The following is a 65,259-nucleotide window of genomic DNA, read 5'->3' as shown; positions in this document are numbered from 1 at the left end:
TCAAAATGATGTTTTTCATAACCCGTACTGGTTTTGTGAAGATCAAAATAATGGTTTTTCATAATCCGTACGGGTTTTGTGAAACTCAAAATAATGTCTTTTATAACCAGTACGGGTTATGAAAAACCTTAATTTTGGTTTTTCATAACCCGTACGGGTTTTGGGAAATTCAAAATGATGGTTTTAGTTATACATAACCCGTATGGGTTATGTAGGACTATGAATGGTACTTTTTTTTTTCAAAACCCGAGTGGGTTATCTTGCACATCAGAACCCGTGCGGGTTTTGGCTCGGTAAGAGGGTTGGAAAATGACCCTAAGACTTGCAAGCCCATTTTCCCTCCATTTCTATCTCTTTACATGTTTTTTCATCTTGCAAAATGATTTATCGACTTCATCATCATTAGATTTACAAATGATCAAGTGGGTATCTCTAAAATTACCACCATAATCTTACACGTCTTCTCATCTTTCTGACCATATAAATTTTTCTATTTTTAGAAAACATTAGCATAGTAAACTTTAATTTCCTTTACTAGTGCATACATCTACCATTTTTTTAATAACTTTTGGTATACTTGACCAAATTCAAAATAAATTACATATTATTTTCTACACTAGATCCTATACATTTAAAAAAGAAGTTTTCATTTTCGATTATTTTGATGTAAGTTATGCCCAGCGCATGAACAAGTACCAAATTTTCAGGATGCGGTCACTTCAAAAAATCACTAAAAACAAAATACTCAATGAAAAATTACAAAAAAATACACAACTTCTAGAGCTCAATCTTACTTATCATCCTACCAAAGGGTTTTGTAAAATAATAAATTTAATTATATATTTTGTGCAGCGTACGAAAACATCTATGTTATGTTTTTCAGAAAAAATCAGGAACAATTTTTTGTGCGAGAGAGGTTTGACCCTCTTAATCTTATCCAATTTTAAAAAACTTTAGTAGTTACTAAATTCAGAGTACTACAATTCTTATTCTTTTTTCAACACCAAGTTTTGAGTGTGTGACCTTCAAATATCTCTTTGAAGTTTAGGTTTACCTATTTTCAAAAAAAAAGTGGCCACTTATACCCCCTTTTTGTTCACCATCTTGGTGCACTTACCCGGTTATGAAAATCGTCCAAATAGACCATGAGGAGATCAAAACAAACACAGGGCCAAAGGGCTTTGTAAAACTCAAATGGGAAACCGACACAACTATAGAATTGTTTCATTTTTTCATGGAGCTAACAACCTCATTCAGGTCCTCCAGGGTAAGCAATTGCTTACAAAATTTAAATTGGGCCTCAGAGAGCCAACATGGCAAACTGTGAGACAATCTTGGAGAGATCGATCTCGCTCTGGAGAAGCATCCTAAGTAGCAAAAACTTTCTTTTAATGGTGAAAATTTTTGTGGAGAATGTATAGAAGCTCATAGAGCACCGTCTATCTGTCTCTAATTTTTTTAGTGCTTGATGACGAGTGATGAGCTCGAAGAGCCAAAAAACCCCTTTAGATGCTTGATCACGAACTTTTAATTAATGGAGTCTGGCCTTGATATGGGAACCTTTAGTGGAAAGGGCATCAACAATTTTATTCTATTCATGCAAATGGGTCAGTCAAACTTACAAAGTAGGTAAGAAGGGATCGATGAAAAGAGCTTCCATGGCATGTTGAAGATTTGAGGTGGTAACCTTGTAGGAATGCCAATAAAAAATATTAAGTTGATGCCCATAAATGCAAATGAATCATGAAATGCACTAAATAGCATGGTTCCACCATGTAATCCACCGAGACTATTGAGTGGGATGATATTCAAGATTCCAAAATTGTTGTATGTCGGACACCATGGGCCTCTGACTTAGTAGAGAAGTATTCAAGAAACAAATGCATCTTAGAAGGACTTGATGAGCCCACTCACCATTCAATTCTGAGATTAATGGGGTAGTGGTCTACCAATGTCAATTCAAGGAGAGGTAAAATAGGCAGATCTTGATGGGATGCAAATGAAAAGAAAGATTGTCTCGTAATCATAGAAGAATCAATCCATTTAAGGATTCTATCATTTCTTGCCTAGAAATTTCTCCTTATATGTTATATAATTTTAGGATGACAACGATAAGAATTAGGATCATAAAGACCTAATTTATTATGCATACAAAACTATGTCTCTTACTTGCCAAATATCTAATGAAAAGGAAAAAACCTTCTTGTCAAATTCCACCTCAATCATATTAAAATCCCCACATAGAAGCCAAGTAGCGGGCGTCATTGAATCCATAATCCAGTACCAAAGGGAAGATATTTCAACAACATCATTGGGAGAATAGACATTAATTATCCCAAAATAATTCTTTTCAATTGACGTGAGGATCATCCACAGTAGCCGGTGAGTAGGATCAGAGACATGGTCAATAATGACAGAGTGCCACCATGATGCAAGAAGCGTAATAAACCCTCCATGACCAGCCTTGTGCTTAGAAGCAACAAATAGGACAATGGTCCAAATAATGCAGTAGAAAGCATGAAGGAAACAATCTCGATTTCTTGAAGATATAACACACCAATAGAAAGATAATTCTACAAGGTGTCCTACATGAAATACTTCCTAGCAAGGTCAGTGAGACCTCTGACATTCCATAAGAGAAAATTCATGTAATATATTCTTGCATGCCATCATCATCCTCAAGTGAGGAGAGATGGTTGTGCAAGAAGGTTGAAGATGGATGGAACCCAAGCAACCCACTACTCCATTTTTCTAGAACAATCTAAATTTCCTTAGTATGCCCAGAAGGGATACGAGAATGACTTGACTAGTTAGCTTGAGCTGAAAGCCTTGAGGCTAGCTGAGGAGTTTGCACCAGAGGTTGAATAACTGAGGTCTTAATATTATTAGAAAAAATCTCTTTCCCCTTCTTTAATGGGTTTGAAACTAGACGTGGCAAATTAGAAACCGTGGGTTCTTGAGGCTTGGTAGATGTTGTCCCAAACGAGATGGCCTTGCCCTTACACATAATTGTAACCCATTTTTCTTTAGATTTGGTCATCTCTAAAGAGGTATGTAGAGGCTTTGGATCCCTAGGATGGGTTTTAGCTTCAGAAATGCTAGAGGGCAATATATGATCTTGTGCTCGATAGATTGATAATAAAAACATGTGTTGGGAAGATTCAAATAAAGCATACACTCGGTGTGACAAAGACCTCCTAACTGAATATTGATCATGTTCTTAAGGTCACGAGACAATAGGGTAGAGGAAGATCCAAGAACTCAACCCAAACTAGGACTTAAAGCTTCTTTTCATCAAAGGCACAAAATTATTAGGACCATGGTTGAAAAAATAGTAAGAAAGACCTAACGTACCATGATCCATTTTGAAAAATAAACTGGAGATGGTTAATATTGAAAAAGAAAAATAGAAAAAAGCTTTTGGTTAGGTTCTGGATGCCATAAAGGAAGATCTCATGAGGGATCCATACCTTGGAAACCCAATCCCAGAGCATGTTTTCACTAGGGATCCTCCTCCTAATAAAATAACCAATAAGCATAAATTTCTTTGACCATTGACATGCATAATTAAATTATAGACTAGGTAAAACCACATCTGGGGTGATTATTAGAAGGCATATGTCATGAATAAATTTCAAAACAAATTATTTATGGGGGTGCTTTCTCAGTGGAGAAATTCATGCTAGATGCCAAAACATCAACACCAACATCAATTGTTGGTTTGAATTTGGACATGGTCATAAAAAACCTACAAAGTCATGCAGTAAATGTGGTATGAAACAAGAAATTGGTAAGTACAAAAAGAACAAGAAACCCTAACAGAGTGAAAAACCATCCCAAAGCCTTCGAAGGATTTTTCAGATCATATTTTGATTTCAAGACATGTTTTTTATGGTTAATATAAAAGGAAAAACCTGATTCATTTCAACTACAATAATTGTTGTAGAAATTTTATTCACATGTTTTTTTTTCGAAAATAATGAGTAGGTGACAAATATTTGTGGACATAAACAAAAAAGAGCCATATAAACATGCAACATGTTCTTGTAGAGGTACATAGACAGAATTTGATCAATTATCTTACATTGATATGGACATCATGATAGCCACAGATACACCAATTCAGGTTCCTTTCTCTGATACAAGACATTTGACATAAATGACAAAATATATAGGGAAAAAATATTTGTGATGCATTACCCAAATATTATGGAAACTAAAATAATATTCATTTGACCAAGAAATATGGATACAACTTAAAGGACATGGCCTTTCCCATAAATTTTCTCAAGTTTATTTATATGTTGATTCTAGGAATGATGGTTTGGGTCATGGACATGACTCAAATGTAGGGGAGTAAAATATAGCATGTTAGATTGTGATTGAAATGGAGTAAATGAATGACAAAGTCATAATAAATTTGAATACTGGCATAGTGCAATTCAATTTTTATGTGTGTGGTGGCATGAGTTTCCATGGATCATGTTCCTATTACTTATGGATTGATTTTTTTGATGACTCTAATAGTAAGTTTGATCCATGATCCTCAAGAATTATTGGTATCATGATCATGCAAACACATGAAATATGGATTCTATTGTACCTCAATTGTAAGTACACCATCAATTAAAGGGTTATCAACTCCTTCAAAGAATTTGTCTTTGAGGCAAGTGACTTGTACTAATCTAGCCATAGAATTGTTCCATAAATTTTATTGCAGGATATGATGTAATTTAAAAAAAAAATCTTACAACCATACCATATCACTTCATTAGTGTCCTTGTATCATTGGCTACAAAGTTGTGTGTTTGTGCATGTACCTATTTAGACCTTTGCATTCCTATGCCTTTCTTCATTTATCCCCCTGCATCCTCTTTTCATTTCACTTTATAATATATTCTCTATTGGTGAATATATTTGCCTTCCAAAAAGAAATTTTACAATCAACTCAATAAGCCCAAAATGAAATACAAATAGAAGCCAATAGTTGGAGAAGTTACCATTGAATTGACAACTTTCCTCTGAATTTAGAGGTACAACTCCCTCTTATGATGTAATTTGGGATTTTCCAAGGTATGCTTTTAACCAAAAAGCGGGAAAGGCTCACTAAATTAAAAAAAAAACCAGAAATAAAAATAAAAATATAGAACTCCTGATTGAGTCTCACTCTCATATCAATGTATGATGGGGATTAGAAGGAAAAATAATTCAGAGATCAGTAAATCTAAATATTATCATCGCCATTTGACATTCATGCAAATAAAAGAATCTTTTGATGGTAAACTAAAAATGAATGAAATAATCATTTTTAAAAATACGCTATCAAGAACTTGAAATAGGAATGCGTTCAACATAAGAGGAACATGCACAATCATCCATCACAACACAAAGTCTATTGATTTCAGAAAGCTACTTCATATATTCTCTTAGATTATGTTAAAAAATCATTGGCTGAAAACCACATTGAAAAAAAACTTATGTCTTTTTAATTAAGGAAAAATAATGCAAAATCTGTATTCCCTAAACCCCCCCAAAAAGGTCCCCCCTTTTTATAGTGTAGCATATATATATAAAGAAAAACTATAACTTCTTCTCAGAAATTAACGGTCTTGAAAATGACTATTTTCAAGATATCAAAGAAGAAGTTACTTTAACTAAACCCATGCTTAATCATACCTAACATGAACTATTAAAGACACCGCCTTTTTAATCATCATTGAGTTCCAGATTCCTTCCTACTGCGATCTCCAATTGTATGCTGGCATCAATCATTTCAGCTTTCTCTTCTTCTTCGGCCGGTACCACAATTGCCATGGCCAGTTCATGCTTGCCACTCATGCATTCACATGCTAAAATAATCAATTTGAAAAGGATGTCTTCTTGTGGATCATCCAGAGTATCATCTCCGGGTTGCGCCATAGGTTCAAAGCCATTTCCTAGGTATCTTGTTTTAATCACTCCCATATACGGGATTTAGAGATACAATAATCACTCTCTATAAACAAAGATTATAAATTTTGGTCTATCTTTCCTCTTGTTGTAAATTTGATGTTATTCATCTGTATTCAACATAGTTGGCTTGCTCTCTCCACGTGACTGCGCTTAATTGAGAAGCAATGTCAGTCTGTTTACTTTGTGGCCAATTCAATTCCGACTAGAAAAAGAAATCTGGCTAGTAATTGGAAGCACCATAGCTAATAAGAGAGACATCCATCATGACCTTGAATTTTTGGCATTCTCATTCCCTTAATTGAATTGCTGACTTATCAAGTAACTATTCTCTTGATTAACCTCTAAAGAAAGAAAATTGCAAGAGGGTCATCACCTTTCTTTTCAGAATAGGTGAAATTAAATTCCGTGATAGGGAATAATGAAATTCTTATTTGAACTTTGTGTTGACTCATCTGCACACTTGGATTAATTTCCTCATACATTATATACATCCACGCACCATACTTGCCAGTGGATCGCGAGTTCCCCAAATCTCCGACTAGCGGATCATGCAAACAATGCAAACAAAAGCAAAGAGCAATTGAGAAATCACTATTCTTAGGCACTTAAGAACTCCGGGTGCGGAACTTTAGAAAATCAAAACCTTTTGAAGTCAACAAATCGGCCATTTAGGAACACTGGAAGTTAAAAACTTTGAAAAGAAGGTCGATTTTGAGCAAGGACTTTCAATTTTAAATTTGGTCAAGCTCAAAAATAAGGTCAACATTTTCGTAAAGATATATGTGGATTCTCATTTTCCCTACAAGAGACACACATCCCCAATATTCTCCTAAATATATATATGGATTCTCATTTTCCCTATAAGAAACACACATCCCCAATTAGATCTAGTGTTGGTATAATACTTATATTTTAATTTCATACCTACAAATTATCCTGTCCCTGGTTTGACCCATCATAGATTACCAATATAAGAAACCATAAAAATCCATCTCAGTGGTCAAGTCATGTTCAATTTTATGCCTTCCAATAATAAAAATATTTGTGTCATTCCAATCTATTGGAAATTCTAGTTTCGAAGGTTTCTATTCATTTACTTTTCTTACTAGATTTTTAGAGTTTCTAGGCATGTGTGCACTTTATTTCAAATCTTTTTTGATATTTTCTTCCCACTTCCTTGTCTTCCCTCTCTCTTTGTACATATTTAGACCTTCTGTGTGCATTTTTTTCATTGTAAAAAGTACATTCCATCCTTTTCTTCTTGTGCCCTTTGATTTCGATAGAATTTCAAATTTGGCAATGCTAGTTTACACTTCTTGTACACATGCTTCTATATTCTATTTTTTCCCCCTCCCCAGTCTTGTATTAATTTTTTTACTTTTTGGGTTTATATTTCTTCTAACGCTAGATCTAAAAATTCAACATTCTACAAGTCATCATTTCCCCTTCCTCTCATCCATTATTCCTTACAGATTTTTTAGAATTCATGGTCATCTATGCAACTCATGTATGTGGTTCCTTATCTTTCTTCCCATAATCCCTACATTAATGCATTATTTATTCAATTATTATAGACTACAGACACAATTCGTGATATTCCATTTTGGTCTACCAGTATTTCCTTGCCCTAATTTTTATTTTCTACCTTCCTCCTCATTATTTGTTGATTTATAGAATGTTCAAGCACACATGATCTCCTATAATTAAGTTTTTGTTTTTATTTTGTTCTTCCTAATTAGCTCCTTTTTAAACTTGGATGTTCTCTATAAATTTATGCTCCCCATAAAGTGCATCCCAAATCCATCTTTTACTAATTCATATTTTATGGACCTTTCCCTCCTAGTAACTATAGTTGTAATGTGAACTCTAATCCTTGATCACTATTAATCTTATGGTTGTATAATTTTTCACCTCCCAAACACTTCATGTGTAAACATAACATTTAGTTCTACCTCAAGACTTTACCATTTGAACAATGAACTTTATTTATTCCTTTGCATGATCCAAGACATCAATAATGATCTCGAATGAACACTATAAGACATGGTTTATGTATAATGACATATGGTTGTTGATGCAAAGAGCATGGTTTATGAAGATGATGCAATCCAACATGGTAATCTACAAAAAAAGTTGAACACTCCTAAATTCTTACTCGACTTGCAAGATGATTCTATAAGGGCATATGCATGACTAAGAGATTTATAAAAGGGCATTAGTTGGTTTTGGGTGTTGATCTATAGTGGAGGTGTTCTCATTTTAATCTAGATTATTCTCTAGGGCATCAACCAAAGGTTCAATTTTAGTCTTTCATGTCAAATAGATGTTTCAATTCAATGAAAAGTATAAAGTACAAGGGGTTATTCATGGCACAAGAGCCTCCATAATCACCTAAGTTAGTTCACGAAATAGATATGATGGATTTAATTTTAAGGTCATACTTATTAGCTCAAGTGGTATTACAATATCTAATTGATTTGAAATTAGAGGTTATAAAATTTACAATGAAATATATTCAATTCAATCTTTGTAATATAATATATGGATTCATCTTGTTCAATTGTGGATTACTAAATATAATAATTTATTAATTATGCTCTTGATTACATGAAGTGACATGTTTGTTTAATCATAGATCCTATCTAACAATTCATGAATGCATTTTTAGTTTCCATATGCTTTTTAAACATGTTTGTATGTGAGAGTTTTGGTGCTTGACTCAATTTCCTATTATGACCAAGACACCAATCTATTGGTACTTTCCACCATCACCACATTTGATAGAATTGATAACTATCTTCTACTCTAGTTTTTTATATAGGTTTTTTCGTAAAATCATGATGGATCTTGTGATATCCTATCTATTTATATCTTCTTTGATTCAAATGAGGGTGGTTCCTATCTACATATGTAATATTCATATATGTTTTAAGGAGACTCATGTTGTGTGTGTTGGCAACAATGCAACAAATTGAGAGTAGGGGGGGAGTGGTCTGAATCAGTTTGCACAAAAACTTACTGCACCCTAAACCACAAATCGGATCTAATAATTAACAGTTTAAAGAATGAACCAACACCACATCAATAACATACATAACACCAAAATTTTTGACATGGAAAACCTGATTAAGGAAAAAAACACGATGGGAACCTACCCACAATGAGATAATACCCTGTTAGGAGTAAGAGAAATATTACAATGGGGAATGCACACGCATTCAGGCACACTTCCTAGAGCTCATTTCTCAAACAAGAAACCCAAAAGGGCTACAACCCTTACGGAAGGCTCACTGCCTTACATGAAGTCTCAATGACTTATGAAAGCATTCAAACAACAATCTAGATTACAATAATTATGAAAATAGCATCTCCATATGCCTGGGTATAGTTTTGGTTAAGCTCATTATCAAATCTTCTTTGCAACACACTTCTTCGCATAACTTCCTTGCTCCTGAATGATTGATACAATATTCATACATAGCATAATACCTCACAATGATTATTACATTCATTTATACAAGTCAAAAACCCATGAAATATAGATCGACTAAACCCTCAACACAAATAACAAAATAATAACCTCACACGCTATAACAATACATGTAGACCAAAACAAAGTTAGCTAAGACATAGTCTAGACCAAAACAACCACCGTAAATATGAAACACCTCCAATAATTATTCCTTGATCATCCGCAACATGCTACCACATCATAAATGTCGCATAACACAAATAACATCATCGAACAAGGAAAATCTTCAATAACACGCACAATAATCAATGCGGCCACCAATATGCACTAAACACGATCTAGAAAAATTCACAAGCAATGTGAATTGCACCACAACAACTGGAACAACTCAGATTACAAGAATCATCGCCATCTCTCTACCAGAGCTCAAGAACACCATCATAACTGACTGTCAACTTGAAAGACTTGCTTGTGTATTTCCAAATCATGAACCAATCAAACTGAGGACACACATCAACGTCCAAAATACATCCCACACATCCGCAACTAAAGATATTACAATTCTAGAGCAATACAGATCGCAAACTAGAATACCAAATAACATGAACAACTAAATAACACACTCAATACCAAACCTCATAACTTGATCAAATCATCATGTGAACCACTGAAACTCCTGCTGAATCAACTAAAGATAAGTATCTAGAAACCCATTAAACCGTAATGCCTCATCTACAATACGTAGGCTAAACGAACTCAGCCAACCTAAATGCAACACTGGAATACATAGAAGAATATGTTGACATCAATGACAACATACTATTCCAGCAAACTTCCCAACAATCTCTAACAGTGTGGTATTATTCATTTTACATCCTTGGTAGATATGTAATCTAGTGCTAAATCTACTTCACATGATTTATGTTGGGTCTACTCATGGCTTCCATAGGGCATGATTAGTCAATATCTATGTCACACATCTATATTATCTTGTTATGGCCTTGAGGATCACCCTCCTAGGTTTTGCAAAGCCTAAGGAAGAAGGGGATTTGTCCTAATCAATTGCATCAAAGTGCAAAACTACCCTCTCTTCATTTATGTGCCATTCTCTATGCCTAAGATATATTTCTTGCCTTGTCTATTTGTTCTAGAGGAGAGGGTCTGCAATTTTGAGAGCCAACAAACCTAACTCGCTTTTTACAAACCCATCACTATTCACTAGCTATTGTAAGACAATCAAACAAATGTTTCATGTGACATACTACTTACATCAAATTGTATAACTTAAAGACATTTATTGTGATCTTAAATACACATTATAGGAATGCAAGGATAATATAGAAGAATAATTAGACTATATGTCAACTATAAAAGGAAATAGAAGAATCAAATATGCATCATCAAATAGCTCATTTACATGTCTTGCACAACAATTGTTTCTTTCATATATACTTAAATTGCAGATTTTTAAACACAATCAAATACAACTCAAGACATGGAAAAAAACTAGATCATATTAGTGGTTTTCTTCTCCCTGCGTAGTCTTGCATTGTATCTTTAACGATAAAAAAGATTCCTGGCTATGCTTTTATTTCATCCTCATCGTTTAGTTTATTGCTGTCACTTCCCACATACAACATCAACCACCAACTTCAATAAAACGTCTGGAAAATGAGGTGTTGCAGACAAAATTTGCACAAGTATCCAATGCTCAGCAATGAATCTTAACTCACAACACACAACAGATTGGATGCCTTTTTCAATAAATCCAACACTTATCATCAAAGAGCAATCCTTTTTTCATTCCTTTCATCAATACTCTTACAACTCATTTCATTAGTCATTCTGCATCTATTAGATTCAATAGATTGACTTTATAAAGTCATTATTTTTTCATTAAGAAAATAACTTCTCACCTAACTAACCTAGCTACTAATTTATGAAGTGTAAACCTTACTCATTCAACAAGAAATTTGTTCATTCAACCTTCCCACTGCTTTGAAGCGGGGCTCTTTTTCTTCAAATTTTTGCTGAGAGTAAATCTTCATATAGTCCCCAAATGAATATTTTGGATAAGTAGATAATTCATGAGCAGCATTTCCATTGGATTGAGCTTGAGCAATGAGCTGAGGTGCAGGGCTGACCAGTGCATTGTATGAGGGATTATAGAAGGATGCCACTGATAACCGGTTTCCATCCTTTGTTGGAAGAATTCTATGCCATGCACTCTTATACTTGCTGATGCTCTGCAAAAAGGATTAGAAAATCTGTTTGATGGGATGAGTGACATTGGTGATGGTGGAGTTGTGAGCCTTGAGGGGGCAGTGGGGATAGTGCTTGATGGTGCTTTGATTATGAAAGGTATCCTCTTTGCAGTAGGTGGGCAAAATGGTTTGCTGGGTTTTCCTTTGAATCTGAGTTTAGGAAGGATCTCTTTTTCAAAGCCAAGGCCTGTATTACCTTTGGGCTTGAATTCTGGTAGTAGAGGTTCGTGTCGTCCTTGTTTGCAGTATCCCAAAGCACTCTGACCATCATATCCCATTCTTTGCATAATGAGGAGGCCTTTGCCATATTGTTCCGTAGGAAGTGTAACTTGCGGTTTGTCAGTGGTGATGGGATCTTTATAGATCCAGTCCGCCAGGTCCTCATCTTGTGTTTCTTCCTCTTGACTCTTTCCAAGGATGAAAGGCGTTAAGGCACATGCTGGCGTGATTAGTGGTTGCTGGAGCAACTGCTGTGGTTTACCATGTGTTCTAGGAGAAGTGGGCATTTGTCCCACACAAAAGAGCTGACTCAAGTTATATTCTCCAGGACCTTCCTCTGCTACTTTCATCTTTAGCTTTTCTTGCTTGGGCATAGGGGTGTTTGAACTGGCAAGAGAGGCGGGATTTATATATGATGTGGATGAAATGGCTTCTCTATTATTAGGAACGGTAATCTCTGGTTGATGGCTGATATTATGGCAAAATGCAAAGGGATTTGCATCGCCCAGGATTGTGATCTCGACCCCGTTATGTGGGAACTTGATACATTGATGGTAGGTAGATGGAACAGCTTGCATGGCATGTATCCAAGGTCTCCCTAATAATAGATTATATGGCAGAGGAAGGTCCAGAACCTGACAAATGATATGCTTTACCACAGGGCCCACTCGGATTGGTAGTACCACAGCTCCTTTGGATGAACGCTCTGCATCATCATAGGCTTTGATGGTGATCTTCTTATGAGGATCCACTGATTCTATTGCATATCCCAATGCTGTGACCAACTGTAGTGTGCAAATGTTTAGGCCTGCTCCATTATCGATCAAGACTCGCTTGATCCTGTGTTGGTTGACGAAGCCTTCAATGTGGAGTGAGGCGTTATGAGGTTGCTGGAAGGAAGAGTTGTCACTTTCAGAAAAAGTGAGACAAGGTGATGACTTTAGACTTCCAACCATGGCTTGAAATTGGTCCGTATTTAGATTTGCAGGGACTGACGCCTCTTGGAGTGCTTGATCCAAGATTGTTTTATGAGAGGGTGACAGATGCAAAAGCTCCAAAATGGATATAAGTGCAGGGGTTTTGTCTAATTGTTCCACAAGATTGTACTGCTTTGGGACGGAGGTGGTGCCTTGTGGAGCTGCCTTGATGGTGACCTTGCCACGACGTGTAACAACATTGCAATTTGAGGTGGGATTTTTGAAGGTGATAGTTGCAATTTGTTCACTGGCATCATACAGGTGATTGACAGTGTAATTATACGCAGCTTGCGTATAATCAGTGGTATCAGGACCTCGTCTGGACGTGGAAGGACCCCTTTGATCTTGTGATGGAAGTGGATTCTTGAACATCTGATGATCATTATTGGTTGTTTTTGGGTCATGCCCTTCAATTTCAATTTCTCGTTGCCTTGACCGTGATCGAGTTTGAGCCATTTTGTTTGCAAGTTTGTGTTGAAGTTGATTGAAGATGATGATGAGTTGTTTGATGAAGGATTGATGATTTTAGTGGATTGGTGGTATGTAGATCTCTAGCACTTTAAGGTAGATGCAACCGAAATTCCTTCTTTGAATTGCTTGTTTGTTTTGATAAGATTTGATGTGATAAGGTGTAGAGAAATCTGAGATGTGTTACAGATTTTGACTACCTAGCAATGAGAGGATTCACTCATGAACTAGTTTTAACCTGCGTAGATGTGTCTCTTAGGATGAGCTTATCCTAGATGTAGAAACAATCTAAAAAGTGATGTGATGTGTTTGATTTCAAGCAATATCTAAAAAGGAATCGTGGGACAAGAACCTCTTAATGTTTTGAGAGTTTTGGGATGGATTGATGATGAAGTGATGATGTATGAGTGGGATGATGGATGAAAATGTTTTCAACTTTCAATAAAAACTTTGTGTCACAAATGGGACAAACTCTATCTCTTCCCTTTCGGGTGTTGGTGGCACTTCTCGAGATGTGTTGTAGGTGATACAGATGTTGGAGAAAAAGTTAGGATTAATCTTTCCTCCTTGATTTTTGTGATAACTTAGAGCTCTATATTGCATAAAAGCTCTACGGTTCAGTGATTCTGAATCAAACTCGTTTGTTTTACCTTGAAGGTATAGACGCATGCGATGTAGAAAGACTCTATGTGAGACAAAGATTTGTCTATTGAGATAGAAGAATTTCCTCCTTTTGATTAAAGCCTTTGAGCTTAATGGTCTCCTTTTCAAGGTGATACTCTGATGACACTTCTTCTTTCGCAAGATGTGAAGAATGGTCATAAATTTTTGATTCTTTGTTTGTTTGTACCTTGTTTTTGATGTTTTTGGTTGTGTTGACAGATGTTGGATGAATACTTTGTTTTTGGGATTGATTTTCTGATTTTTCTTTGACAAGAAAACAAAGCAAGCACACAAACACAAGAATGTTGCCTCAAAAGGCACAAATGAGTATGGGTCTAGATCAACCCAATCCTTGGACTTGTTTTTGACCCTTCCTTTAGATGTATTTTAAGGTGTATTTCCAAAGCCTGAAGTCGGCTCAATTCGCACTAGGTCTGTAAAACGAACACACTTCAAACACTTTTTATCCCTAAGGTCAAATGGCCAGTTGTGATAAATTTAGCCCACATCTTGATATTTCTTCGACTTTGGTACTACATACCTTATGAATCCCGCCGTGGCAGGTAAGGATGTGATATACTAAGTCTTGCATGAGCATAACAAATAGATGATCCCTATGATGGGGGAGTCACCACTTTTATCAAGCCACAAGTGACTTTTCAAAAAGCTATATTTCTACTCAAGGAAATATGTATGGTGAGTATCTTGGGAGCAAAACCATCTATGCTCTTGCACTAAATTATATCTCAAATATCCTCGATCAATAGAACGGGTGGGCTACTACTTAAAGGTGTTTAGTCATGTTCGATGGCTTTGGACATAAGTTCATTCTGCAGTGACTCACTTAAGAGCCTTGTAACTGGTGGTGGGGCCCATTTGTCCTTTCGGCCAGTTACACTGTAGGAACAGCTATACCCAAGGCTACAGCTTTTGCTCTCACCTGATTTCTATAGCGGCTCGAAGGATTTACCGCTCGAGGTCGTTCCCAAGAGTATCGATCCCTTGGCAGGCCTCTCTTAAAAAGATAAAATTTTGAGTGTTACTAACACTTTTCTCTTGCACCTAGGACCACGAAAGCCAAGGGAGAGGATAGTGTGTGTTAGAAGTAGGACCACTCGACCAACTCTTTGCACAAGTGTGCCAAACACAAAATTCACTTGTTCCTTTTAATTTGTCATCGCAATGATTTTCTATCTATTTGGAGATGTTGCTCCAACAATCATGGTGTTCTTTTTAATTTTCAAAGGCAATTGTTGGAGTAAACTAGAATTTGAAAATCCTGGTCAACTTAATGAAAAACACGTTTGCATGAAGTAAAATTGCTTTAAAAATGAGACAAGTTGATTGTGAATTTTATTTGCACCAAAAATGGAAGTGTGGATTGTAAGTTGTATCTTGATGCAAGAAATAAAATTTGCCTTGTTGATTTTAAGCACCAAAACGAAGTTTGTTTCCTAACTTGCAAAAAAAATAAAGTTGTTTTTGTATAAGTTTGTGGTTCTTTTTACCTTGGAACAATGAAATTCTTTTTAAGAGCCCCAAACAAATGTGTGATTCTTTTTTTAAAAGCCCAAATTTGAAATGTGAAGTTAATTTTAAACCAAAATAAAAAGTGAATTCATTTTTAAAACCAACTTCAAAAACAAGTTAGTAAAAAATATAAATCTACTTTTTAATCTAATTTAAATCTGCACAAAAGAGAAAAATAGTTAGTAAAATCTGCCTATTTGGTGGGCTTCTACAAGCCTAATTTTTTTTTTTTTTGGTTACAAGGTGATTTGTACAACGTTTTGTTACAATAGCGCTAGTCTGCGTTTGAACAGAGGCACTATTTAACACAAACGCACTAAAAGAAAGGGAAAGACAGAGAAGGAAAAAGCACTGAAACAGGGTGAATAGCGCCAAAATAATGTCAAATGCACCAAAATAGTGTCAAAAGCGCAACCTGTGTGACATTTTCAACATTCAAACATGTTATTGGTTAAAAAAAAAAAAGTTGAACTTTTTGGTGTTTGGATTCACGTCGGGTTCACCAAATGATGCTCTGCAAAAAGGATTAGAAAATCTGTTTGATGGCAACACACACAAGAGCACAAGAAACAAACGTTAGTGTTAGCAACAAAAGATTATCCTAAACAGGCATATCAAGAGAGATATTAAGCATGAAATAGAAAGCATATAAACATAGAATGAAATAGCTAATCAAGATGCTCATAGTTGCTCCTCCCTTGTTCCTCTCCTCTCCAAGTCCCAAATGAGTGTAGCTCTCAGCTTTTAGCACTAGCCATGGATGCCATATGGAGATTCAAGATCGTTGAATATGATAAGCAAATACTATGCAAGAGTAGATAGTGATGCTATGAAAAAACTCTATGCTAATGCCAGTATAACAACAATACTCTAAAATGCTTCCCCCTTTTGCTTGAGGAGAAGGGTTCTATTTATAGAAGAAATAGGGAAATGAAGGGTTAAGATTGAGCAATCTTAACAAGGGTTAGGATTGAAAGTTGGGGATCCATGTGCACAATTGGCACCAATAAAATGGTGACAAGTTTCAACATAGGATTGGGTTGAGAGAAGAGGTTGGAGGCATTAAAGGCCTGAGAAGACCTCATGGTTATCTAGAAGGTAAGGGTCAAGTCTAAATTAAGATTACCCACTGGATTAAGAGTTAATCCAAGGATAAACCTTTGTGCAAATGTTTAAGAGATAATCATGGTCAAAGCATTAATGGCTTGATGAGACCTTTGGGTTGGGTAGAGGTTGAGTCAAAACAAATGTTTTAACCATGTGGGAGGGTTGAATTAACCATTAATGGTTATTGGAGACTTTGGGGATTAAGTGGTTGAAGGTTGGAAGCCTTCAATGGTTATCAAAGACTTTGAGCCATTTAGTGGTTGAAGGTTGAAAGCCTTTAATGGTTATCAAAGACTTTGAGCCATTTAGTGGTTGAAGGTTGAAAGCCTTCAATGGTTATCAAAGACTTTGAGGGTTAATTTGTTGAACACACAAAGCATTAATTGCTTTTCAAAGACTTTGGAGTCTTTGAGAAGTGACTCCAATTTGCTTAGGAATGTGACAATATTTAGGAGATGGATTAGGCTAATTAGGAAGGGTTTAGAAGAATCTAGAAGGGGTTTAGGCATACAAGTGGATTTTGTAGGAAAATGCAAGTGGGAGAAATTTTGGTATTTTCAATTAAAATAAAATCATTTATTTCAATTAAATGGTGTAATTTGCATTTGGATAAATATTCAAATAAATATTAATTTATTTAAATGAGAAAAATGAAGATAAAGCATTAAAATGCTTGAAGACTTTGAGGGAAACCATTAAAGGCTTGAAGAGTTTAAGGAAAACCATTAAAGTCTTAAGAAGACTATAGAAGGAAGCCATCAAGTTTGAAGACTTTAAAGCCATCAAGTTTGACTACTTTAAGGGAAACCATTAAAGGTTTCAAGTGGGTGAGGATAAATAGGATTTTAAATAAATAATTTATTTAAAATAGTTGTGCAACTTGTTTTTGTAGGAAAATACAAGTGGGTGGAGGATAAAGGTGATTTAAATAAATTATTTATTTAAAATAATTGTGCAACTTGCATTTGTAGGAAAATGCAAGTGGGTGGAGGATAAAGGTGATTTAAATAAATGATTTATTTATTTAAATGTGAGAGGTGGGATTTTGGGGGTTTTAAATAAATATTAATTTATTTAAATGTGAGAGAAGATTTAATTAAATAAATATGATTTATTTATTTAATTAATGGTCTGAATTTGGTTAAGTGAATTAAATCAAATAAATTGAATAATTTATTTAATTAATAGGAGAATAGGGTTAAGATGAATTAATTAAATATTAATTTAATTAATTATTAATTGATGGTTAAATAATCAAATAAATACTAAGTATTCATTTAATCAAGTGGACAGATTTATGTGACTACACTTGCCATTGCTCACTGCTTGTATCGGATCACCTATGTTCACAACTATTGAGTATTGCATAGGTTGCACATCAATCCAATTACCATTGTTAAGCACTTGAAGGCCAGGAACCTCATCATCTTGGTACAAAAGAATGAGCCCACCTGCATCTGTATGAGCACGGATGCCCTTTATCAGATCTGGCCTAGGGCAGGGAGGATAATGGCTCACCTTGGTGCCAAAGAATGGCTTTTCTTCCCCTGCAAATGCCCTTTTCAGATATCCTTTCTCTAGCCCCAAACTTTCACTTATTATTTCCAACAGTTTCTCTGTCAGATTGAATATTTGGTTACGGAACTCCTCAATTATCTCCCTGTATAAAATGCAAATGATAATGTGTTATATTTTTTTTATTTGACTCGAATCAAACTTCTTGACCCTTCAATGATAATGTTTACCTTCATACAAATAACATCTCAAACAATCTTAGAATTTGAGAAACAATGTCAAAATTTAAGAATTGTAATGTTTATTCTGATTCTACTATTCCACATTACAGGAAATATATAGAAAGATCAAATAAAATGATGTGCAGCAGTATATTTTAGTATTGATTGAACATTGTACACGTACTTGAAATCTTTGGGCTCTGAAGGCCAAGAATTTGTGTCTCGCATCTCATGCACTTGAAAAACATCCTCCCAATCCATATTCTCAATCTTCTCAAGATTATTTCCCTTTGCTTCAGCTTCAATGGCTTTGTTCAGTGCCCTTACTGGTGAAGAATTGTTGAAGTTTTGTTCTCTGTTAATCTTATATTGCTGTGAACATACCTCCTTCACACGGTCCAGAAGACCATGGTCAATGCCATGGTTTGTAATCTGAAAAATTAAAGACACTTTTACCGTTAATCAGTCACAAATTTCAAATTTCCAAACAAAGCATATCAGTCAACCCATGATATGTATTGTCATTGAAGACCCTATCAATCAAAATTAAATTAATTTTTTTTATAATATAACAAAATCAATTAGAACACTCAATTGACAGTTGACCCATCTTTTTAATTGTAAGATGGGTTCAGCTCGCTATCTTACAATCATTTTATTTTTATATGTTATAATCTTATTGTTTCTTAATCAGAACTTGTTTTATTTATATAATCAAAACAAAAGTAAGATTATAACAAACAATAGTAAGATACGTATAAGAAAATGATCCCAACACTAACCAAAATTCCTTCAAAACATGTTTTACTTCTACAATCGAAACAACTGACCCATTTTTTTTCTATTTCTAGTGTAACCCAGATGAAAAGCAAGCATATATACCAGAAAAAATCCAGGAGACACACAAGCCTGTGCAATTTGAGCCATAATGGCCTTCCTATCTCCTCCATCAATGTTCTTTACATCAATCACTCACCAAGAATTCAAAGTCATTTGCAGATTCAATTCACGTGTGAGAATACTTTCCCACCACGTTTCTTCGAAATGATGCATATCCACAGTGTCTTGCCAACATTTCCATCTGGTCTTTTGACTAAAGTTTCACGTTTCGTCTTCAATTCAAATCACGCCTTAATTTTCTACAACTAAATCTAATTGTTGTTTGATTAGGATTCATTTTAGTTTGAAAAAATAGAGAAATAAACACATTCTTCAAATATAATGATGATTGAGGATATTTTGTGTTGCATTCATTTGTTTTCCGTCTGAGAGGGACATGATCTGTCTGTGACACAATTTAAGTTTCTTTCTATGAGCAACTTAAGCTTTCGTTTTTCACGTGCCCGGTTATTTCCTTTTGATCCAAAATTTATTAATGATCTGTCTGTGACTCTGACAGCGAAATTTCTTTCTCTCAGCACGTTAAGCTTTCGTTTTTCACGTTTTATTTGGGTTATTTCGATCGTCTCACAATTTTGTTTTGCCTCTTTAATAGAGCGAAATTTCGTTTGAATTTCTATCGAAAAAGGCACGAAGTTGCTAACAAAGTGTTGCCAAGCATTAAACTTTGTGATATGTTTCATCAAGTTAAATTTAAAGAGAGTGCGTTGTTTTTGTGATATGTTTCGTCAAGCATTAAATTTAGAGAGTGCTTTGTTCTTCAAACTTTATGATATTAAGGATAGGGAAACTTTGTGCATTAAATTTAATAGAGAGATTATATATAGAAACACGATGATATATTTTATAAGTATTAAATTTCGAGAGATTTTTGTTCTTATGTTATCTTTTATGACATTAAGTAATCGAGAGAGCATTAATTATATGTTTGAGATCATATTGTAATATATCAAGGATAGAGAAATTTTTTTGATATTTTTTTTAATATAAAAGAAAAAAATCATTTCATCCGCAAGAATTGTTGTAGCAATTTTATTCACATGAAAAGAATTTGTGAAACTAATGAATAGGTGGCAAATGTTTGTGAATATAGACATACAAGATTCATATAAACGGGTGGTATGTGCTTGTAGAGGTAGATGAATGAGATTTGTTCAATTATCTTACATAGATATGGATGTCATGATAGTCGTGGATACACCAAGTCAACTTGCTTTCTCTCATAGAAATGTGAACTACTATAAACGATAACCAGTCCTTTGAGAGCTTAGATTCCTACCCTCAACTTAAATTAATATAGAAGTTACAATGACCTTCAAGTTTACCTAATTAATTATAAAAAAATAATATTTCAATGATTGGAGGATTGAGTTATATTCTCAAGACTTTAAGAACAAATAGTCTAAACCACACAGGTCTTTTGGATATTCTGATTAGCTCTTTCTCTAGAATGTCTACATGGAGCACAAATGATAGCAGGGTGCGCTAGCATCTTGTGCAGATAGAGAAATGTGTTTGTTCATAAAGAAGAACAAAATGGTATTTATAGAGTCCAACGTCCAATAAATGCTAAAATGTGATTAACAAACGAGATTAAAAAATTATAACACTTGAAAGAAATATATTAAATGAAACTAAACTTTAAAATGACAATGAAGAGGAGAGATATCACCATAGACATAAAACAACTTCAAGAACCATCACCAAACAACTTCTTCTTTGATACCTATACACCGAAGACCAAAGATTTTTTTTTGGGTTGCTATATAGGGACTTTCCATAGTCAAATCCTCATTTTGGTGTTTCCATCTCCACAAATGGCAAGGACAGATAAAAAGATAATAGATATATAATCGAAATAAATAATATTTTATTGAATGCAAAAATAAGACAATATGCTAAGATTACCACTTCGTTGGAGAGAGAGAGAGAGAGAGAGAGAGAGAGAGAGAGAGAGAGAGAGAGAGAGAGAGAGAGAGAGAGAGAGAGAGAGAGAGAGAGAGAGAGAGAGAGAGAGAGAGAGAGAGAACACCCTACAACATATAATTTATTTCACACAAACATCGTTAGAAAGCAACAATAGCGTTCAAAACCCATGTGAAGTGTTCTTCAATACAACCAATGGAGCTTTTCAAACTACTATGTGAGAGAGAAAATAAAAGCTGCATAAAATATGGTGTGAGCAAGTGAGAACATTTATTGTTATGGATGAGAAAATATCCAAAATTACAAGAATGTTGTTCAAAGTGCGAGAGAGTAAAGTTCAAATTTGAATGCTAGAGGCAAAAGGAAGGTTCAAAAGTCCAAAATAATAAGTTTGGAGGATTCTTGGTAATGGTGTAATGTCTTAATGGCTATTGCATTGTCATGGGTTTTCATGGCATTCCAGCACATCATGGCATGTGTGAATGTGACACATTCATCTTTGTGAAAACTATACCTAAAGATTGGGAAATTAGGTATGCTTGAAAGATGGAGATGTTTTAGACTACCATTAAGCGTGATGAGCATAATTGTCTTAAATTTAAATAAAGGGAAAGCATATGTGATGTGAAATTGTATAGGATGAAATTTATGACATTACATCGATGTACTATTAAATTTATATGTCGCATTGCAAGATCTAAAAATTATTCAATGTTTTAGGCTATCTATAATTATAGGTTTCACATATAACTTGAATGTGGGCTGTGTATACCCATACATATTTTATTGTGTATATAGATTCTATTTGCGTGGCCTTGTTTGGTCACCTGGTTCCTTGGTTTGGTTATCATTATGAGGCAAGCATATGGTGTTTCTCGATACATTTATATTTTGAAACTCAAAATTGTTGGTTATATGGTATAGATAGATGACTTGGTGGGAATTTAATGCAGCTACATTTTTTTGGTGATAATTTTTTCATGGACATTCATCAAGTACCCTTGGGGATTTTGGTCCAAGACATGATTGTTTTGTATATGCATTATTAGTGAGGTTGGGTTAATTCTTAACTAAAGATAGCAACACATTTTATTTGTTGGAAGATCGTGGTTTCATTTTCCAATTGGAAGCTCTTGATGTTATGTTTGAGTTGTTTTATTGGTCAAGGTCATGTATGACATTCAATCAAGAGATATTTACTATGGTGTCATTAATAGATTGCTTGTGTTGTTTGACAATGATGATGGTGGTCTATCTTCCTAGTTTAGATATTGTAGTTTTACTTTACCCTTTGGGAGCTCTTGATGTTGATTTCTTTGATTGTTTTGGGAGCATAAATGATCTTCATATATGATATGCTAATCATAATTCTATGTGTACCTTAATATTAGATTTAATGGAAGCTTTTGTTAGTGATATGGAATCATCATTTGGAAATGGCTGATCTTCTATAATGGCTTTTAGTATCATGGAGGAGCTCTCTTATCTTGTTTAATATGTCTAGTGATATTGCATTGACATCACCAAAGATGGATTTCTTCATATTTTTTGGAGATGTTGACACATTGGTATTATGGAGTACTCTTGGAGTCTTTATTTGAGATGTTGGTTTATGATTTTTTGGTTTGATTAATGATCATTAATCTAGAGGATCTATGTTATTATTCCATGGTGGACTATTAATTACACATTTTCTAGTTAGAGTATAGTCTTTCATTAGAGGTTTGTTGGCATGATATGGTTGGGTGTTATTTTAAATTTGGTTGTGGCTAGGAGATCTCTTGTTCTTGGAGATCACGTGTTGAGATGGTTACTTTTTTATGAGGTTTCACTAAGAAGATTAAGGAGGCTACACTTGGGTTGGAAGTGAGTTCATAATGAACCTATTAAGGATATTATTGTTGGAGTTCAATGTGGTGGCTTGCGTATCTTGTAGGTGAAATATCATTTCCCACTCTTGGCCCTCTCGATGATATATCATCTAATAGGTATTGCACATATTTGTTTTAAATGCATTATGTTTTTGTAAATGATGTTCAATTTTCCATTCAATATGCAAGTTATATTCTAGTTGATATTATCTTGTACTATGTATTATCTATTTATATTATAAATCTATCTTCTTTTGTATGGCAGGTGAGAGGAGCATTTATTGATTTCGATGTCCTTTCTCACAAATGCCATTTGATATATAAATGCAAGCTGGGTACGATCAAGCAATTCCTTGACCGGTCATGTATTTTAGACATGACCGATCAAGACATTACTTGATCGTGCCCCTTTGCTAATCGCAGTAATAACAAACGGTGTATGTTTAACAACCGATACCCATCGGTGTATGTTTATCTTAACAAATGATACCAATTGGTGTATGCTTAACTTCATAGCCCAATACCAATCGGTGCGTATTTACCTTGCCACCCGATATTAATCGGTGCATACATAACCCGATATCAATCGGTGCAAGCTTATATTGACACCCGATACTAATCGATGTTTGGTTGATCCGATAATCATTTGTTTACTATTAAATATGTTAATTGATATAAATTGGATTGCATTTGTTAGTCCAATTTAATAATCAGTGAACACAAATAATGTAACTGATATTAAATCGGGATTCTATGCTATAGGATGATTATCGATAGTTAAGCATTTAATCGAACTAAGTAGATTGATCATATACAAATAAAGAATGGTTATCAAATGAAGGATTAATAGCTTGAAGTTTTTCATCATAATTATCGATAAGATAAATGATTGAATGAGAGACTTCATTCATCTCTCATTCAATCATTTATCTTACTGAAGCTATCATGCATTAACACTCCCTCTTAGCTAGGTAAGATAAATGCAAACAATATATCAAGCATCATAATTCAAATGATAGTTAGCATTATTTACACAATGTGACTCTCTAGAAAATCATATCACCTAATCACATGATATGAAGTATCACCTAAACACGTGATACAAATGTCCATCACGTCAATCTTGTGATGACAGGATATCACCTAAGCATGTGATATCAGTATTGCCTAAACACGCAATACTTAAGGATAATCATATGAGAAAGATTAAGTTCCCATCTTATCCAAGTTGTGATATGTGCACTAACACCTTATACAAATTTTTTACCACAACACAATCATGGCACATCCATGACACACCAGAGATCCAACATGATACATGGTTTGGACATCATAAGATCGTCACCTTATAATGTCTTCATACAAGTGTTCATTATCTTGAGAGATCATCACCTCTTAGATATGAACCTAGGGGATAAAATCCAAAATGTCCTATCATGACAAAGAAGTTTACACATTAAACATCTTATTGATATGCAAATACAGATTTACAAAGCGAATTACCTTTCTATCATACCTAAACCTTTTCTGAAGTGATCAACCTTCACTCTGGAAAGAGGTTGGGTCAGAATATCTACAGTTTGATCTCCTGTACAAACACATTCTAATTGGATCACATTCATGTCTACCATATCTCGCACATAGTGGTATGGAATCTCAATATGCTTGGATCTGTCATGGAACATTAGATTTATTGAAAGTTTTATGAAGCTCTAATTGTCACAACGTATAATAGTGGGTTTCATAGGCTCTCCAAACAACCCCACAAGAATCTTCCTAAGCCAGACTGCTTCTCGGGCAGCCATAGAAGCTGTAATGTATTTGGCCTCAGTGGAGCTTTGAGCTACAGAAGACTGCTTCCTGTTGATCCAAGATATCATAGCTGATCCTAGATTGAAGCAACACCCTGAAGTGCTTTTTCTGTCAGTCACACTTCCAGCCCAATCTGAATCTGTAAATCCATGTAGGTCTATATCAACTTTCTCATATTTGAGACCAAGGTTTAGGGTACCTTGTAGGTATCTCATAATGTGTTTTACTACAACCAAGTGTATCTCCTTAGGTTCACACATAAATTGACTTAGAGAATTAACTGCATAATATATATCTGGCCTTGTATTTACCAGGTACATCAGAGATCCAATCATCTGTATGTATTGAGTAGGGTCAGTGGGTTGTGACTTTGCTGCTACTTCTGTAAGTTTATGTAAATTGGTTTCCATAGGAGAGGTCATAGGCCTACAGTTTAGCATTTTGAATCTCTTCAAAATTTCCAAGGTATACTTTCCTTGGTTGAGTATAATGTTGTCAGAATTCTGCCATACTTCCAATCCTAGGAAGTAATGAAGGAGTCCCAAGTCCTTCATATCAAATTCTTTGGATAGATCTTTCTTGCATTGATCTAAAAGGTGATCATTTCCTGTGATTAATAAGTCATCAACATATAAAATCAATATTAGCATATCACCTTTATTTCTTTTGTAGTAGAGATTAGGATCTGCATCATTCTTAGAGAAGCCTAGTATAAATTTCAAACCATTCAGGTTGCTCTAGGTAGACTTCTTCTGAGACCTCATCATTTAGAAATGTTGTCTTAACATCCATCTGGTTTACCTTCCACCCCTTTGCTGCTGCAATTCCTAATACAACTCTTACTAATGTATACCTGGCAACAAGTGCAAAAGTTTCTTCATAATCTATTCCTTCCCTTTGTGAGAACCCTCTAGCTACAAATCCGGCCTTGTGTTTTTCAATACTGCCATCTGCAACATGTTTGATCTTGAACAACCATTTAGATGAAACAACTGATTTCTTAGTTGGCCTAGGAACAATCTCCCAAACATCTTTTTTCATAATGGACTGATACTCTTTAGACATGGCATCCTTCCATACTTGATGTTCAAGTGAATCTGGTACATTGTTTGGTTCGTCTTTAGAGAGATCATTCATAAGGGCAACATAGCTAGTGAATTTATTAGGCCTTTTGCTTTCCTTGAAGGTTCCTGAAGGAGCAACAAACTTTTGAGCTTCTGCTAAAGTCTTGGTGGCCCATAGTGGTCTTTTCTTGAGGTTTTATCTAGGTGGATTTTGAGTTTCACCTATAGTTTCCTCAGGATTCTCCCTTTGAAGCTCAGGAGTAGGATATTCATCTATGCTAGGGGTAGGGATATAGACTTCAGGCTCTAGTGAGCTTTGGGCTCTTTTGAAGGCTAAGTCTTCTTCAAAGATCACATCCCTACTTAGTTCAATATTCTTTTGACCAGGTATATAGATCCTGTAGGCTTTGGAGTTTTCACTATATCCTACAAGAATTCCCCTTTTTCCAGAAGGCTCTAATTTTAATCTTTTCTCCCTAGGTACATGAATATAGACAGGGCATCCAAATATCCTAAGATGGCTGATATCTGGTTTTGATTTAGTAAATACTTCCTTAGGGGTCTTATCTTCAAGATGAGAGCGAGGACATCTATTTTGAATATATACAACAGTGCTAGTTGCTTCTACCCAAAGATTGACATTTAGATTCTGATCAAGAATCATAGCTTTGGCAGCTTCAACTATTTTCCTATTTTTCCTCTCAGCTACCCCAGTTTGTTGAGGGTTATAAGGTATTGTTAACTCCCTCTTAATCCCTGAATTTTTACAAAACTCTTTAAATAATTCTGATTTGTATTCCCCCCATTATCAGTTCTTAGGGTTTTAACTTTATTCCCTGAGTAGTTCTTTGTTAATGATTTGAATTCTTTAAACCTATTAAGGATATCTTCTGATTCTTTACATTTCAGAAAGTAGATCCAAGTTTTCCTAGAGTAGTCATCAACAAATATTACATAATACAAAAATCCCCCCAAAGAAGGTACGGACATGGGTCCACATACATCATAATGAACTAACTCTAAAATTTTACTTGTTTTCCTAGTACTATTTTGAAAAGCACCCTTAGTATTTTTACCTAGGGCACATCCTTTGCACAACCCTGAATGATATTGCTTTAACTTAGGTAGACCTGTGACAAGGTCTCCCATTGATGATAAAGCTCTAAAATTTAGGTGGCCTAGTCTTCTATGCCAGACTTCATTAGGATCTATAGTCTCATGAATTAGGGCTAAGTTGGGCTCTGTGCATAGCTCATACAAGTAGCCTTGTCTTTGACCAATAGTTTTAGCTTTCTTGATGGATGAATTCTTTGGCCAAGCCAACACTCTGTTGTCCATGAAGGTCACTCTATATCCATTGTCCTCCAGTGCTAATATTGAGACTAGGTTTCTCTTGATGCCTGGAACATATAGCACTCCCTTAAGTTGTAATGATACACCTGACTTTAGTTTGATGGTGCAGGTTCCAACTCCTTTGACTGGATGTGTGGAGTCATCTCCGATAGTTACTTCTTCATCATTCTCCACTTTCATGGAGTCTAGCACTTCTCTGAATCCTGTAATGTGTCTGGATGAGCCATTGTCGATCACCCAGGAGTTAACTTTGTTTGATGCTTGGTTTGTGAGTGCTGAATAGAGTACATACTTCTCGGGGTCCTCTTCCCTTTTAGATTTTCCTATTTTGGCAAATGTGGCTTGTTGCTTAGCTCTTTCTGGACATTTGGCAACATAGTGCCCAAATTTGTCACATCTGTAACATTGAATCTAAGAAAGGAACTTCTTAATGGTGTTCTTTCCATGACGACCCTTCCTCTTTCTAAATTGTCTGGATCAATTCAGGCCTATTGTTTTGTGTAATGTGATCTATAAGATTATTACTAAGTTAACTGCTGAAAGACTCAAGCCATTTCTTAGTGCTTTGATCTCAGAGGAACAATGTGGCTTTGTCGGCGGGAGGCACATTTTGGATGGTGTTGTGATTGCAATGGAGGCTATTCATTCCATGGCAACTTCTAGGGAGAAGACTATATTTATTAAACTTGATATGGTGAAGGCTTATGATTGAGTGAGTTGGATGTTCTTACAAAATGTTCTCTTGGCATTTGGTTTTGGAGAGGAGTGGGTTAATTGGGTCCTCAGTTGTATTACCTCTTCTTCCTTTTCAGTTCTTATTAATGATGAACCTTTGGAGATTTTCAGTGCTTCTCGGGGCTTGAGGCAAGGGGATCCCTTGTCCCCCTATTTATTTATTATCATGGCTGAGGGACTTGGTAGATTTATTAAGTCTCAGGTGAGGCAAGGTCTTATTCAGGGGTGGTGTTGGAATAATTCTTTGCCTCCTTATTCTCATCTTCAATTTGTCGATGACACTGCTTTGATGGGTAGGGCTAAAATCAATAAGGCTATGAATTTCAGGAAAGCTCTGGATACTTATTTGTCTGCTTTTGACCAGAGTATTAATGAGGCTAAATCCTCTATTTATTTCTTTAATACTCATCAGATTATTCAAACTAGGATTGATCAGATCCTCAAATTTCAAATTGGTTCTCTCCCTCTTGTGTACCTCGGGATTCCTTAGGTTGTGGGCTCTCACCACAGTGACTTTTGGTAGGGGATTTTAGACAAGTTTCAGAGAAAGGTTAGTCATTGGAATTTTAGATGGCTCTCCTTTAACGAGAGAGTGATTCTCTTGAAGAAAATGGTGCAGTCTCTCCCCATCTATAGGTCTTGTGTGTAGGTTCCTCCATCTTATTTTGTGAGGGAGTTTGATGGTCTTGCCCATTAGTTCTTATGGTCTGGAAATCTTCTCTCCTCTAAGTAGAGCCTTGTCAAATGGATATCTATTTATAGACCAAATTTTGCAGGTGGCCTTGGTCTTCGACATATAGGTCTGGTTGGGAAGGCCTTGGCAGCAAGTTGTATTAGAGATGGTGCACCTGCCAGGATCAAGATTGGGCCAAGATTTTAACCCACAAGTACCTTCTAGGTGTGGATAGCCAAGATGTGCCTCGTTTGGATTTGATTGGTAGGGGATCTTGTATCTGGGAAACTCTCAAAAAAGGAACTAGGCTTATTAAGGAGGGCCTCTTCAAGATTTGTAATAAGGGCTCCAAAACCCTTTTTTGGCAGGACTCTTGGGATGGATACTCTCCTATTCTCTCCAGCTTCCCTCACCTACAGTCGCTTTGCAATATATTTTTGGATGATGGAAGGTGGAAAACTTTAAAAAGATTGTTCATAGAGGGTAAGTTGAGATGTCCTGTTGGAAGAACCCAAAGAAGTGGCCTTTGGGTGGTTTAGTTGAAGACTGTCTTGAGCTGGCAAAGATTTTGGCTCGGAGAATATGCAGTTCCCTCAAAGAGAGGGATAGGATTTCTTGGGGCCCTAACCCAAAAGGTAAATTTACGGTTGTTGCGGGGTATGCCATGCTTGATAGACAAGTGCATGGCTTGGTTGAGGTGTCCTAGTGGAAGACGGTATGACATATCTCTTCTTGGCCTAAGTGTAACTTTTTTTTATGGCTAGTTGCTCAAAGAAAATGCCTTACTTGGGAGAACCTTCATAGGAGAGGTTTTCAAGGACCCTCCATCTATGTCTTTTGTAATATGAGTAGTGAAGAATGTAGCTTACAGCTATTTTTTTAGTGTTCATTTTTTAAGGAAATCTGTCATAGGTGGTGGGAGGCATGGCAACATGCCTGTGTTCATTCTTCTTCTTTGATTGAATTTTTGGAAAGCTTGAGCAAACCCCCAGTGAAAACATCCTTCCTTTAGGTGGCTTGGGCTATCGAACTAGCTTTCATTATTTGGAATCTTTTGCTAGAAAGGAATCATAGGGTTTTTTGTGATTCCAAAATGGGTAATTTGCAATTATGAGAAAAGATAGTTAGTAGGCTTCGGGAGACTATTTATGTTAAGTGTGATATGTCTAATACTGTTGATCCAGGTGATTATGCTATTGTAAAGAATTTGAATTTGGGAGATAGTGGATTGGGTTGTACTACTAGCAAAATATTCAATTCTGTTAAGAAGAGGATTCATAGGGATGGGAGGTGGACACCTCCTCGTGTTGGTGTTCTAAAAATAAATATTGATGTTTCCTCTTGGGGGAATCCTAGTCATGCTGGCATTGGTGGTATTGGTAGAGGTATTGATGGGGCTGCTATTTTTCTTTTTTCAACTTATAAAGGTCAACACTCTAATAATTTAATAGAGGCACTTGCTATTAAGATTACACTTGAGTGGAGTTGTTCTCTAGGTTGGAGGAAGATTATTTATGAGTCAGATTCCCAAATTGTTGTGGATATGTAGAATAAGCAAAATCTGTATGATGCTAGTTGGAAAATTGCCTTTGTGATTAGACAGATTTGGTGTATGTGCAGTACTTTGGATTTTGTTTCCTTTTGTCACATTCGTAGAGAATGGAACATAGTGGCTGATTGCTCGGCAAAGTGGGCTTCTGAGCATGTTGATGGTTGAGATATTGGGGAGAGAGATGGCTTACCGACAGATTATACTAAGACTTTGGAAAGGTTATTGTTGAAGGACATGAATATGTAGTGTGTTGCTGGGTTCTCTATTGAGACCTTTTGGTTATCTCTCTTTTGTTGGGCCTTGGGCCTTCGGTTTGTAATTTTGCTTTTATCTGACTAAATTTTTACCCCTTTTTCAAAAAAAAAAAAAAAAATCTATAATTTCATATTTAACTAAACAATACATACATACATACACACATACATACATACATACATACATACATACATACATACATGTCCTACTTTAATATAAATTTCATATTTAACTAAACAATATGGTCCACATAATCCATATATTGTGCATGTAGTTTAAATTCTAACACTACATAATAATTTATTCAAGTTTGGAAACAAGTTAAGTTATTAAATCTTATTAATTCAAATCATGTGTTCAAACACATGTACTATGGTGTACTAAATAGTTCATACCACATCAAGTGGTTCAGACCGATCTTCAATAACACTTAATATTTTCTCATGATCTTCACTATCTAGTCTCCACTTTTGAGACCGCCCATGACATGGAATTTGATAATATGATGAAACAATAAGGATCCAGTCAACTATTGAGGGGGGGGGGTGTGAATCAGTAGATAGAAAACAAACTAAGCTTTCACCAAACTTAATCCCAACTCAAAAACAACTTGCTAAACTAACTGGTTTAGACAGTGTAATAAAAATTGCAACTGCACTGTCAAACTTTACTGGTTGATCAAAACATCAATGATACAATGTAACAGATCTAATACTCACAAACCATTTAATCAAAACATTAAACCACTTTACTTACATTAGTAATATCTCATTTCAGATCACTTCCGATCATCTAAACAAATCTAAGTGGATTTACCAGGTAATCAAATCAACCATATCAAAAACATCCACAAAATCATTCACCGCTTGACACAATGATTTTTCACGTGGAAACCCAAATGGGAAAAACCACTCTGGGGATGAATGCCCAGAAGTATTCTGAACTCTTCTGAAGTTCGCCCTGTTAGGAGCCAAGCCTTGTAAGAAGCTTATACAATAATGTCCTGTTAAGAACAAATCCAGTTAGGGACCACCCGGTTAAGGGATTGACTACAATACTTTGTTAAAGGCAATACCCTGTTAAAGAGAACCTCAGTGGAGGATTTCAAATCCAAGCTAATGGATCACCTGGTTAGAGGATTTAAAGAAGAAGCCTGTTAAAGCTTACCCAATTAAGGGATTTAACTGTTGTAATGGTTAGAGAAGAACATGTTCTTTGCTAATCTGAAAATAGTACTATCTTGCTTAGTCAGATCCTTTTCTGCTCCTATTTGCCTTAACAACATTCTGTAGACACTCCTTCTGGTTTGGCAACAATCACACTACCACACTTAAACCAAATTTGCCAACACAATTACAAACAACTCATCGACCTTAAATACAAATACAATAGGTCGGTAACACATCACAAAACCTACAAATCTCATAGAGATTACAAACATATCGGTCCAATCATGACCGTTGGATTACATAGCAATCAACTACACATTGTTCTAGACAACTTCAACAGCTCCTGGATCACTGCACATTGGATCCTATAGCTCATCACACTTTATTCACTTCATGCTATGCATTTTCTTATTCCCAAGATAAATGGTTATCTTCATGCGCCAAAATCACTTTGAAATTCATCACGTGCATCATTCTTATGTGGCCTCTTCATCTCCGATCACCATTTGATCATATATCAACACAACCGATTCACCAGGATCCATTGGTTAGGGTTCTGCTTATCATTTGGTTAGGGTTACCGGTTGATCTCTACTTCAATAACAATATCGATACCGTTTTCCTTCATTGCTTTACTAATACCGGTTGCTTTGCAACACCACTACCAGTTGCAATACAATCATCATTACCGGTTTGCAATACATCTTCAATACCAGTTGCAATGGACATCAATGACAACACTATACATCATTAATGCAATCTTCATGCAATGCCAACAAAATTGTATGAAGAATTAGGCCAACAACAATGACTAGGTGGCTATACTAATATACCTTGTTGTCAATTTGATATTTAGTGAAATGAATCCCATGTTGAAGAATTTTGACTTGTTTAAAATATGTCCCTTGCACTATAACTAAGCCTGAATATGAGAAACAACAAATTCCTCTAGGTTCAAAAATTTGTGAAAGTGGATAAAAATTGAAAATGCATGCATAAAATCAATTAATTAGTTCAAACATGTGGGAAAGGACATTTCATTTCTCATTTCAAATTTAGTTAACTTCTTCCTCTCTTCTATGCAATGCAATGAATAATAACTAACACCTTCTACATTTCCAACCTTTGCTATGACTGTAAAAATATCTGTTGCAATTCAAATTTACACAAAAAATTAAAACTTATAAATAAAATGTACTTGATAAAAACTTTCAACATTTTGAAATATATAATTTAAAGAACTATATATGTGTGCATGTACCTTTTTAAATCAATCCTGAAATATTGTCATAATCACTAAAACTCAAAGGAATGTCTTCAAAGCTTTCTTCTTCATTTTCCTCATATATGTCAGTAACAACTAGTGGCACCAAATTCCATTAACTGACATATCCAAGCTCTCGGTTCTTGCAGTGACCATGGTTTTCCAAAATGCAATCACAACAAAAACATGAGTAATCCCTAGTGTACAATGTCCATGGGTGATTATTTGTACTCATGACACAATGCAAAGATGTTGTCCTTTCCACCCTCTTGCATCCATGCATTGATATTCTATCCACACATGCAAAATGTACATACACACACATCTTTGTAAAAAAATGAACTACAAATTTTTAAAATTTAATACTTCTAAGACAATTCCCTTTTTATTTATATTTTGATTTAACTCAAACTTGGATTTTTTTTTGAAAAAGAGATCATGTACCTGATATCTCCAGAAACACTCTATATGGAATGAGCTTGTTTGTGCCCGATGATGAACCACCTGAATAATTTGGTTGCACAAAGTGTTCCTTACACTGGTCAACAACATCATGTGCATCATCCATATGATCTCTTGTACATAATTTATTTTATGCTTTCTTAGAGAACGTTTGATACAAGCTCCTTCACCATCATGTTCACCCTTTCCATGCCCATTTTAAAAAAAAATCCAAAAATGTGGTATTTTGTCATTTCAATGATATCTACATAGTGCATAAAATGGCTTGGATGATTTGAATTGTGACACACATCCATTAGACCAAATAAAATGTTTAACTATTGTTATTCCTCTCTCTTTTAAATATTCAAAAAAATTCTTAAAGCAATTTTCTACAAAATTTGTGTCATGTTCCTTATCATCACTAGCATAGAAGTGGTATTCTTTCTTATTGACACATTTTTCAAATGTACCATCCACACCATCCAAATGCATTTCTGCATGTCGATAACACACATGCACCATAATAGTGATATTCTTTTAAAAATAATACTATGATTAAATCTCTTTTTGATTTGTAAAAGAGTATTTTTCTGTGAAGTCCACTACTGACAAAATAGTTCTAGGTGAGAAAATGTCTCTTAATGTTTGAAACTATTGCGTTTGCCACTTGGCAAAAAACCATGGTGTATGTATGGTTTTATCAACTTACGAAAGTTTTCCATAAATGTCCCAATAGGTATCTCCTCTTCTACATAATCTAACCTTGTGGGTTCCTTATCAAATTTTGTTTCAAACTTTTTGCACTTGTAACTCTTACAATTTACCATATTTGTCATGACAGTATCTTCATTTCTCAAAGGCAATTTAGCCAAGTCTTTACATGTTCCACAAATTCCTTTTATACAATCTATTTGACTGGTTGCATTATCATCTGATTTATCACAAAGATGGATGCTGTGAATTGACTTGTTCGCTTAGGAGCAGCATTTTCATAACCATCACTATCTTCTCTAATCTTTCGAAACACTTGATAGTAGAGATCAAATTCAATGTGATAACGACAACAACAAGCTTCAAATAATTTGTTTAACTTCACATAAATGAGCTTAAATTTTTTAACATTGTTTGTCCAATCTTTATATGAGGGTTTGATTTAGTAAAGGACACATACAATTCATGTTTTGTTGTGTCTAACCAATGTTTTACATGGAGATCATAACAATCAAGGCCAATCCTATGTTTGATAACATCTCTAATATTTGATGAAGTACAAGTATTATCATTCCAAAAAATTGACACCAAATTCCTAACAACAACTTCAATCCAATCAGAATGAGGAGCTCTATACATAATTTCCCAATTCCTTCTGTGGTAGTATCATCCAAAGTCTTTATCCTTTTCACATATTTTGATATCGTCCTTCTACTAAAACTGAACTCAAATGACAATGAAGAGATTTGTCTTTTTTGAGGCATTCTTTCATTTAGTATAGATGTCGACATCACTCTTCTTGACATGGTCTTATTTGTTGGTCGATATTTTTTACCAATGTTCACGAAACCTTTCTTAACATTTTCAACAATATCTTTTTGTATCAGAGAAGTTTTCCTCTTTTTATTTGTTGTATCTATACCCAACAATTTTAATGGATCTATTAACTCTTTACGAGTAAGTACAATTGATAACAATTGGGCTTTCTCTACTGTACTATCAAGGTTATTGAAATGATACATTATTTCTTTTGCACTTTTATTCATTGACCTCCTTTTAGTATGTCTAGGTTCTTCACTAAGACGTTTCAATTCATCCACATTAATTTCAAGTAAATGAGATAAATTTTTATAAGAAATATTTCTCTTCACCTTTTTAGCTAGATCCACAATATGCTCATCCATACCGGTAGAAGGTAGCGAGCTTGACCCCTCTCCAATTTCCATTGATTCAACTAGGGCCTCCTTCGTATGTTCTCGAACTATGTGTTCTTCAGCCTCATTTACCTCAACTCTCGCTTGAGAACTTCCTTCTTGTTGAACTATGTGTTCTTTAACCTCATTTCAAGTAAATGAGCTAAATTTATTAAAATACCATTAAATTTTAAAAGCAAGGTCTTTAGTCAAAATATTTGCTAATCTTAGAGATAGAGATACTAAATTAAAATAACATTATTTTAAATGCACCAAAATTTCTAGAAAGAGGTCCTAAAATGACAACTTGGAGAGAGAGAGAGAGGCAAGATAAATTTATAGATAATTTTAAGGAGAGAGAGATGGAGAAAGAGAGAGAGTTCTAATAAGGCTTAATTGGAGAGAGAGGGATCCTAAAGATATAAGTTAAATAGAAGACTAGAGAGGTCCTAAATGGACTTAAGGGGAGAGAGAGGAGCACTAAAAAGAAATAAGAGAGAGAGCTAGAGAGGTTCTAAAAAGACTTAAGGGGAGGGAGAAAGAGAGAGAGTGAAAGAGAAGTTAAATTAAAACAAGAATATTTTTAATACACCAATTCCAAGTATAATTTGCTAATCTAGATAGAGGTCCTAGTAAAGAGATGTTAAAGAAGAGTGATAAAAAAAGACTTAAGGATCTAGAGAGAGAGAGAGAGAGAGAGAGAGAGAGAGAGAGAGAGAGAGAGAGAGAGAGAGAGAGAGAGAGAGAGAGAGAGAGAGAGAGAGAGAGAGAGAGAGAGAGAGAGAGAGAGAGAGAGAGAGAGAGATGGGTCTTCAAGAATTTTAAGGGGGGAGAGAGGGAGAAAGAGAGAGAGAGTCCTAAGAAGACTTATGGGGTGGGAGAGGGGTCCTAAAACTAGATTAATTTTAATCCAACAAAATTTCAAATATATATTTTGGTAATCTAGAGAGAGGTCCTAATAAGTCTTAAGGGGAGAGAGAGGGATCCTAAAGATATAAGTTAAATAAAAAAATATAGAGGTTCTAAATGGACTTAAGGGGACAGAGAGGGGAACTAAAAAGAAATAAGAGAGAGAGCTAGAGAGGTTCTAAAAAGACTTAAGGGGAGGGAGAAAGAGAGAGAGTGAAAGATAAGTTAAATTAAAACAAGAATATTTTTAATACACCAATTCAAGGTATAATTTGCTAATCTAGATAGAGGTCCTAGTAAAGAGATCTTAAAAAAGATAGATAAAAAAATACTTAAGGATCTAGAGAGAAAGAAAGCGGGGGGGGGGGGGTCTTCAAGAATTTTAAGGGGGGAGAGAGAGTCCTAAGAAGACTTAAGGGTGAGAGGGAGGTCCTTAAAATAAGTTGAATTGAAACTATATTAATTTTAATGCAACAAAATTTTAAATATATAATTTGCTAATCTAGAGGGAGGTCCTAATAAGGCTTAAGGGGAGAGAGAGGGATCCTAAAGACAAGTTAAATAAAAAGATAAAGGGGAGAGAGAGGGATCCTAAAGACAAGTTAAATAAAAAGATAGAGAGGTCCTAAATGGACTTAAGGGGAGAGAGAGGGGCACTAAAAAGAAATAAGAGAGAGAGAGCTAGAGAGGTTCTAAAAATACTTAAGGGGAGGGAGAAAGAGAGAGAGTGAAAGAGAAGTTAAATTAAAATGAGTATTTTTAATAAACCAATTCCAAGTATAATTTGCTAATCTAGATAGAGGTCCTAGTAAAGAGATCTTAAAAAATAGGAAAAAAATGAATTAAGGATCTAGAAAGAGAGAGGGGGAGTCTTAAGGGCGGAGAGAGGAAGAAAGAGAGAGAGATTCCTAAGAAGACTTAAGGGTTGAGTGAGGAGTCCTAAAAATAAATTAAATTAAAATGATTAATTTTAATGCAGCAAAATTTCAAATATATAATATGCTAATCTAGAGAGAGGTCCTAAGAAGGCTTAAGGGGAGAGAGAGAGATCCTAAAGATAAGTTAAATAAAAAAGTAGAGAGGTCCTAAATGAACTTAAGGGGAGAGAGAGGGGCACTAAAAAAGAAATAAGAGAGAGAGCTAGAGATGTTCTACAAAGACTTAAGGGGAGGGAGAAAGAGAGAGAGAGAGAAAGAGAAAGAGAAGTTAAATTAAAATAAGAATATTTTTAATATATCAATTCCAAGTATAATTTGCTAATCTAGATAGAAGTCCTAGTAAAGAGATCTTAAATGTTAGGATTCCCAAATATACTGAGAGGGGGGGGGGGGGTGAATTAGTATCTAACCAGTTAGCAGATTTTCTGACCTTATTAAATATTTTGCATTCCAAAACAATGTACCGGTAAACAAGAATTAGTGCAGTAAATAAGAACAGTAAAGACAATATAGAAAGTACACCATAACACAAGATGTTTAACGAAGAAACCTGGTGTGGGAAAAACCTCGGTGGGATTTGTGACCCACAATATTCACTCACTGGCCAATGAATGGATATTACTTACAAGAGGGGCCTGCACATGCAGGAAGGCCAACTGCCTAAAGCTCACTGCTTAATTACAAAGGAGGTCTCACTGACTTACAAAAAATGGATTATGAAAATCCAATATAGTGTACTGCTACAAAAAGCATCTGCTATGCTAGAATTAGTATCAGTGTAAGCTCATGCAATAACCATAAACCCTTCTACAAAGTCTACCTTAATATTCACTCTACATATCCATCATATTTTTCCTCTATGTTTTGTCACACAAAATGATCTACAAGATCTCATACTTATATATGAGTCTTATTACAATATGCCATGTCGGCTTACAAAAAGATATTACAGTTAAATACAAAATGCAATAATCAAAATCATGTCGGCTAGGATGCTGATAAACATTATTGCTGCTGCCGGTGAACTATCTGCTAGTGTAGAGTTTGTCGGTGTCGGTGCCTACCGATGCCATAAGATTGCAAGGTTGCATCAATGACAATATGTTCAATCACCTACAATTCTCATTAGAGTGTGTAATGCCAACAATCTCCCCCTTTGGCATTGATGGCAACACTCATGAGAAAAATTCAAAATTGTATCCAAAAATTGAAGTCCAAAAATCTTCCGAAAACTGTGTGCTCCTCCTGAGCAGATGATCTCTTCTGATGACCATTTTTCTCTGTTCTACTACTCCCCCTTTGACATCAATGACAAAGGCTGTCAAAATGTCAATCGAGTGCAGTTTTAGCTCAAACCTTGTAACCGGTTGGTTACAATCTGAAATAGGTCTGCTAATACCAAATTCAGGCTCTAAGTGAACCTGCCACTGTCCTTCAATGCTGCATCTATTCTTTGAATTGTACCGGTGAGGTGATGCATTTTCTCTTCCGATGTCTTCTATCCCTGAATAAGTGCCTCTGAGATTTCTTTCCTCAAAGAGATGAGGATATCCAATTTAGGACTGAGCCTACATTTAAGATCTTTTGCCTTTCCTTTTATTCTTTCCTTTTCTTTCTCCAATTTCTCAAGTTTCTCCTCAAATCCAACTATCTCCTGCTCAATAACTAATATTGATTCGGATGAAGCAATGATATTGTCATCTATATCATTTATTTCTTTTTGTACTTTGTTGATCTCCTTATCTATATCCATTGTCAAAAGATTTGTCTTACATGTATCTCTATATAGTTCCTTAAACTCCATTGTTGTTTTACTCGGTGTCGGTAATAGGGTGTCAATGTGTCCCATGCACTTCTTTATTGTCTCATCAAAGCATTTCTCTTTTCCCTTATCCATTTTCTCTTTAAATGTCTCTTCATTTATTTGATCAACAATCAATATGTTGGCAGTGATGTACTTAGACAATGTGTCTAATTGACTCAAGGAATATTTATTTTCTATGTTGCACTTGGGTGCAATCAATTTAAGAACGGGGCTGGTATCATCTATAGCCTTATATTCTAGTGCATTACAATCAGTAATCTTCTTAATAGAATCCAATAATACCTCATTTACATTTGTTGGTCTCAATTTAGTCATGGAAGTACCAGATGACTATCCAATTACCTTAACAATCTCCATGCTGCCGGTGTGAGCAGCCACTTTGCTTGCCTTGACCTCTGGTGGGTTAGTTTGTGTCTGCATTTCTATTAGCAAACCTTTAGGCTTCTTAGCTGTTGCCAGTGGCACTGTCTCTGTATGTACCTATGACTCAACCCTTTTGTCAACTTGTATCTCTACTTGTATCTCAGTGGGTTTCACTGTTCTTTCTTCTAACTGCACCTTTGCACTATCCACTACCGGTGACTCAGTAGGTTTCTCTGTATTTTCTGCAGTCGATATCCCATCTATTTGTTTTTCAATGTTTGCATCAATGGTATCAGTCACCATTCCAATCTCAATATGTTCCACTGTTTGTTTCCATGCCGGTGAAGATATCCAAGAGTCGTTTACCTACCTATATGTCATAACCATTGTATTTCCTGCCTATACCGGGGACCTCCTTAGTAAGATATAGCATTAGGCATACAAGAAGATTACCACATTTGAAAGTACCTTTCTTATCTCCTATAATTTTCTTCAAATTATCAATCAATTCATCTTTCAACCACTCACATACATCTATTTTAGCATCATTGTTGACCATATCATATGCACTCTTGATACATAGACTGGAAACTGAGTTCACTCGGTTAGCATTTGTGGTTTTGATTACTAATATCATGCTAATGAATCTAACATTGTCATCTTTCACATCATTAACTCTTAGGGATCTGCTATCATAGGTTGCACCAGTTAAAGTCATCACTATGTTGTTAGGAACCTTCTTGGTCTTATCTGGCCTGCTGCCGGTGGAAGGTAAGCCAGTCACAACCTTAAGTGCTTCTCTTGTGATCTTATGGATAGAGTCTAACCAAAAGAATTCTCCATGGACTCTACTGAGTACAATCCTCACAACTTCCTTAGGAAATTCTGGGATGTCAAGGATTTCCACAAAACCTAGGGTTTCAATAACCTTATGTTTCAGTTTTACAATTCCACTTTCATCACAATTCACATTTTTATACATTTTCACGATTTCATCTGAACCTAGTTCCTCAATATGGCAATGTATGCAAATTCTCTGGTCTTTTGCATATGAAACTCCTTTAGGGATTTTAGAAAATGCACCTAGGGTATCATCCTATTTTGCTACTTCGGGAATAATCTTGAATACGGGCCTAGGGTGTTTAACCACTTCAATAACAGTAGGGTTTGCAATGAATTCAGGAGCAGAGGAGGAAGCCATTGATAAATACCTTAATCTTCCTTTTAGGTTTGGATGCTTGAAAGATTTTGCTTCACCTCTCGCTGTGGATGCCTTCGCTCAGGTTTTTCGCGCTCTTAGGAAATTTGAATGCTCGGTGAATGAAAAAGAGTGAAGAACACTGATTTATAATGTCTTTTCCTTTAACTACCGTAATAAATGCCTACCAGTTAAGTAAAACTTAACACATCTACCGGTAAAGAAGAAGTTCATCTTCTCACCATCAACCGAGGGTAAACTTGCATGATTTTAAATTTGTTGCAATACCCCCAAAAGGTTTCTTTTCAGTTGGATGAAGAATCTCTTGCCGGTGGAGTAATACTCTGTTCTACCGGTGAAGGAATAGTCTCATCAACATTCTGATCTCTCTTTCTAATCCATTGTTTTGAAAATTCTTGATTTACCTCATCTACCTTCTCCATGCCTTTCAAAATGGGTCCTTTGTTATTTGTCGGTGAAGTCTTGCTTCTACAAAATTTTGCAATATGTCCAATCTTGTTACAAGCATAAAAAGTCACATTGTTTTTCTGAATAGCCTTTCCATATCCTATGCCGGTTTGTGTTCTGCATTGATTAGATAAGTGTCTAAATCTTCCACAAACATAACATCTTACATTCATTCTGCAATTTTCTGAATTGTGGCCAATTTTGTTGCATTTAGAATATTGACCGATGGGTGCATTAGTGTTCTGATAGTTTCTAGATCTACACCGATTTAATCTACGACCATGCTTGTTACAGTTAAAACATTTCCCATTAAATTTTTAGGTATTAGGTTGTCTTATCGGTTTGCTGTGATCATGATTGTTTGCAGTACCGAAGCTTTCACCAACTTCAAATCCAAGTCCATTAGTGTCTCCATTAGGTTTCTAACTTCTCAGCATATCATCAAGTTCTTCTGAACTTTTCTTGAATTTCTCCTTATGTTGATTTGCAGTAGCCAACTCATTTTCCAAAAACTCCTTCTATCTCATAAGTTTAGTTTTATCATGTTCCATGTGAATCAGATCTGTCTGCAACATATCATTTTCATGACTGAGTCTTAGATTTTCATTTCCAGCATCATTGAGTCTTCTAATCAAGTCATCTTCATTCTTCTTTATATCTTCAATATCTTTACAAAATCTCATAGTCATGTCCTGCATCTCATTCCTCAAGGTCATGTTTTCTTTCCTCATCTTTCTTACAAGATCATTAAGAGTTTCCCTTTCATCATCATCATTCTATATCTTCTCATGAAGTTCTCTTCTTTTGTTTCTAGCAATAGTAAGATTCTCTTGAAGTCCTTGAATTATTTCCTATGTAGTCTTCAGATCATCTTCAAGTTTGATATTCTTCAACTTTTCTGCATCAAAGTCTGCAAGAGCTCCTTCTAATTGTTTTCTCAAGTTTTCCATCTATACCGGTGTCAGAATCTTCCTCAAGCAGTTAGGCTTTTGACAATAGAGGACCAAGCTCTGATACCAATTGTTAGGATTCCCAAAGATACTGATAGAGGGGGGGGGGTGAATCAGTATCTAATTGGTTAGCATATTTTCTGACCTTATTAAATATTTTGCATTCCAAAACAATGTACCAGTAAACAAGAATTAATGTAGTAAAGACAACATAGAAAGAACACCATAACACAAGATGTTTAACGAGGAAACCCAGTGTGGGAAAAACCTCAGTGGGATTTGTGACCCACAATATTCACTCACTAGCCAATGAATGGATATTACTTACAAGAGGGGCTTGCACATGCAAGAAGGTGAACTGCCTAAAGCTCACTGCTTAATTACAAATGAAGTCTCACTGACTTACAAAAAATGGATTATGAAAATCCAATATAGTGTACTACTACAAAAAGCATCTGCTATGTCAGATATTGGTGTAAGCTCATGCAATAACCATAAACCCTTCTACAAAGTGCCTTAATATTCGCTCTACATATCCATCATATTTTTCCTCTATGTTTTGTCGCACAAAATGATCTACAAAGATCTCATACTTATATATGAGTCTTATTACAATATGCCATGTCGGCTTACAAAAAGATATTATAATTAAATACAAAATACAATAATCAAAATCCCGCCGACTAGGATGCTGGTAAACATTATTGCCGCTGCCGGTGAACTATCTGCCGATGTAGAGTCTGCCAGTGCCAGTGCCATAAGATTGAAAGGTTGCCATCAATGAAAATACCTTCAATCACCTACAATTCTCATAGACTAAATACCTTCAATCACCTGCAAGGTTGCCATCAATGAAAATACCTTCAATCACCTTCAATCAATGAAAATACCTTCAATCATAGAGTTGTGTGTGTGTGTGTGAGAGAGAGAGAGAGAGAGAGAGAGAGAGAGAGAGAGAGAGAGAGAGAGAGATCCTAAAAAGACTAAATAGACTTAAGGATGGGGAGAGAGAGAGAGTGTGTGTGAGAGAGAGAGTCCTAAACTAAGATCTAGACAAAAAGACTTAAGAGGGAGGAGGAGAGAGACTAAATTAAAACAAGGTGATTTTTAATCCAACCATTTCTAAATTATGTTTGTTAGTATTTTTAGATATAGAGGTCCTAATTTAAAGACATCCTAGAAAAATAGATTTCGTAAAGAGAGAGAGAGAGGTCCTAGTAAAAGAAAGAAGAGAGAGAGAAATTCTAAAAAGACCAAGTAGAGTGAAAGAGTTATAAAAATATTTAAGTAATTTCAAATATGATTATTTCAATGCATTTGTTCAAATTGTCTCATAATTAAAAAAAAGCACAAACACACTTAAAAATATCTAATCAAAATAACATAATTTAAAAATAATTAAGATAAAATTATTTTAAAGAATTAATTAAATTAAATTAAAATAATTTAAAAATAATTAAGATAAAATTATTTTAAAAATTAATTAAATTAAATTAAAATAATTTAAAATAATTAAGATAAAATTACTACATAAAAAAATATTTAACTAATAGCACAATTTTAGGTACGTAATACATGTATAATTAAATAAAAATTAAGTAAAGATACATACATGCATAATATCTTTGCATTCTTAGCTCTCGTTATCTTTGTTTTGTGTCAGCTAAATAATTCCTTGAAGTTTTATTTTGCCTTGTCTTCTAGTTCCACATGTCCTTAAAATGACCTTCAAAAACTTCAAATGTCTTCAAACATCTTCAAAATTGTCACCCTTAAAATGACCTTCAAATGTCTTCTTTTACTAAAAAATGCAAATTACTTTGATTAATTGTGTTTGTAACAATGAAATAAAACATCTCTATTTATATGTGATTGTTAATTGTAAAAAGGATATATTTTTACATCAGCCAAGGTTCGTACGAACGTCGACAATTAGATATGGGGGGGTTCGAATGAACATGTCCATTATATGATTGTTTGTGCCATCCATGTTCATTAGAACACTAGTTCGAACGAACTAGGTAGGGTTCGATCAAACCCACTTCGCTCAAAGGGGTGTTCGATCGAACCCTCTTCCTAGGCATCTCTCGCCCAATTTTCTTAGACTTCTAAGAATTTTTCGCCTTCAAACCTCTAGTTAGGGGCTCAAATGAGAGAATCTTGAAAACCCAAAATGTTATGTGTTCAAACGTACACCTATGTCTAAATTATAATTAGTTGGAATTCAAAAATTAATAGAATTAAAAAATATTTAACATATCACTATCAAACAAATTGCATGCACTAGATATTAATGTTACAAACCAAAATTTGAAAGAATTGAGTTTTTATCATTTATAGAAAAAAAGTTATGCATTTCGGGATGCACATCACTCTTAAAAAATGTTGTTTGCTATAAAAAACTAGTTTTCAAGGGAGATTGAACAATAAATACAAATTTATTAAAAAAAAAATGAAAAAAATATATTTACAATCTGCAGACAAGATGTTACAAATCACTAGTTTACATCATCTTCAAATTTTTAATGGTTTAAAAGTTATAGGTGTCAAAAACTGAAAGTTTTTTTCAAAATGATCATCTAAGCATTAAAGTTGGCCAAAAAGTGGAAACCATTATTGTGAGTTCACCCAACTATAGACTGAATGTAAAAACATAACTATTTTTGGTTGATGCAAGATTGTTGTTATAACCAGGGATACTCTTGCATCAAACACCCAGGGTTAGAAAGAAAAGTGAGTTCCTCACTTCGCTAAGGATAAAAGAAAACTAGTGAGGTCTACCTTAGCCTGTGAAATACATATTGAATCTTCTATTGGTCTACCTTTACACTTAACTAGATACTCCTGATACTATTTGTTCCTAGTGCTTCATCCAACTCTGGTATCCAAGATTTGCTCAATCTACTTTGGTTGTTGATGTGGTAATTGATCCTTCAAACGAACTTCACTGATATAGTCACTTGAATGTCCTCCATGATACTAGTAGATGCCCAAAATATTGGAAATAGGTGATATGCCAAGTGCCTCTAGTAACTCTATTTCATATGCATTTTGTGAATCTAACTTCCTAAGAATCTTACATGGTCCATACTTCTTCATCTTCGGCTTGTTATATGTGCCTGCTGGAAATATTTTCTTTTTGAGGTATATCATGGCTTCACCCTCAACGAAAAATTCCTTATGTCTTCTCTTATCATTTGTGTGCTACTTATATTGACTATTCATATCCTTGAAATGTTTTCGGACGTTTTATTTATAATCTCCATGTATCTTGTGAGTTCTTCTACTTCTACACTTCTTTTAATCTTCATACTGATATCTCTGAGCTTTGCAACTCCTCTAGGATGTACTCTAATCACAATCTCAAATGGTGTTTTCCTTGTACCCCGCTTTACTAAATTATCATATGCAAACTTTGTTTGTGGTAGAACTATATCCCTATTTCCTGCTTTGTCTCCTACTAAACACTTCAACAAGTTACATAGACTTTTGTTTATTACTTCTAGCTATCCATTAGTCTGCGGATAGTATGTTGAACTAAACTTTAAGTCTATCCTCATATTCTTCCACAGGGTTCTCCAAGAATATCCAATAAACTTTGTATCCCAGCCTGAAAACATGCTCTTTCGTAATCCATGCAATTTGACAATCTCCTTGAAAAATACGTTTGCAACATGTACTGCATCATTAGTCTTCTTACAAGGAGTGAAATGTGCCATTTCTGAAAATATGTCCACTACTACCAATATTGAATCATGTCCTCTTTGTGTCCTTTGTAACCCCAATATGAAGTCCATGCTGATTGCTTCCCAAGGTCTCTCTAGTATTGTCAAAGGTTTGTATAATCCAATATTTTGATTGCTTTCCTTTGCAACTTAACAATGTTTGCAACTCTAAACAAATTTCCTAATATCCTTATGTATCTATGGTCAAAAGTAGTGTTCACTTGCCAAAGCAATTGTTTTGTCAACACCAAAATGTCTTGCTAATCCTTTGCTATGATTTTATTTGATCAAATTCCCTCTCATTGTACTCCTTGGAATGCATAAATGACTTCCTCTGAACAACATATTTTCCTAAATGAAGTTTTCTAGCCATTGGCTTCTATCTATCACTATCAGCTCCTTACATGCTTTCCATGCCTTCGCAAAATCTAGATCATCTTCATACAAGAGCTCAAGTTCTTCAAAACCCAATACTTCCACTTAGATTTTTGTCAACAAATTCCTCCTCCTACTCAATGCATCTACATTTTTATTTGACTTAGCACTCCTATGCTTCAACATAAATGTGTAACTCTGTAAGAATTCAACCTATCTCATATGTCTCCGATTCAACTTTCTTTGACTATTCAAATATTGCAAAGCTTGATGATTGGTGTACAACACAAATTTTTTAGGCAACAAGTAGTGTCTTCACTCCTTTTAGTTACATCAAATTGTATAATTCAAAGACATTTATAGAGAAATTAAATATACAATAGAAGAATTCAAGGATCATATAAAAATAATAATTAGACCACATGTCAATTCTAAATAGAAAGAAACGAATCAAATATGCATCATCAAACTCAATGTAAAGATATTGGTGATTTTCTTATTCCTATGTATTCTTGCGATGTATCTTTAACCATAGAAAAGATTCTTGACAATGCTTTTTTTTCATCCTCATCATCTAGTTTATTGGTACCACTTCCCATGTACAACATCAAAAACCAACTTGAATACAACATTAAGAAAATGAGGTGTTGCATACAAAATTTACTCAAATATCTAATGATCACAACAAACAATAGATTTGATACCTAAATTACCAATAAATCCAACACTTATCAACAAAGAACAATCCTTCTTTTGTTCCTCTCAACATTATTCTTACAACCCATATTTATTACAATCATTCTCCATCTATTACATTCAACATATTGACTTTATAAAATCATTACAGAAATAACTTCCTATCCAACTAACTAACGTGACAAGTACTTTACCAAATGTAAACCTTAATTTCTTAATATTTTCATTCAGCAAGAAATTTGTTCAGTCAACCTTCCCACTGCTCTGAAGTGGGGCTCTTTTTACTCATATTTTTTCTTTGAGTAAATCTTCATATAGTCACCAAATGAGTACTTTGGATAAGTAGATAATTCATGAGCAACGTTTCCATTAGATTGAGTTTGAGCAACAAGCTGAGGTGCAGGGCTTACCAGTGCATTGTATGAGGGATTATAGAAGGATGCCACTGATAACCGGTTTCCATCCTTAGTTGGAAGAATTCTATGCCATGCACTCTTATACTTGCCATTGCTCACTGCTTCTAACTGATGACCTATGTTCACAACTATTGAGTATTGCGTAGGTTGCACATCAATCCCATTACCATTGTTAAGCACTTGAAGGCCAGGAACCTCATCATCTTGGTACAAAAGAATGAGCCCACCTGCATCTGTATGAGCATGGATGCCCTTTATCAGGTCTGGCCTAGGGCAGGGAGGATAATGGCTCACCTTGGTGCCAAAGAATGGCTTTTCTCCCCCAGCAAATGCCCTTTTTAAATATCCTTTCTCTAGCCCCAAACTTCAATCATCTACAACATCAAAAACCAACTTCAATCAAAATTTACACAAATATCTAATGATCAACAATAAATTTTAACTCACAACAAACAACAAATTTGAGACCTAAATTACCGATAAATCCAACACTTATTAGCAAAGAACAATCCTTCTTTTGTTCCTCTCAACATTACTCTTACAACCCATCTTTATTACAATCATTCTGCATCTATTACATTCAAAATATTGACTTTATAAAATCATTACAGAAATAACTTCCTATCCAGCTAACTAACCTGACAAGTACTTTACCGAATGTAAACCTTAATTTCTTAAAATTTTCATTCAACAAGAAATTTGTTCAGTCAACCTTCCCACTGCTCTGACGCGGAATTTTTTTCCTCATATTTTTTCTCTGAGTAAATCTTCATATAGTCACCAAATGAATACTTTGGATAAGTAGATAATTCATGAGAAACGTTTCCATTGGGTTGAGCAACAAGCTGAGGTGCAGGGCTGACCAATGCATTGTATGAGGGATTATAGAAGGATGCCACTGATAACCGGTTTCCATCCTTTGTTGGAAGAATTCTATGATATGCACTCCTATACTTTCCATTTCTCACTGCTTCTAACTGATCACCTATGTTTACAACTATTTAGTATTGCATAGGTTGCACATCAATCCAATTACCATTGTTAAGCACTTGAAGGCCAGGATCCTCATCATCCTGGTACAAAAGAATGAGCCCACCTGCATTTGTATGAGCACAGATACCCTTTATAAGATCTGGTCTGGGACAGGGAGGATAATGGCTCACCTTGGTACCAAAGAATGGCTTCTCCTCGTGTCCCCCTTCAAATGCCCTTTTTAGATATCCTTTCTCTAGCCCCAAACTTTCACTTATTATCTCCAAGAGTTTCTCTGTCAGATTGAATATTTGGCTATGGAACTCCTCAATTATCCCCCTATATAAATAGAATTTGAAAAACAATATTAAACTTTAAGAATTATTTTCTTCTATAGATAGATTAGTGTATGGTTATTCAAAGTCAACTGATTTTAAAATAAAAAGGAAAATTTAAAACTCAGTATGATAGAATAGATAGATTGATAAGATATAGTTTTGAGAACTTAAAAAATTCTAATTCTAATTTTATTCAAGTAATTTTTGGTGGGCTCCTCCCTTACCCACATCATGACAAATACACCATTTTGTTCCATGGAGGATGTGACTTTGTTTCACTGCTGAATAACAGAGCTTACAATGATTCTGCTAGTCAAAATCAAAGGAAAATAATGTGTACTAAAATTAAATTATATGAATCGATTTTATTGATTCTGTTTGTTAATGGCTAATAGAATTAGTAGAGAAAGGCCAAATAAAATGATGTGCAATAGTATAAATTACTATTGATTGAATATTGTACGTACTTGAAATCTTTAGGTTCCAAAGGCCAGGAATTTGTGTCTTTCACCTCGTGCACTTGAAAAACATCTTCCCAATCCATATTTTTGATCTTCTCAACATTATTTCCCTTTGCTTTAGCTTCTATGGCTCTATTCAGTGCCCTTACTGGTAAGGAATCCTTGAAGTTTTGCTCTCTATTAATCTTATATTGCTGTGAACATACCTCCTTCACACGGTCCAGAAGACCATGGTCAATGCCATGGTTTGTAATCTGAAAAAAATTAATAAACACTCCACTTCAATTTCATCTATGTTATTGAACAGTTTATGAATCACATATGTTTGTAATGAATAATTTATAGGATAACTTCTTCTTATAATTTGGCTAGAAGAAAACTTTATGATGAAAAGATTAAAAAGAATATTAACTACAACCCAGATAAGAATCGGCCATATATACCTCAAAAAATCCAGGGGATTCACAAGCCTTTGCGATTTGAGCCATAATGGCCTTTCTGTCTCCTCCATCAATGTTCTTTACTGTTGATCCCATTTTGACCTTATGCCAAAAAGTGTGCATCATGGCTAAACTTAATCATGGTTCAATTTGACTCCTATCCGTCATAATAAGTGGTTGCGTGACAGTAAAAGGTGCGTGTGACTAAGCACTTAAAATACTTGGATATTATGATCCACATGGGAGGCAATGTGTTATGGATTTGAAATGAAGTTCATTTTTATTCAGGGACACTAAAAGTCTTGGTTAAGTTTGGAAAGAAAGAAAGGTTTAATCATTTCTGTGTTTCTTCCATACCTCAAACCCTAGTCGGCGCTGTGAACTATTCTGTGATTGCAGAGCTTATCTTTGAGGCTGCACTTGTGGGTTTTCTGCTATGTTAAACAACTCAGTTCAAGCTATCTTTTGGTGGTATTTTTGGCTCTGTTTTTTGGGATAATGTGAATTTTTTGTGGGATTTGCTACAATCCTCTTCAGGTGAATCTTGGTTAACAATGAGAGGTAATATCTTCTACATTTCATTGTCTATTTCGTTTATTTCACAAAGGCAGTGCAAAGAACAAAATGAGGAAAGTTTACAGTTACTCTTTGGTGGTTTTTCGAATCTGTTATCCACACTTGCTTACATTTCTGTTATGATCAGTTATTCTGTTTCTTTCCGCATTTTGGAAATCAGAATGGAAGTGTTTGTTAAGAGTAATCAATATTGTTTGAGATCTCTTTTCAGTTGTATTTAGTTTTTAACCCTAACGCGGGTTTGGAAACCCTACTTCAAGAGTTTGTCATGAAGACTTATTCTGTTATAACAACTGTGTGATTTTTTTTGTTAAAAGAGAGAGAAAAAGAACATTTTTCAGCATTATTGAGACTGAAAGTATTTATCAGAAATATTCTTGTATGCATTGATATACACATAGAAAACAACGTGTTTCAGATTCAGAGATTGAGATTAAATTTACTCTCTCTGTTTGAAGTTGAAAAAGACTTCCTTAGAGTTGGAATAATATTTTATACTGCTCCATTTTTTTTTTCGTTCCAACCATTGATAACCTTGTGATTACAATATTATGTAGTTTCAAGGCTACCATTGATTGAAACTTGAGATTGTAGAGGAACAGGCATTGGGTACTCCTTGAACAATGTACAGGGTTGGTGCTCTTTGAGATAAATAAAAAGGAATTGTTACCAAGTGGTTTTTCTACCCCAAGAGGGTTTTCCACTCATCAAAATCTTGGTGTTGTGTATTCAATCTTGTCTCATTGTGTTTCACTAGTTAAAGCTCTGATACTTTAGATTCTTGTTATTTCTCTATTTCAGTTCATGTTATACTTGGTAGTCACTGCAATATTCATTTAGTTTATATCTGTTTTGTAAAAGGAGCATAGTCATCTTTTCTTGTCTAAATTCATATAACAAAGATTATTCATTTGGATAATTGGATGATCACTTTTACATGCTTTGACAACAATTTGTTTTTCCTTGAGTTCTAGTTCACTCGTTCTGATTTGAAACGTGTAAAGTCTCTGATAATTTGTCCTACTTGTTAAAACTGAGTTTCTAATTTTGTAAAATTGTTCTTGTGTTAAATTTTATACACTCTGATTCACCCCCCTTCTCAGAGTGTCTCCACTTCCAACACTTTACGTCAATCACTGGAAAACCCATTTCTGAATTCCTCCAAAGCCAAAAGATAGTCAAATAACAAACAAACTTGCACAGTCAAATAGTATTGTAATAATAATATTTTTTGTAATTCTTAATCATTCTAATTTTAGATTATTGTTATCTTAAAATTATATTCTTTTATAATATTAACTATAACTATCAATTATCCTTAATGGGCTGTGGCAGCTTCTGATATTGAAATAGAGGAATGGACTACTCCCAAACATGGTTTGATCAAATTCAATTTTGATTGGGGCTTCAATAGAGAATCTAGATCCTCTTGGAGCTGGATCTGTTGCTAGAGATTGGTAGGGACAAATGTTAGCATGGAGTACCAGATCCTGTCGGAGCAGGATTTGTTGCTAGAGATTGGTAGGGACAAATGTTAGCATGAAGTGAGTAGAGGTTTGGTCCAATCATGAAGAATGTTAGTGAAGCAAAGGTGACACTTCTAGTGGTAAAATTAGCAAAGAAATTATAAGCTACCTTGGTCCATTTGGAGGGTGATGCTATTATTAAGGGTGGTTTTGAGAATTGGAAAATCGACAAGTTGGTGAAAGCCATTTGGAAACAATTATTATCCTTAAAAGAGTTTAAAATCTCTCACATACGATGTATGGGCAACATGGAGGCATATGACTTGTTGAAGCAGGTTGTTGATTTAATGTCTAAGATTCAATTGGAGATTTGGAAGGATTATCAAGGGATCAAATTGGATTAAGGGGAGGCTTTATATGATGGTATGTAGGGAGAACCAATTTTATTAAATGATATGTGAATGATTGCCACCATAATGCTTTTGGGAAGTGTGTATACCGAGCTTGGTTGTAGTGCAAATGCCAAGCATTTATTTAGGATTACTTATCAAGATTGTCGTGTATCTTATTTCAATCACTAGCGTGTTGTGTCTTAGAGTTGAAGGTTGTGAGTAAAGATGGAGGAAAACTTCTCGTTGCAAATGTTCAAGCCCATGGTGGCATTTTAGTATAAGGTCTTAGAAGAGCATCTAAAGTGTGTTTTCAAGTTCAAGGATGATAAATTCATCCATCAGGTGATTATGGTTCTAGGAGAATCTTTTTTTAATGAAGTGCACCTATACAGGACAAATAATGACATTGCTTCTCTTTTCTTGGTCATGTGTCTCAAATTGTGCTATAAGGAAGAGGCCTTTTGGATTGTTTCTTAGTGTGTTTGGGAGGAGCGGTGTTGGGGATTGATGTCATTCATGGTGATAGCTAGACCAAGTGAATACTTTAGGTAGTGGGGGATATTGATTGCATGTTGGAGAAGTTATTCCCCCTCTGTGACCTTTCTTCATTTGGGGTGCTGATCAAGAGAAGGAGATTTGTCATGTTGTGGCCCAAATTGGACTAAGTGAAATCAATAAATATTTACACACTTTAGAAGCCAGATCCTGTCATGAGGAATTAGAGGTGACATTGCAGAATAGGGAAGAGAAATAGGAAGAGCCAACTAGAAAGAGGGGATGTCCTCTAGGTTCGAGGATTTCCATGAAGCTGAAGAATGTAGAGTTAGTAGCTTCTTCCAACATCATGAAGAAGATGGTGACAAATGATTCCATTGAACGGTCTAACTAGTGCTTTCATGTGGAATTTTTCGCTCACTAAGTGGGCTAGGAGGGTTCATGCATCTCTAGGATTAGTTGGGTACCTTTGTATTTTTCATCTTGGTTTAGTGGATAGTTGCTTGGTTTTTTGGTTGGAAGTTCTAGTCAATATTCATTGAATTTATTTTTGTATTTGGGTTCTTGGGATGGTGTTATAAGTTGCTTCAATTTTCCCCTACTCATCACAATAGTTTTTTGGGTGGTGGTGAATCAACTTCTCAATGTACTTTTGTTGTATATTTTGATGCTTTTAATATTAACAATATCAAACTCTTACCTACAATTTTTTTTTTATAATTCTCACTTCAATAAAATAATAGTAATATATAATATAATGTAAACATTATAATAAAAATATACATTTTTCTTAAGAATATAATCTTAATTTGATTATAAAATTTGTATATTATATTATGATAGTAAAATTAATCTTAAACTTAATTATTAATTATTAATTTAAGATTATATATTATTTTAATTATATTTATGTAATATTAATTATAATATATCTTAATAAAATAACTATTAATAATTATTAAATTATATTTAACATAAATAGTAAAGTGAAAATAGGTATTTGATAATGAGTAAATGAAAAATATTTAAATTTATGACTAAATATTATAAAATCATATTGTATACTAAAATGATTAAAAAAATAAAATTATGATTTTCAAAAAATATTAATAAAAAAATACAATGATTTCAAAAATGATCATAGAAAATTATAATTATAAAAGAAACATATAGTTTTTTTTTTTAACATTTCTTATCTAATGCTTTAAATGAAATGGTCTAAGTATTTATTAAAATTTTTATTTTATTTATTTAATTTAAATGGTGAAAATTCTATACAATAGTTAAATGGTTTTATTACTATTGTAACCAGTTGCACTAAATTTTGGTTAACTCCTTATTATTTAATTGCGTTTGCACAAAATTAGAACTATAAATTTTTTCTATAGAAATTATTTTTCTCCAATCTAATTGGGTAAAAAATTTACATCTTATTACCTTATTCCATGGGGTATGAAATTGTAAGCAATAATGATTTATAAATTATCTTATAATAATATATAAATTATATTTAAATATATATAATTAATTAATTATTATTATTATTATTCTTGTAGACGTATACAAATGACCATATTCCTAAATGAATATTTTATGTTCATTTCTCTATTTAATTAAATCCAATTTAATTAAACTATCCACATTCCTCTATTTAATTAAATAAATTATTCAATTTATTTGAATTAAATTCACTATACCATTTAATGAATAAATCATTAAATCCCCCTATCTACTTTTAATTAAATTCAAATTTAATTAAATAGTTATCCTAAATTGAATAAATCTAATTTATTTAATTTCTCCAAATTGTAACCAAATTGAATGAAAATCATTTAATTCAATTAAATCCTATTATCCCCCCATCCACTTGCAAAATCCCAAACCCCTTCCTAATCCCTTCTAGAATCTTCTGATCGCTTCTAATTAACCTAACCCTCCTCTAAACTTTGTCACATCCCTAAGCAAAGGGAAGTCACTTCTCAAAAACCTTAAAGTCTTTGATAACCATTAAAGGTTTTCAACCTTCAACCACTAAATCCTCAATGTCTTTGAAAACAATTGAAGGCTTCCAACCTTCAACCACTTAATCCCTAAAGTCTCCAATAACCATTAATGGTTAATTCAAACCCTCCCACATGGTTAAAACATTTGTTTTGACTCAACCTCTACCCAACCCAAAGGTCTCATCAGGCCATTAATGCTTTGACCATGATTATCTCTTAATCATTTGCACAAAGGTTTATCCTTGGATTAATTCTTAATCCATTGGGTAATCCTAATCTAGACTTGACCCTTAGCCTTTAGATAACCATGAGGTCTTCTCAAGCTTTTAATGCCTCCAACCTCTTCTCTCAACCCAATCATAATGTTGACACTTGTCACCATTCCATTGGTGCCAATTGTGCACATGGATTCCCAACGTTCAAACTTAGCCCTTGATTAAACCTTTCAATCCTGACCATCCATTGTCCTGTTTGTGCTATAAATAGAGCTCTCATTCCTCCATTCTTAACAATCATCTTTCAAATTTGAAGCATTATACTTATGCTCAAATTCTTTCAAGCTTTCATATCATTTTTATGCTCATCATTTAGCCTCTTTTAGATCAGGAATTAGACTAAATATGCATGTTTAGATTACTTTCTTTATCATTTTAGCTCAATCATAGATTAAATATATCACGTTAGGATAGTATTCATACTAATCTTGTCATCTTATCATTTAGTTTATTGCATTCTAGAATCATACATAGCTTAACATCCATTTCATACTAAAATCAATCAAAGCATCCCTCGTTCTCATATTTGCCATCCCTAAACCATTTTGCTCAGTGATCTGAGAGCAAAAACGTTGGTTTGAGGGACATTGTGAGATAGAGAACCATGGGACCCTCCTTGGGAAGCTGAGTAACACTACGTTACTCCAAAGTTTGCATCAAGAAGTCCTGTGTGTGTGTGTGGACTAGTATTTAACTAAATTTTCACATATTAAGTTTTATCAGCCCACTTTTCCCGCATACAATTATTATTATGAAATTTATTTTAAAAAATATTATAATAGTAAGAATTAATATTACAAACACAAATTTAAGGGATAAGAAATTTCAAATTTCAAATAAATAATTAAACATGTGTCACATAATGGTTAGTAAATACCTTTATAAACATATATTTTCAAATTTATAGAATATTTGTAACAACATTATCTAAACAAATTTTTTAATATCAAATTAAAAATCTTTAAATCGTAATATTTTTTAATTTTTATTTTGAATAAACTTTAAAAGTATTCAATCTTGACATAATTTAACATATTATATATTTGCACCATCTTATGAAAATAGTAATTACAAACATGCTAATACATTTTTGCATTGACGTTTTGGAGTGATCTATCATCAGGATGAAGAGAGTGTTGAGCTTTAAAATTCAATTCCCTCCCATGAAGGGTATATATCAGTCCTAAGAGATTTCCACAATCCATCTTATAAACAAGAGTGTAGTTTCTAGATTTAATTGTCTACAAGATTTTTGTATCAACATTTCAGATCACACTCGGTGATCCATCATCATGATGAAGAGCATTTAGCTTTAAAATTCAATTCCCTCCAATGAAGGGTATAAATCAGTTCTAGGAGATTTCCACAATCCATCATATAAACAAGAGTGTAGTTTCTGGATTTAATTGTGTACAATATTTTTGCATCAATTTTGCTCCTTCATCATCGGGATAAAGAGAGTGTTTAGTTTTAAAATTCAATTCCCTCCCATGAAGTGTATAAATCAGTCCTAAGAGATTTCCACAATCAATCATATAAACAAGAGTGCATCTTTTGGATTAAATTGTGTGCAAGATTTTTGCATCAACATTTCGGATCACACTTTATGATCCATCATCATAATGAAGATAGTGTTTAGCTTTAAAATTCAATTCCCTCTCTCCATCCTGATTCCTGCAATGTTTTTATTTCATCTTCATCATCTACTTTATTGCTGCCACTTCCCACATACAACATCAACCACCAATTTCAATACAACATCTAAAAAATGAGATGTTGCATACAAAATTTGCACAAGTATCCAATGCTCAGCAATGAATTTTAACCAACAACAAACAACAGATTGGATGCCTTTGTCAATAAATCCAACACTTATCAACAAAGAACAATCCTTCTTTCATTCTTCTCAGCATTACTCTTACAACCTATCTTTCTCTAATACCAGTGTAGAGCAATAATGAAAATTTACATTGTAACTAATAACGAAAATAAGAAAGTTTTTATTACAGTCATTCAGCATCTATTACATTCAATAGATTGACTTTATAAAGTCATTATTTTTTCGAATAACTTCTCACCCAACTAATTTATTAAATATAAACCCTAATTCTTAACATTTTCATTCAACAAGAAATTTGTTCATTCAACCTTCCCACTGCTTTGAAGCGGGGCTCTTTTGCTTCATATTTCTGCTCGGAGTAAATCTTCATGTACTCACCAAATGGGTACTTTGGATAAGTAGATAACTCATGACCAGCATTCCCATTGGGTTGAGCTTGAGCAAAGAGCTGAGGTGCAGGGCTCACCAGTGCATTGTATGAGGGATTATAGAAGGATGCCACTGATAAGCGGTTTCCATCCTCTGTTGGAAGAATTCTATGCCATGCACTCTTATACTTGCCATTGCTCACTGCTTCTATCTGATCACCTATGTTCACAACTATTGAGTATTGCATAGGTTGCACATCAATCCAACTACCATTGTTAAGCACTTGAAGGCCAGGAACCTCATCATCTTGGTACAAAAGAATGAGCCCACCTGCATCTGTATGAGCACGGATGCCCTTTATCAGGTCTGGCCTAGGGCAGGGAGGATAATGGCTCACCTTGGTGCCAAAGAATGGCTTTTCTCCCCCAGCAAATGCCCTTTTTAAATATCCTTTCTCTAGCCCCAAACTTTCACTTATTATTTCCAACAGTTTCTCTGTTAGATTGAATATTTGACTGCGGAACTCCTCAATTATCTCCCTGAACAAAATGCAAATGTCAACGCGTTAGATGATTTACATTGATTTAAATCAAATAAATTTCAAACTTCTTGACCGTTCAAAGATCTAGTGTTTGCATGAATTGATTTTACTGATTTTGTTTGTTAATTGCTAATAGAATTTATAGAAAGACTAAATAAAATGATGTGCAACAGTATATATTAGTATTTATTGAATATTGTAAGTACTTGAATTCTTTGGGCTCTGAAGGCCAAGAATTTGTGTCTTTCATCTCGTGCACTTGAAAAACATCTTCCCAATCCATATTTTCAATCTTGTCAACATTATTTCCCTTTGCTTCAGCTTCTATGGCTCTATTCAGTGCCCTTACTGGTAAGGAATCCTTGAAGTTTTGCTCTCTGTTAATCTTATATTGCTGTGAACATACCTCCTTCACACGGTCCAGAAGACCATGGTCAATACCATGGTTTGCAATCTGAAAAAAATTAAAAAACACTTCATTTCAATTCCATCTATGCTATTGAACAGTTTATGAATCACATATGTTTGTAATGAAGAATTTATAAGATATAATTTATAGGATAACAACTTCTTATAATTTGACTGGAACAAAACTTTATGATGAAAAAATTAAAAAGAATATTAACTATAACCCAGATAAGAATCGGCCATATATACCTGAAAAAATCCAGGGGATTCACAAGCCTGTGCGATTTGAGCCATAATGGCCTTCCTGTCTCCTCCATCAATGTTCTTTACGTCAATCACTGGAACACCCATTTCTGAATTCCTCCAAAGCCAAAACACAATCAAATGCCAAACAAACTTGCACAATTGGGAAGATAGATGAAAACTTGCTAATGTATATAACCCTGAGACCACCACCTATTTATATCCATATTTTTATGTTCAACATACCATCAGTCGCCAAGAATTCAAAGTCATTGGCAGATTAAAATCACGTGCGAGAATACTTTCTCAGCTTATATCACCACGTCTCTTTGACATGAATACTGTTCAAGATAAGGGTGACGATTAGACCAGAAAGCATTATTGCTTTTGTTGTCATGCAGTTCAATGGGGCCATTTCCACAGTGTCTTGCCCACATTTCGATTGGTCTTTTGGCTGACGATTCACATTTCGTCTTCAATTTAAATCGCACAGCATAATTTTCTACGGCTAATTCTAATTGTTGTTTGATTAGGATTCTTAATTTTTTGCCCTATATTGTTGACTGTATTCAAATCGAATTTGTATATTGATGGTGAAAATGTGAGGATGGTTGAATTGAAGATCGATTTGTTTGGCATCTGAGAGGGACATCATCTGTCTGTGACAGCAAAGCTTCTTTCTCTGAGAAAGTCAATCTTTCGTTTTCCACGTGCCCAGTTATTTCGATCGTCTCACAATTTTGATTTGCCTCTTCAATGGAATGGATGATCTGTCTGTGACTGTGACTGCCGAAATTTCTTTGTCTGAGCAAGTCAATCTTTCGTTTTCCTCTTCTTGTAGAGGGAACTTTCGTTTCAAGTTGCTAACAAAGTATTGTCAAGCGTTAAACTTTGAGAGAGCTTTATTCTTTTTTAGTTTCTTTATTATGCTATATTTAAATCAAAACTGTCACCACATTCACATGTAATTTGTTTTTGAAACCAATGAATAGGTGACAAATGCTTGTGGAGATTGACAAACAAAATCTATATAAACATCTAACATTTGCTTCAGAGGTAGATAGACCAGATTTGTTCAATTATCTTGCATTGATATGGACATCATGACAACCATGAATACACCAATTCAAGTTGCTTTCTCTCATATATAAGAAATGCGTTTGACATAAATATCAAAATATATAGAACACAAATATGTATAGTTCATTAGCCAAACATAATGGAACTAAAAGAATCTTCATTTAACCAAGAAATTTGGATACAACTTAAAAGAAACAACCTTTCCTATGAACTTTCTCAAGTTCCTTTATATGTTAATTCTGAGAATGATGGTTTGGATCAATTTTATGACTCAAATGTAGGGGAATTAAATCTAGCATGTTAGATTGTAACTGAAGTGGAATAGATGAATTACAAAGTCATAATCAATTTGAAGACTAGCATAGCACAGTTCAAGTTATGTGTGTGATGGCATGAGTTCTCATGGATCATGTTCTTTTTACTTATGGCTTAATTTTGTTGATGGCTCTAATAGTAGGTTTGATCTAAGATCCTCAATCATTATTAGTATCTTGATCATGCAAACACATAAGATATGGATTCTATTACAGCTTAGTTGGCCATCAATTAAAGGGTTATCAACTCCTTTAGAAAATTTGTCTTTGAGGCAAGTGGGTTGTATTAATCTACCCATGTAATTGTTCTATGGATTTTATTTGTAGGATATGATGTAATTTAAAAATTCTTACAGCCATACCATGTCTCTTTCATTAGTGCCCTTCTATCATTGGCTATAAAAATCCGTGTTTGTACATGTATCTATTAAGACCTTTGCATCCAGGTATGTGTTCCTTCACTTATCCCCCATCCCTCCTCTCCTCATTTTACTTTCTAATATATTTTCCTAAAGACATATATGGATTCTCATTTTTCCTATGAGAGACACACATTCCCAATTAGAGCTAGTATTTGTATACTACTTATATTTTCCTTTCATACTAGTGTAGGGGCACCAGGACATGTGTCTACTTCATTTTGATACGTGTCTACATAATTTTTATACATGGTTATGCTTAGGAATAGAATGTGCAATGTGTGTGTTTGAAGGCCTATTGATTAGGTCTAGATAGTGTAATAAGCCCTGAGGCTCCAAGGTGTGTCAACTTGGTCAAAGGCCTTGTATGGGCATTTTATATGTACTTTTGATGTTCAGGGGTCTTAAATGTGTGGTATATTATTCTTGACCTTTGGTGTGAAGGCACGACCGAATTGTAGAAAGTTGACAAAAGTTACAAAGTTGCATTATTGTCTTAAGCAACTTTTCTTTCAAGATTTTAAAATGTGGTTATTCTAATAGTTAGTAGGGTTTGACCATCTGTACTCAAAACCCAAATGCACAATTTTGGAATCTTGAAGAATGCCCAAAAGGGTATTTGAATATAAAATTTATTCAGGGGGTTGTTCAGGTATGTTGTGAGACAAATCAAGAAAATACCAAATGGAGGGCTAATTGCTTGTAGCTTTATTTCCTAGGTCCAAAAGGGGAAAATATACAAAAGGATAGTAAAAACCCATATAAGGGGTCAAGATCAGAGCAAATTACATATAAAACATGTGTAAATACTAACATAGGTTTAGATTCCACCTTTTGTGTAAAGATCCCGTTGCTTGGGGTTTGGGGTTGTTAGGTGACCTTGGTTGAAGGGTTGGAACCTGAGGGGTAGGAGACTCCTTGTCAGTTGTGAGTTGTCCTGAATGAAGAGATCCTTGTGAAGGATCTAGGGAAAGGTCTTGAAACCTTTAGAAGGTTAAATACATTGGTTCATTAGGTAATACCCAGTGGAGACCCTTTTTTTTGAGTAAAAACCAAGAAACTGGTATAACATCCCAAACCCTCTGCATCACATACCTACAAAGTTACCTTTTATCTTTACTTTGGCCCATCAAAAATTACCAATATAAGAAATCATAAAATATCCATCTTGGGCAAGTTGTGTTCAACTCTGTCCCTTGTAGTCATCCAAATATTTGTGTTGTTCCAATCTATTAAAAATTCTAGTTTTGGAGGTTTCTATTCATTTAGTTTTTCTACTAGATTTTTAGACTTTTTAGGCATGTATGAACTTTATCTAAATTAATTTTTGACATTTTCTTACCACTTCCTTATCTTCCCTCTTCTTTGTCTTCCTTCTCTATTTGTAGACATTTAAACCTTGTGTGTGCATTAATTTCATCATGAAAAGTACATTCCATCCTTTTCCTCTTGTACTCTTTGATTCTAATAAAATTTTAAATTTTGCATGAAAGTTTTCACTTCTTGTACATACATTCTTCTCCATCCTACTTCGCTAATCCTTGAAGGCGAGGAGAAAGCCAATGGTAGCCCGACCATGACTTGTAATTACAAAAAATTGTCTTGGGATGCCAACACCAATCCTTGCACTAGGACTTGACAAAATGAATGCCAAACTTGTGTAGCATATTCAGAGGTAGAGATGAAACAACTATGTCAAATGTTTTATTATATGGCCATAGGAGATGAACTAGACTTTTAAATCCTTCTAAGTGTGAATTTTCATAGAAGCTTGGGAAAACAAGTCCCAAGGAGTGTAGATGCTCTTCTTATGAAATCATAGAGCATAGACCCAAGGTATATGAGACTAGGGGAGGCCTTGAACTTGAATGAGAGGAGACCATCGAAGGTTATGTTGATTGAAAGATAACCATCTTGAAAGCTAGAGACAATCTACTAGAGCTAGGGCTTAATGAATTCCCATACACACCATATACTTTTGGAAACAAAAGTACCTTTGATTTGAATATCTTCTAGAATAACAAGAAGGATTTGAAAGACAAACCCCTTCTAGGGCATCTTGTGAGTTAGAGAACTAGAGGAAACATAATGTCTAAGAAGAATATTCCAGGCCTCATTCCAAGAAATGACACAAAGAATTAATCTAGTGTAGAGGGTTAAACCTTGCCTTTGAGTAGAGAGGAGACCAAGTCCACAAGAATGTCATAGGCCACTCAGTGAAAACCCTCATGGTCCTCTAAAGAGACCAATATGAAATCACTAAGAAGCTTCTCAGGTTTCAAATATGAAGCATTTGAAATCCCCACATGAAGAATAATACACATGGATGGTCACCAGGATTTTGGGATAAAACTAGATTTACTAGCCAAGGCAAGAGGCTTAGTACTATAGTATAAGAGATTCTTCTCAATTTTGGCAAGAACAACATTCAAAAGGTCAATTTGATACACTTGAAAGGAAAAGTGAATGCACAAGAAGCGAAATATTTAGCCATGGCCAATCCACTTCTACCTTGTTACCCTAATTTCTTTTATTCATTCCTTTGAAGTGCTAATTTTACCCTTCAAGCAGTCTCATCCTTAAATACACACCTGAAGTCGGCCTATTCCTAAGATGTTGAATCAAACCTTCACAGTAGTGAAGTTCACTTAAAGACCAATCGCCCAACTTCCTTTTATTTTCTAAAGCAAGATTATTGGTTAAGTCTATAATCACTTGATCGGACCATTATGGAACATTGGTACCTCTTCACCATGGTTGTCAAGTTCCTAAGTTCATCGATAACCCAACTACTCTTTAGAGGTCATACATCATCAAGAGCTAAGTTTACCAATTAACACTTGAAGTCAACACGTCGAATGATTTTTGAACTCTTGCCCAACACTCTTCTCAGTTCTTAATATTTGCAACGACCCAAATTTGTTATGACTCACATATCCCAAGACATAATCTTTAGGAAAATCTAGAAAGGACAACTCATTTATGATGGATTAGATGAAAAGAGGCATGCAAAAGTGGTGACACTGTTTTTGAAAATAGGTGATATTGCTTCCCATGAGACAACATTTAATGAGATTGAAACCTACTTCATAAATAAGAAATAGTAATATTTTAATATTCATTATTACTTTCCTAGTTAATCGAGGCAACATATCAGTATCTATTCAGAGAAGACAAAGAATTGTCAGTCCCTGTATTCCCATATGAGCTGAATTTCTAGTATGGGTTGTTCCCTTGCTTCTAATTAGAATGGCGTTTCCCCATGAAGACCAATTTACTGTGATTCAACCTGATTTAAATTGGCCAAAGAGTGAACAAAGTGACATCGTTTCCAAATTGAGTGCATTAGCTTGTAAGGAACTAATTAATTTTCCTGAACACAACAGGGCAATTGACAGTTTAAAGGAAGAAGAAATATGAGTGAAAAATCATAATTAGCACCTATAAGAAGAGATTATTGGAGCAATAAAATCAGCTTGAATTAGTTCACTTTGGTGTTTGTTCGACAATATATTACTGAGATAGAGTATCTTTTGCCGTTGAAAGAAAATTCAAGGATGGTGCTATGAAGAGATGGTATTGCTCTAGTAGTTCAACCTGACATGGAATTCATAGAAGACCAATAAGAAGATATCCTCTCCAGGTTAACAACTCTAGCATGGACATGCAAAATGAGCTTTGCTGAGTATATGAGGGTGACTATGGTGCTAGTGAAAGAAGAAGAAAAGGAATAATTACTTGATGCACAACTCCATTTGGCACTTGAAGCCGAAAGGAACCCAACCCCACCTAACAATTGATGCTGCTAATTATGAGTTGGTGTAAGTATCATAGCCTTAAGATTCCTTGGCATTTAAAATTGTTGTTTTTGGTAGGCCACGTGTGTTGCGATGTGTTATGTTTTAGTCTTCTTTGTAAAAACGGTCATTTTCAAGAAATTGTTATCTTTTCTGAGATAGTTACAATCGAGTATCTATATATGTTATAAAATTAGTAGTAATTAGGGATCTTTTCTTTGGGACGCTGAAATTAACTTTGTTTTAGAAGGAATTCAACAAGCTTTTGGTAGATGTGAATAAGATCATCTGGATGCTATTATGTGAATTGAAGACTTTGTGCTTTGACTAATGGATGTTTATTCTTCTTATGTTGGATACATTGTTTTTTGGATGATTCTTCTTTGTACCTATTAAAAGTCTTTATCAAAAATTTGTGTAAATTACTATAGAAAAGTTGGCTTTGAACAAATGATACAATAATGTAGCGATATGTTAAAAAAAATTGCCTTATAAAAAGAGGATCTTTGTATCCCCTTTCTTATCTTTATTATGATTTGTTGGCAAGCGACACTGCATAGGTTATTAGGTTTTTTCATTGATGAAAACACAATCTAGTGCACCCATCTGCATTGCATGATTTGATCATACTGGAAGTTAGATTGAAGATTTGTTCAAGTCTGGCAAGCTAGGAGCAGAGCATCTATCATCGTTCAGTATTTTGGTCGGTACTTCCTGTCGGGTTAACATTTTGTGTTGAGGATCTAAGGGAAGGTAGATAGATGTCTGGAACACCTTATTCTTGAATTTTGGCCTCTGGTGATGATTCATTTACAAGATACAAGCTTTTGAGTGTCGGGTTCCTGTTTGCTAGTATAGAACAAGTTGACCTGTATGGATAATCTTTGTGCAAATTTGTTGGAGTGGTTTTGGTGATTGGTTTTGTGGTCTAGGTGTTTTGTCCAATATTTTTGGTAACATGTAATCAACCATTTTGGTCCACATTAGTTTTTGTTGTCTAATTCAACCATGTTCATACATGTTTGAATAATGTTCGAAGCCTTCATGAGAGGACTAGCGATGAATCTATTTTCTTGTTGCGAATATATATGATTGATGTTTTTGATCATTTTGTATATGCGAATGGAGTTAGTGATCGATTGTGCATAGTTTCATGTGCACAAGATAGAGACTTCTGGTCCAGATCATAGTAGAGCAGTGCAATAGAGTAGTGAGATGAAGTATATGATATCAATATATTATGCTTAACCGAAACTATATTTTGGCATTTGTAGATGTTGTTCTTTAGTTCAAATATTTCTGTAATATTTTTAAATGATTTTGTAGGCAATGAGCCTCCTTTTTTGCAGTGAGCTCTAGGGAGTGTTCCTAAATGTATGTGCATTCCCATTGTAATACTTTTAACAGAGTATACTTATCTTGTAAGTTTATCCCCACTATGGTTTTCCCTTAACTGGGTTTCCACGTACAAAAATATTTGTGTTATGGTGTTGTGGTTGTTTGTCTTATGTTCTTGCATCTCTTTTTTATTAAATGTGTTAAGAGCTTAAAAGAACAAGTTAAAAAGTAAGATTTGCAGAACATTGATTCACCCCGCTCTCTTAGTGTTCCTTATTTCCAACATGATTTTCTACCATTTAGAAGTTTTCTGGTTAAA

The 65,259-nt window shown here is 34.5% G+C and overlaps 2 protein-coding genes and 2 pseudogenes across 2 annotated transcripts; all 4 read right to left on the bottom strand.

Moving 5' to 3' along the window:
• Positions 1-11,385: 11,385 nt before the first annotated feature.
• On the bottom strand, positions 11,386-39,648 carry LOC131057461 (1-aminocyclopropane-1-carboxylate oxidase-like). Its single transcript, XM_059218783.1, has 6 exons — positions 39,499-39,648; positions 39,325-39,396; positions 19,271-19,345; positions 18,573-18,820; positions 17,976-18,312; positions 11,386-11,670 (listed from the first exon to the last, which is right to left on the bottom strand). The coding sequence occupies exons 1-6, from the start codon at positions 39,646-39,648 to the stop codon at positions 11,386-11,388; spliced, it is 1,167 nt and encodes a 388-aa protein (XP_059074766.1).
• Positions 39,649-46,817: 7,169 nt separating this feature from the next.
• On the bottom strand, positions 46,818-47,706 carry LOC131855826 (1-aminocyclopropane-1-carboxylate oxidase 2-like; annotated as a pseudogene).
• Positions 47,707-47,880: 174 nt separating this feature from the next.
• LOC131057458 (1-aminocyclopropane-1-carboxylate oxidase-like) lies at positions 47,881-49,480 on the bottom strand (annotated as a pseudogene).
• A 6,959-nt stretch (positions 49,481-56,439) lies between these two features.
• Positions 56,440-58,168, bottom strand: LOC131057459 (1-aminocyclopropane-1-carboxylate oxidase). The gene is made up of 3 exons (XM_057991643.2): positions 57,999-58,168; positions 57,548-57,795; positions 56,440-57,339 (listed from the first exon to the last, which is right to left on the bottom strand). Exons 1-3 carry the CDS (start codon positions 58,098-58,100, stop codon positions 56,715-56,717), a joined length of 975 nt encoding a protein of 324 aa, XP_057847626.1. The 5' UTR covers positions 58,101-58,168; the 3' UTR covers positions 56,440-56,714.
• Between the last annotated feature and the right edge of the window lie 7,091 nt (positions 58,169-65,259).

Source organism: Cryptomeria japonica, chromosome 4 (genome assembly GCF_030272615.1).
Source record: "Cryptomeria japonica chromosome 4, Sugi_1.0, whole genome shotgun sequence".
NCBI classification, from domain to species: Eukaryota; Viridiplantae; Streptophyta; class Pinopsida; order Cupressales; family Cupressaceae; genus Cryptomeria; species Cryptomeria japonica.
Note: the sequence above shows the minus strand (reverse complement) of the source record. Positions and strands in the feature narration are given on the sequence as shown.

Bases quoted from the DNA above. Each gene is read 5' to 3' on its own strand.
- LOC131057461 (XM_059218783.1), bottom strand. From the start codon at position 39,648: ATGGTGACTGATACCATTGATGCAAACATTGAAAAACAAATAGATGGG. The intron at 18,821-19,270 runs GTATATATGCTT...TTAATTTTTCAG, and splicing joins TGTCTCCTGGATTTTTTCTG to ATTACAAACCATGGCATTGA. The intron at 18,313-18,572 runs GTACGTGTACAA...CATTTTATACAG, and splicing joins TCAGAGCCCAAAGATTTCAA to GGAGATAATTGAGGAGTTCC.
- LOC131057459 (XM_057991643.2), bottom strand. From the start codon at position 58,100: ATGGGTGTTCCAGTGATTGACGTAAAGAACATTGATGGAGGAGACAGG. The intron at 57,796-57,998 runs GTATATATGGCC...AATTTTTTTCAG, and splicing joins AATCCCCTGGATTTTTTCAG to ATTGCAAACCATGGTATTGA. The intron at 57,340-57,547 runs GTACTTACAATA...CATTTTGTTCAG, and splicing joins TCAGAGCCCAAAGAATTCAA to GGAGATAATTGAGGAGTTCC.